At 43.6% G+C, this 72,089-nt stretch overlaps 1 protein-coding gene across 1 annotated transcript; it reads left to right on the top strand.

Moving 5' to 3' along the window:
- The first annotated feature begins 22,882 nt into the window (after positions 1–22,882).
- On the top strand, positions 22,883–68,615 carry LOC110502133 (pyruvate dehydrogenase protein X component, mitochondrial-like). Its single transcript, XM_036934247.1, has 7 exons — positions 22,883–22,951; positions 30,935–31,123; positions 52,485–52,632; positions 55,416–55,477; positions 58,221–58,376; positions 66,959–67,023; positions 68,241–68,615. The coding sequence occupies exons 1-7, from the start codon at positions 22,883–22,885 to the stop codon at positions 68,470–68,472; spliced, it is 921 nt and encodes a 306-aa protein (XP_036790142.1). The 3' UTR covers positions 68,473–68,615.
- The last annotated feature ends 3,474 nt before the right edge of the window (positions 68,616–72,089 follow it).

Raw genomic sequence — 72,089 nt, 5'->3', positions numbered from 1 at the left:
AAAAAATATACATTATATGATATTCTTTATAAATGTATAGCATGTTTAGAAAAGTAAACCAAATTATTAAAAAAAAACTCTGCTGTGGTGGACCTTTTTTCTGTGAAAAATTATTAATTGACATAACATCCTCAGCAGGTTACAGCCAACGATGTATATTAACCCAATGTGTAGGCAAGTAGCCTAGTGGTTGGAGCGCTGGGCAAGTAACCAGAAGGTTGCTAGATCGAATCACTGAGCTGAAAAGTTAAAAATCTGTTGTTCTGCTCCTGAACAAGACAGTTACGCCTAACCCACTGTTCCTAGGAATTCATTGTAAATAAGAATTTGTTCTTAACTGACTTACCTGGTTAAATAAAAAAATTATTGGCTACAAATTCACTACAGAAGAAGACTTGTCCCTAGGAAAAGGACCTCTCCAAGGGACAACTTTGGCCATTTTGTTATGAAGAGAGAATTACAACTAAGTATAGAATTATTGATAAATGTATCTGTCTAGGCACCTGGCTTAATTGATACTCTATAAACAAGTCCATGTAATGGCTTTGTGCTATACATTTAATCCATTTACAATCATGTATATTTTCATTTATCAATTATGTCAGCCATGAGTTTCTCACCGACGGAGGACAAAAACAAGGCGGCCTCCTTACGTCTGGGTCGCTATTTTGCCTAACCTTTGCAAAGCTTAACAAAGTTTGCTGGACTTCACATTCGTTTCAGGACAATGTCCGGAACTTCTTTCAATCTCCATATTTATTTGGTAAGCGTTGACACTTCATTTATTTTGCTATTTGCAGATGACAGCTCAGCACTGCTTGCCAACAGTAGCTTAACCTCTATTTTTTTTTTTACTTCATCAACCCCAGTTCTTAAAAAGATGTTTCAGTCGGAGGTCACTGCATCTTTGAGATTATTTTTTTAAGTAACTAATATGGGTTTTATTTTTCATTGGCTTTCCTGAACTTTATCAGACACACTATCGGTTTCCTCCCCCATCTTAGACATAGTGTACATTACAGCTGAGCTGTCATGGTTGCGCTGATGTTGGTCATAACAAACAAGTCATTTTTTATTAGCTTTGCTGGCTATACGTATCCAGCTATATTTAGTGTTTGGGGGTATAGCTAGATCGCAACGCTTAAAGTTAGACTAAATCGTTTCTCTTACTGAGCTAGGTGTTGGAGGTCAACATGATTTGTCCAACCTGAAATCAAGTAGTTTTTTCTGTATGCCACTCCGGTCAATCCAGGCAACATTAGCCTACTCTGTTTCTTGAAATTGACATCTCTGTGATACATTGACTTAAGGTTGATCTGGTCTCGCTATTCAAGCCACTCATTCCACCTAGATCTTGTTAGATCAGGGGAGTCATGAGGCCAACTTTTCAGAATGTTTAGCCCCCTTCCTCCTAATCCAGATAAAAAGTACCCTGTGTTGTGTGAAATTCTGCTTTTGGGGGAAAAAAAGAAAGGAACTGAACGAAATATGTTAATTATGATCCAATATCAATTGGGAGACATGTTAAGTGCACAGGAACAACATTTAATGGGGGAACATCATTTTAAAAATTCAATCGGGACCTTGGTGATGCAGTACAGGAATGTTTGGATCGCTGTCGTCATTGCTCACACAGAAAGTGCCCCTTGCCCCAATGATTTGGCTATTCAAAGAAGTATCCAGCAGATGGCAGCATCATACCATACCGGAGACTTAGTCAAGGAAATCAAGTCTGTTTTGAATAACACTGGAAAGATCTCAAATGTATACTCCTTGCGTCCTCTCTCCTCATCTCCTTCTCAAAGCCCATTGGAGGAGATGTCAGAGGGGAGGGACCTCTGGCTTTCTCATTCAATGGGTTTTGAGAAGAAGATGAGGAGAGAGGACACGAGAAGTATGCATTTGAGATCTTCCTTAGGTCTTTCTCATTTGGTCTTTCCTGGAATCCTTGTGTCCTCGACAAACCAGAAGGTTAGCTTTCTGTCCTCGCACTTTTCATCTTTATTTGAGTCCTTGTGTCTTCTCACTTAATTTTCAAATCGCATTGGATGAGAAGATCCATGTTATCCAATGCACTTTGAGAAAGAGTAAGCGAGGAATCAAGGAAAGTTGTTGAGAAAGACACACTGTTCCTGGATGATTTGACATGCTAAGATGGATTCATTGTAGTCATACTTGGGAGTCAAAATTGGTCAAACTGTCCAAACAGATGGTTTGTTTCCTGGGGCAAAAAGGTCACCGATACGGTGCCATCTGTTCTCAAATCTCCATGTTATGAATAGTCCAGTGCTGTACGTCTATGATGCAGCATATTTCATGGCATTTTGAATGAAAATAATATAGACCAGAATTCACATAGCCCACTGTATGGCCTACAGGTGTGGAGGCCTACTGGTTGCTAGACTCAGCATGACTCAGTTTTCTCAATGAATTAAAATTGAGCATTCTCAGGTTGGTGGTCAGAGTTGTGTGACCCAGAACATTCTGGGATGTAATGGTGAGCATGATGGTGCCTTTGGCTTCAGTCGTGGATGTTGCCCTGAAAATGCCTAATGTAAAAACATGATTGCACAAAAATCCTTAGCTATACTCCTTAGGTCATTGAAACTATAAACTAGGGTCTGAAAATGTGGAGAGGATTACCAAAAATGTGCTTTGTAAAATGCTGAAAAGGGGATAATCTCACCTCTGATTGAATGCCTGATCAAAATTACCCTCCAAAAGAAAAAAACATAGGCCTGGTCAAATTTTATGTAATTTTTCTATTTTTTATTTCACCTTTATTTTACCAGGTAGGCCAGTTGAGAACAAGTTCTCATTTATAACTGTAAATGGTACGGTGGGATTCGAAATGGTCGGTGATCTGTTTGTTCACTTGGCTTTTCGAAGACTTTTGAAAGGCAGGGGCAGGATGGATATAGGTCTGTAACAGTTTGGTCTAGAGTGTCTCCCCACTTGAAGAGGGGGATGACCACGGCCGCTTTCCAATCTTTAGGAATCTCGGACGATACGAAAGAGAGGTTGAACAGACTAGTAATTGGGGTTGCAACAATGGTCGAAGATGGTAGGAAGAGATGGTAGGAAGAGAGGGTCCAGATTGTCTAGCCCAGCTGATTTGCAGGGATCCCGATTTTTCATCTCTTTCAGAACATCAGCTGTCTGGATTTGGGGGAACGAGAAGCGGGACCAATTGGACCAATTGCTGCGTGGGGTTACAAGCTGTTGGCCGGGGTTAGTGTAGCCAGATGGAAAGCATGGCCAGCCGTAGAGAAATGTTTATTGAATTTCTCGATTATCGTGGATTCATCAGTGGTGACAGTGTTTTCTAGTCTCAGTGCAGTGGGCAGCTGGGAGGAGTTATTCTTATTCTCCATGGACTTTACAGTGTCCCAAAACTTTTTGGAATTAGTGCTGAACGTTGAAATTAAAACATGAAATCAGAAAACAAAATGAAAACAGACAAATTCTAATTAAGTGGTAACCTGTTGAACTGGTGACCTTTCTGCTGTTTGTCTTTACAATCAATGACCAACAATCTGTGGATCTGATTATGGTAATAGGGCTTTTATAAGGCTGGAGGAAAAAACATACTCTATGAAATAATTTCAGTCAATGATGGAGTGGGGCAGGGCAATGTCTTACAGACAGTCCTCGGGCTGAAAGAACCTGATGTAGCAGGCTCTCTCGTTCTCGTTCGCCCACACTAACCCCCCCTCAACATTGAACACACACATGCACAGCACACACTCAATTGCACATTGGGTTCCACTGCCTGTTCGGAGCCAGGATTATGAATGGGGGTTTTCAGAAGGCATGCTTTCAGGGCATTGCTGTGCAGTGATGTGCTCATCCAGACCTGAGTTCCTTACACATGACATGCAGATCAGAAGGAGACCGTTGTATATTAACGGCAAAATAAACACATGGACAACCACACGATACAAGGTTCCCTCTTTTCTCCCACAGCTTTGGCCCACCTCCTTGTATCATTTGGGTCCCCTCAACATTGAACACACACATGCACAGCACACACTCAATTGCACATTGGGTTCCACTGCCTGTTCGGAGCCAGGATTATGAATGGGGGTTTTCAGAAGGCATGCTTTCAGGGCATTGCTGTGCAGTGATGTGCTCATCCAGACCTGAGTTCCTTACACATGACATGCAGATCAGAAGGAGACCGTTGTACATTAACGGCAAAATAAACACATGGACAACCACACGATACAAGGTTCCCTCTTTTCTCCCACAGCTTTGGCCCACCTCCTTGTATCATTTGGGTCCCCTCAACATTGAACACACACATGCACAGCACACACTCAATTGCACATTGGGTTCCACTGCCTGTTCGGAGCCAGGATTATGAATGGGGGTTTTCAGAAGGCATGCTTTCAGGGCATTGCTGTGCAGTGATGTGCTCATCCAGACCTGAGTTCCTTACACATGACATGCAGATCAGAAGGAGACCGTTGTACATTAACGGCAAAATAAACACATGGACAACCACACGATACAAGGTTCCCTCTTTTCTCCCACAGCTTTGGCCCACCTCCTTGTATCATTTGGGTCTTGCAGGACCTTTAACATTTATTTAACTAGGCAAGTCAGTTAATTAAGAACATATTCTTATTAACAATGAGGGCCTTCTCCGGCCAAACCCTAACGACGCTGGGCCAATTGTGCGCCACCCTATGGGACTCCCAATCATGGCCGGTTGTGATACAGCCTGGAATTGAACCAGGGTCTGTAGTGACACCTCTTGCACTGAGATGCAGTGCCTTAGACCGCTGCGTCACTAAGGAGCTCAATGAATCAGATTGTTCTGAAATAATTTCTGTAGTTAAAAACAGACAATATTAGCATTGAAATGTTATTTGATCTCTGAGAATCAGTCACCTAACTAGATGATGAATGCTGGGTTCCACATAAAAAGGGCAACAACTAAATATTATGGCTGCTGGATCATTTAGCTCTGATAATGGTGGAGAGGCGGGAATGTTTTCCAGGCGTAGCAGTACCACACTGATTTGCCATCAACATCCTCTCTCTTGTTAGGATGTAATAGGAGGCTTTTCCCATCGAAAAACTGCTTTCATCCCACTGTTCTGAGGGACAAACATGTGGCTGATGAGAGGCAAGTAATCTGTCCGTCTTTGGAAGAACCATTAATATTCAGTCCAATAAAATGGTCAAAAGGTACCCACTGTACAGTATCAGCTCTCTATGTCTGAGTAGTATGGAGATGCATCTTGGAATAGTATGGACATGCATCTTCATCATATGTAATGAATTCATTCTGAATATGGTGATGTTAAATTAGCCATTTAAATTGAGTTCATAATTTGCCATGACATTTTGCTCTCTAGATGCCACATCATTTTAAAGGCACTGTTATTCAGAAAGATTTACAGGAGAAATTAGGATTAAGTGATTTACTGACATGCAGATCAGCTCTGGGCTTTGAACCAGCAACCTTTTGGTTACAGGTACACTGCTCTTAACCACTAGGCTGTTATACATTTCACTGGTCTTATCTGTTTTACCATTGAAGACTATTAGAGATCATAACATTTGGAACCATTAGAACTGCTGTAGCCTAATGGTTGGGTTGTTCACCAGGAATGGTCTAACTAATCCAGACCTTTTTTTGAAGGGATTAAACCAAACACAGATGGTCTGTTTCCTGGACACAGATTAAGCCTAAGAGAATGATGAACGACATTGCTTTCATGGAAGACTGGCTTGATTGTGAAGATGACCACACTATATATTTTCATCATGAGTTAAATCTATTGGTTTCCTGTTGTGATCTTTTTAATAAGCTCAGGAGACCAGCAGAATGGAGAAAAGGTTGTGGCGGTAGCAGGAACAGCAGCATCTAGTGGGTGTAACCTGGGACTTTCACACTAATTTATGGTAAATATTGTAAGCAACTTCAATTTACAACATTAAAATTGTCTACACTGTATTTCTGATCAATTTGATATTTTAATTGACAAAATATTAGCTTTTCTTTCATAACAAGGACATTTCTAAGTGACCCCAAACGTTTGAATGGTAGTGTAAGTCGTTTGTTTTTGATATGTGCACTTTACTACTTTTATTTTTGACTACTTTTACTTTACTACATTCGTCCAGAAATAATGTACTTTTTGCTCCATACATTTTCCCTGACACCAAAAGTACTCGTTACATTTTGAATGCTTAGCAGGACAGGAAAATGGTCCAATTCACACACTTATCAAGATAATATACTGGTCATCCCTACAGCCTCTGATCTGGAAGACTCACTAAACACAAATACTTCACTTGTCCTTTGTCCTTGTCTTGTCGTGTCCCGTATATGTATATATATATATATATATATATACAGTGCCTTGCGAAAGTATTCGGCCCCCTTGTATTTTTCCACCTTTCTCCACATTTCATGCTTCAAACATAAAGATCTAAAACTGTATATCTTGTGAAGAATCAACAACAAGTGGGACACAATCATGAAGTGGAACGACATTTACTGGATATTTCAAACTTTTTTAACAAATCAAAAACTGAAAAATTGGGCGTGCAAAATTATTCAGCCCCTTTACTTTCAGTGCAGCAAACTCTCTCCAGAAGTTCAGTGAGGATCTCTGAATGATCCAATGTTGACCTAAATGACTAATGATGATAAATGCAAATCCACCTGTGTGTAATCAAGTCTCCATATAAATGCACCTGCACTGTGATAGTCTCAGAGGTCCGTTAAAAGCGCAGAGAGCATCATGAAGAACAAGGAACACACCAGGCAGGTCCGAGATACTGTTGTGAAGAAGTTTAAAGCCGGATTTGGATACAAAAAGATTTCCCAAGCTTTAAACATCCCAAGGAGCACTGTGCAAGCGATAATATTGAAATGGAAGGAGTATCAGACCACTGCAAATCTACCAAGACCTGGCCGTCCCGCTAAACTTTCAGCTCATACAAGGAGAAGACTGATCAGAGATGCAGCCAAGAGGCCCATGATCACTCTGGATGAACTGCAGAGATCTACAGCTGAGGTGGGAGACTCTGTCCATAGGACAACAATCAGTCGTATATTGCACAAATCTGGCCTTTATGGAAGAGTGGCAAGAAGAAAGCCATTTCTTAAAGATATCCATAAAAAGTGTTGTTTAAAGTTTGCCACAAGCCACCTGGGAGACACACCAAACATGTGGAAGCAGGTACTCTGGTCAGATGAAAGCAAAATTGAACTTTTTGGCAACAATGCAAAACGTTATGTTTGGCGTAAAAGCAACACAGCTGAACACACCATCCCCACTGTCAAACATGGTGGTGGAAGCATCATGGTTTGGGCCTGCTTTTCTTCAGCAGGGACAGGGAAGATGGTTAAAATTGATGGGAAGATGGATGGAGCCAAATACAGGACCATTCTGGAAGAAAACCTGATGGAGTCTGCAAAAGACCTGAGACTGGGACGGAGATTTGTCTTCCAACAAGACAATGATCCAAAACGTAAAGCAAAATCTACAATGGAATGGTTCAAAAATAAACATATCCAGGTGTTAGAATGGCCAAGTCAAAGTCCAGACCTGAATCCAATCGAGAATCTGTGGAAAGAACTGAAAACTGCTGTTCAGAAATGCTCTCCATCCAACCTCACTGAGCTCGAGCTGTTTTGCAAGTAGGAATGGGAAAAAAATTCAGTCTCTCGATGTGCAAAACTGATAGAGACATACCCCAAGCGACTTATAGCTGTAATCGCAGCAAAAGGTGGCGCTACAAAGTATTAACTTAAGGGGGCTGAACAATTTTGCACGCCCAATTTTTCAGTTTTCGAATTTGTTAAAAAAGTTTGAAATATCCAATAAATGTCGTTCCACTTCATGATTGTGTCCCACTTGTTGATGATTCTTCACAAAAAAATACAGTTTTATATCTCTATGTTTGAAGCCTGAAATGTGGCAAAAGGTCGCAAAGTTCAAGGGGGCCGAATACTTTCGCAAGGCACTGTATATACACCTTTCTTCGCATGTCTTTTATATATTTTCTTTTCCCAAAACTCAACTTCAAAACACTCTCCTGCAACCCGCCTCACCCATTTAAAAAAAGTATTATTTACCTCAAATCTGAAATCCACAATAGAAGCTAGCCAGAAGCTAGCCAGAAGCTAACCAGAAGCTAGCCAGAAGCTAGCCAGAAGCTAGCCAGTTTACTGGCTAACGTTAGTATTCAGCCAACCATGGTTTGTGGTCATCAGCTATCCTTTAGCTTGAAATTCTATCGCCAATTTTGTACAACGCGACTCAGACCAGAGCATACCGGACCTATTTTTCTCTCCATGCCCCCGGATTTCAACCGCAAGCTCTGGACATTTACACCTGGATCTCGCAGCTAGCTAGCTGCTGTCCATGTGACTATTGGCTTACGTCGATCCCGGAGTAAACATCAATTATTCCGGAGCTAGCCAGCTGAAGAGTTCCATCAGCCACTCCTGGGCTACAATCACCTATTCGGACCCGTTTTACTGCCAACGCGGAGCCCCACCGGGCATTCGCAACTGCACTACCGACGTTATATGCCCGAGGGAGTTATCCAACTGGCCCCTCCGTCGCGACGTTACCTGAACGCCCATCTGCGGCCTGCTAATCGTTAGCGGTCTTATCGGCTGCTATCTGAATAAGTCTATTGGGCAATTTTTCTTGGCTTACTATAACTATATCTATTTTGCCAATTCGATTGATCTCCTCTACCACACTATAATAAAGCATTTTTCTACGGCTGGCCATGCTTTCCACCTGGCTACCCCTACCCCGGTCAACAGCACTGCACCCCCCACAGCAACTCGCCCAAGCCTTCCCCATTTCTCCTTCTCCCAAATCCAGTCAGCTAATGTTCTGAAAGAGCTGCAAAATCTGGTCCATACAAATCAGCTGGGCTAGACAATCTGGACCCTTTCTTTCTAAAATGATCTGCCGCCCCTATTACTAGCCTTTTCAACCTCTCTTCCGTGTTGTCTGAGATTCCCAAAGATTGGAAAGCAGCTGCGGTCATCCCCCTCTTCAAAGGGGGACACACTCTTGACCCAAACTGCTACAGACCTATATCTATCCTACCCTGCCTTTCTAAGGTCTTCGAAAGCTAAGTCAACAAACAGATTACCGACCATTTCGAATCCGACCATATCTTCTCCGCTATGCAATCTGGTTTCAGAGCTGGTCATGGGTGCACCTCAGCCACACTCAAAGTCCTAAACGATATCTTAACTGCCATCGATAAGAAACAATACTGTACAGCCGTATTCATTGACATGGCCAAGGCTTTCGACTCTGTCAATCAGCTCATCCTCATCGGTAGACTCGACAACCTTGGTTTCTCAAATGATTGCCTCGCCTGGTTCACCAACTACTTCTCTGATAGAGTTTAGTGCGTCAAATCAGAGGGTCTGTTGTCCGGGCCTCTGGCAGTCTCTATGGGGGTGCCACTGGGTTAAATTCTTGGACCGACTCTCTTCTCTGTATTCATCAATGATGTTGCTCTTGCTGCTGGTGCGTATCTTATCCACCTCTACGCAGACAACACTTCTTTGGACACTGTGTTAACAACCTTCCAGACGAGCTTCAATGCCATACAACTCTCCTTCCGTGGTCTCCAATTGCTCTTAAATACAAGTAAAACAAAATGCATGCTCTTCAACCGATCGCTGCCTGCACCTGCCCGCCTGTCCAACATCACTACTGTGCACAGCTCTGACTTAGAATATGTGGACAACTACAAATCCCTAGGTGTCTGGTTAGACTGTAAACTCTCCTTCCAGACTCACTTCAAACATCTCCAATCCAAAGTTAAATTTATAATTGGCTTCCTATTTCGCAACAAAGCATCCTTCACTCATGCTGCCAAACATACCCTTGTAAAACTGACCATCCTACCAATCCTTGACTTCTGCGCTGTCATTTACAAAATAGCCTTCAATACCCTACTCAATAAGTTGGATGCAGTCTATCACAGTGCCATCAGATTTGTCACCAAAGCCCCATATACTACCCACCACTGCGACCTGTATGCTCTCGTTGGCTGGCCCTGGCTTCATACTCGTCGCCAAACCCACTGGCTCCAAGTCATCTACAAGACCATGCTAGGTAAAGTCCCCCCTTATCTCAGCTCGCTGGTCACCATAGCAGCACCCACCTGTAGCACGCGCTCCAGCAGGTATATCTCTCTGGTCACCCCCACAACCAATTATTGCTTTGGCCGCCTCTCCTTCCAGTTCTCTGCTGCCAATGACTGGAACGTCTACAAAAATCTCTGAAACTGGAAACACTTATCTCCCTCACTAGCTTTAATCACTAGCTGTCAGAGCAGCTCACAGATTACTGCACCTGTACATAGCCCATCTATAATTTAGCCCAAACAACTACTATTTATTTCTATCTCTACTTTGCACATTGTTCCACTGCAAATCAACCATTCCAGTGTTTTACTTGCTGTATTGTATTTACTTCGCCACCATGGCCTTTTTTTGCCTTTACCTCCCTTATCTCAGCTCACTTGCTCACATTGTATATAGACTTATTTTTCTACTGTATTATTGACTGTATGTTTGTTTTACTCCATGTGTAACTCTGTGTTGTTGTATGTGTCAAACTGCTTTGCTTTATCTTTGCCAGGTCGCAATTGTAAATGACAATATGTTCTCAACTTGCCTACCTTGTGACTAGGGGGCAGTATTTTCATTTTTGGAAAAATAACGTTCCCGTAGTAAACGGGATATTTTGTCAGGACAAGATGCTAGAATATGCATATAATTGACAGCTTAGGATAGAAAACACTCTAAAGTTTCCAAAACTGTAAAAATATTGTCTGTGAGTATAACAGCTCTGATGTTGCAGGCGAAAGCCTGAGAAAAATCCAATCCGGACGTGCCTCATGTTTTGAAAGCGCTGCGTTCCAATGCAACCCTATTGAGCAGTGAATGGGCTAACAACCAGATTACTTTTTCTTCGTAATCCCCAGGGTGTCTACAGCATTGTGACGTAGTTTTACGCATTTATGTTGAAGAATACCTGTAAGCGGCTACATTGCGCAAGTGGTCACCTGATGGCTCCCAGAGTGATTCTCGCGTAAAATACAGAGGTAGCCATTATTCCAATCGGTCCTACTGAAAAACGAATTGTCCCGGTGGATATATTATCGAATAGATATTTGAAAAACACCTTGAGGATTGATTATAAACAATGTTTGCCTTGTTTCTGTCGATATTATGGAGCTAATTTGGAATATTTTTCTGTGTTTTCGTGACTGCAATTTCCGGGCGATTTCTCAGACAAACGTGAAGAACAAACGGAGCTATTTCGCCTACAAAAATAATATTTTTGGAAAAAAGGAACATTGGCTATCTAACTGGGAGTCTCGTGAGTGAAAACATCCGAAGCTCATCAAAGGTAAATTATTTAATTTACCGTGACCAAGTTACCTACTGCTAGCTGGACAAAATGCTATGCTAGGCTATCGATAAACTTACACAAATGCTTGTCTAGCTTTGGCTGTAAAACATATTTTGAAAATCTGAGATGACAGGGTGATTAACAAAATGCTAAGCTGTGTCTCAATATATTTCACTTGTGATTTTCATGAATAGGAATATTTTCTAGGAATATTTATGTCCGTTGCATTATGCTAATTAGTGTCAGTCGGTGATTACGCTCCCTCATGCGGGATGAGGAGTCACTAGAGGTTTTAATTAAATAAAGGTAAAATAAAATAATAAAAAAACTTGTAAATTATGTCTGAGTGTTGGATTATGCACCTAGCTGTACGTAAATGGTGCCATCTGGTTTGCTTAATATAAATTATTTGAAATGATTTATAATTTTACTTTTGATCCTTAAGTACATTTTATCAATTACATTTATTTTGGTACTTAAGTATATTTAAAATCAAATACTTTTAGACTTTTACTCAAGTAGTATTTTATTAGGTGACTCACTTTTACTTGGGTTATTTTCCATTACTTTTCCATTTCCATTTCCATTTACAATTGTGTACTTTGTGTACTTTGTGTACTTTTTCCACCACTGGGTGAGAGTGCTGGTTCCAGAGTGTTAATCATTGACCCTGTGAAATCACGTCCTTCTACACAGCAGTCAGACCCCAGGCAGGCAGAGGAAGGAAGGCAGCTGATGGCTGCTGCCAGCTAATTGGGACAGTGAAACATGGCCGTTGTCTATTCGTCACCAGGTAGTACTGCTGTTCCCCCTCGCTGCCATAGACACATAGCCATTCATTAGAGACAGGCAGACGGGCAGCCCATACCCCACTCCTATATGTCGCTTTACATCGGTGTAGCCTCTGTGTTGCCATGTGGCTGCTCTAACACTGGATGGGAATGTATATCGTGGTATAGAGAGAATATTTATCACCTTTTAATAAAGACTTATGGGCATATGTTTCTAGAGAATGGAGGTGTAACTGATGTGAAATGGCTAGCTAGTTAGCTGGATGCGCGCCAATAGCGTTTCAATCGGTGACGTCACTCGCTCTGAGACCTTGGAGTAGCTGTTCCCCTTGCTCTGCAAGGACCGTGGCGTTTGTGGAGTGATGGGTAACGATGCTTCGAGGGTGGCTGTTGTCGATGTGTGCAGAGAGTGCCTGGTTCGGGGTGAGGAGAGGGACGGAAGCTATACTGTTCGCTCTCTATATATAGTGGTGTAATATTAATGCCGACATTTGGGTTTGCCAGAGGTGGTATAAAAAACAATCAGATGTAGGCTTTTGTAAATAAAAACGTGTTCCTAGATGGAATGACCTTGTAGAGCACAGCAATTGGTTTTTCATTGATGTGTGACGTGAGTGTAGGAGCATGTTTATTTCAAGTGGAGTAGGAACCCTTTTCTGCAGCCCTGTGATTTACAGCTGCAACTCTAACCAAGGCCACCTGTCAGTAGCAATGAGGAGTTAGTTAGTTAGAAACCAAAACAGAAACCCTATCCCATCCCCTTGTATTGTAAATGTCCAGTTTGTGTCACCATTTAGCCTAAGCCTATTGCTATTCCAGTCGGGGAGAGGTTAAAGGGGTTGACTGTTTAAACTTTAATATTGTACATCACCGGCTAACACCTTGGGTCACCTGGTGTTCAAACCACACACACAAATCCAATTTCGTTCTCCCGGCTCTCTTTAGCTTCTGAGGTCAACACTCACTCCCACCCCCGCCCACTGCTTCTCTCCTTTCCTCTTCCCATCACTTCCTCTCTCCCATCCTCCCACTAACCTCTCTCCCTCACTCCCACCATTTTCCCTTTCTCTCTTCCTAAATGTTGAGGTGATCTTTTACTAAGCAGGCTATTTGAGCTAAGGTTGGTGTTTCCCTGTATGGATGTGTACCTTCTCTCTCCCTGTGTTATTGTCCTGCCCTGAGATGACCTTTCATAATCTAGGATCGCCTGTTGAAAATAGAGACTGACTCAATGTGCCCCATAACCCATAGACCACAACCTCATCTGCCTTCTCTGACCTTTCTTCACTACACTTTTTTAATAAAATGGCAATTCCAATCTGAGACTCAGATTTTCCACTTTAGAATGTATTCCAAACAAAAGTCAATGCTTGATAAGTTAAATAAACCATACAACTATATGCACAAAGGTGTCTTTTTACAATTTCCACAGATAATTCTACGAAAAATGTTTTACTTGAACAACAGTGCAGATGCCTTGTTCTGTAACAGAATTACAGTTTGGCTGCAACATTTTTTAAACCTTTATTTAACTAAGCAAGTTACATAAGAATAAGTTCTTATTTACAATGAGGGCCAGTTGTATGCCGCCCAATCACGGCCAGTTGTGATACAGCTGGTTTCGAACCAGGGTGTCTGTTGTGAAGCGTATAGCACTGAGATGCAGTGCCTTAGACCACTGCACCACTCTGGAGCCCTCTTTGGTTCTAGTTTGACATACATTTTAAAATTGGAAAATCTGAGTCTCTGCTTCATTCCATGGAATTGCCCAAAAGATTCTGAATCCTCCCTTTCAGGTTGTGGATTTGATTCACCAGCCCTGTAGGAGACATGAGGGGATATTGGGGAAATCATCCACCAGAACCCATCTTCCCTTCTTCTCTTCCTGTACACCCAGTACTGCTGCTGTCCCCCACTCTTTCTCCTGTGTGTCTGTAGGTGTGATGTGCATAATATGGATGTGGTGGAGGAAAGCAGAGTTTCCTAATTGCAGTCTTCTTTCATTGCTAAGCAGATGTTAATGCCTTCCAGAGATGTAGCCTGCTATCAAACATTCCAGGGACCTCGCCTGGTCTTTCCCATTAAATATTGAGTGTGCTTTTCTTTTGATATTTTCCCGAAACATCGGTTTTTTTTAACACCACAGAGTCTGACTAGTTGCTATGGTGCACATTCTGCAGGATGATAGAAACTGACTTATTTAGCATATAGCATAAAGGCATGTGCCTTTTGATCATATTGTCTATATTAGGAAGCAGAGGCAGTGCTTCCTTTCTAGCCTAGTTTATTTTTCATGTATATATGTATGTATGTATGTGTGTATGTATGTATGATGTAGCCAGAAATGACCTAATGATCAGGCTGTTACAGCATTCCTTGGAAATTGACTTTCTATACTACGGTCTATTGCCTATTTTTAATGTATCTTTAATTTCGTATCCCAGTTATTAGCTTAAGTCTTTGATGACATTCTAAGTGGTCTGACTGTTGCTTGTGTCCTGCAGGTGAGGCGGTTAGATCGAGACAGACAAGGCTGTGATTACACTGGAGTCCAACAATGATGGTGTCCTGGCCAAAATACTGGTGAGTGAACAATGTGGGTGCGTGTGGCAGCTCTTCGGGCTTCCCACCTCTATAATTGGCAGAACATCACTGATGAGGTGTGCTTCATGACAACTCTCTCTCTCTCTCTTACTGTTTCTCTGCCTCTGTTTAATGTGGAAATATGAATGGTTTTAACAAAGATGGACAGATCAACTGTCTCTCATTAACACTGTGCCACATGTTTGTCCCTCCAAACGGTGTGATGAAAGCAGTTTATCGTCTGCTGTCAGAACGATCTGGCAGAGACGGAAAACACCTCCTATTACATCCTAACGAGAGAGAGAATGTTGATGGCAACTCAGTGTGGAACTGCTACGGCTGGAAAACACTCCCTCCTTTCCTCCATCCTCTTCATTATCAGAGCTAAATGATCCAGCAGCCATAATTACTTGTTTGTTGCCCTTTCTAATTGGAACCCAGCATTCATCAACTAGTTAGGTGACCCTGATTATACACAGCGCAGCATGCCCATATTGTTTTAGCGGTTCAGGTGTTGTCTATGAGTGTACCCTAAGTAAAGAGCGGATGTGGAGCTGGTCTACTCTACCACATGCATATTGGAATTACTTAGATCTTCCTATAGGATGGACTGGACCAAGTTATCACTAACAGCAGGGGAAGTGATCTCTCTCATGCATGTACTTTCAATTATTATAATAGGTCTATCCCTCAGCCATGGCTATAAGGGATCCAGCTTTTGTCAATTTAACGTCAGATTTGACATTTCACAGCAGGTAAAGAGAACATAAGGTAGGTTTAAAATATATACATACATATTTCACCTTTATTTAACCAGGTAGGCCAGTTGAAAACAAGTTCTCATTTACAACTGCGACCTGGCCAAGATAAAGCAAAGCAGTGGGACAAAAACAACACAGTTACACATGGGATAAACAAACATACAGTCAATAACACAATAGAAAAGGTCTATGTACAGTGTGTGCAAATGTAGTAAGATTAGGTAGGTAAGGCAATAAATAGGCCATAGTGGCGAAATAATTACAATTCAGCATTAACACTTGAGTGATAGATGTGCAGATGACGATGTGCAAGAAGAGATGGAAAAGAACAACAACATTGTTTTTAGGAGGTTAGGAGAACTTAAGCAGCAGGTTAGGAGAACTTAAGCAGCAGGTTAGGAGAACTTAAGCAGCAGGTTAGGAGAACATAAGCAGCAGGTTAAGCGAACTTAAGCAGCAGGTTAGGAAAACTTAAGCAGCAGGTTAGGAAAAGGGTTATCTAAAATTATCTCGCTTTCGTTGTAGGTCTGTCTTTTTTAGCCCTTGCTCTATTCCTGTATTGCTCATTCTCTCTCACTCTCATTTTGTATTTTTTATTGCTTTCTCTTAATCTCCCCACTCTCTCCCTCCTTCCGATCCATGTCTCAGTTGGGGATGAGGTCATTTCCATGGCAACGGTCTAGGAGTTGGGGGTAGGGGCTTAGGAGGACTGGGAGCTGGCAGAAAAAGAGAGAGGCAGTGAATTATATAAGCCCCCCCAGGCTCAGACTGTATCCAGATCAACACCCCACTCCACTCCTGAAAAACCCACCCTTGAACAACACACCCCAGGCCCAACCTGTAGTGGGCGTGTTGGAGAGGAAGCATACCAGTCTCTTTGTGTGTGTGTGTGTGTGTGTGTGTGTGTGTGTGTGTGTGTGTGTGTGTGTGTGTGTGTGTGTGTGTGTGTGTGTGTGAGGGATGTGTTTCTTGGCTGTGTGGGGCAGGGACAGTATGGTCTCTGCTCTGTGTAAGTCATATCGGAGATTAGCCCACAGTGAGTGTAGTCTCTAAGTATGTACCCACTAGGATTCTAATTTAGCAGCCAGTTTAATGTGCATCCTGTGGGGATAGGGCAGGGTATGGGCTAGTCAGGTTGCCTGCAGAGCTCCACTGGTGTTATTTATGAGGGTCAGGCCTTGCTGCATCCTTCAACCTAGCTCCTCTGGCTCCACAGGCTAAATATCTGGTGCCTCATTTATCAATATTGTGTGGAAACTATTCTAAAATACTACTTTCAAACAGAATTTAGGATGTTTGTACGTATAGAAAAAGCATGATATATCAAACAGTCTTACAGGCGTCATATGCACACCGGTAGGAGATAAGCAATCAGAAATATAAATGTTCTCAGCATCAGTGCTTGTGCACGACCTTGGCTATTTGAATTTTGTAAACGCTCCTAATTAACCATATATAGTCAATTATCATTTTAAAGCCCACGGGGAATATACATTGCCATGAAAAAACACTGCACAACCAAGAAAAGTGAAGAAAAAAATATAGTTTTCTGATACTGACATAGAGGTGCTGGTGTCAGACATTGAGTACAACCAAAATATTTTATTCGGCTCGCTCAGTTGTGGCCTGACCTGTGAAAATAAAAACATAGCTACAAAGAGAACCGTTAGGATAATTCAAGTTGCTTAAGCAATGGCAAATATTATACACTTAAAATGAATAGGCAACACTCACCAATAAGCTATCCATCCTCAACAGCTCGCTCCCATAAGCGTATAGGCCAACATTGCAGTTCTGCAGAATGAATGAGTCATGCGTTCCACCGAATCACCTGCACATTAATTAAGAGTGGAAGTATTTTCTGTTCACATATTTGAACTTGTTTTGGGATGGTACTTTTATGGCGATGTGGGTTCTGTGCTGTCTATTGATCCGTTTGTACAGTATTTGGGAACCTATTGATGGAAAAGAAACGCCTGTTGATGTCAACCTGTTGTGCGATAGTGTATGAAATTGTATGTTAGTTGTATGTTACAACTAGTATTACTGTGAACCTACAATATGCATGAACACACAAAAGGCTGACATGGCATATGTAGCGATCCCCCACACATTGATTGATGGGTGGATCAAGGGCGGGTAGGGGGGGCTGGATTGAGATATGGATTGATATTGTGGACAGAATTTATGTCAACGTTTAGCCATCGAGATTACCAGTGGCGAGACGGATAGATGAATAAATGGAGGCAGGGGTGCATGGAAGAAGAAAGGCTAGATGAAGATATCTGACATGGTCCACAGTGCTTACATGATAACAACCATCATGTAATGTATCACTCTCTGCTTCCTCCTTCTATCCCTACACAGTTTGTCAGGACGCTGTTATTTTAGGATAGATGAATCTTAATTGACTGGACTTCATCCAGGAGGGAGGTTGTTGGCTATGACAACCACATTCATACTACACACACATCACAACTGCTAGTACCAGACTCGTGTTATACTGATCAATTTATACACTTGCCCCCATCCCCCCCCCCCCCCCCCCCCCCAATACACTGCCTTTTAGTTCATGTTCGTATTCTTATATTTCATTTTTTTTCTTATTGTCGTTGCATTGTCGAAAAGGAACATGCAAGTCAGCATTTCTTTGAACAATGTATACCATGCATATCCCGTAAATACGACTAATAAAACTTGAAACTTGATGTCTCAACTGACAACTTCCCTGTACTGTAACTGGCCAAAGCCTAATGGAGCCCATCATTTGAGACATAGCTATTGTGTTGAGTGATCCCAATGATGGTTTCCATTGGGCTACTTCTTTCCTCTCTTTGATCTGGTGAGAATGTGACCCACAGGGTAAAACAAAAAAGGACCATTTTGCAATATAGCCTACAGCTATTCCCTCCCTGTCAGTGTAAGTCATGTGCACATAAGAATTGGCCTTTAAAACCTCTCTAGGGTAGGGGGCAGCATTTGGAATTTTGGATGAAAAGTGTGCCCACATTAAACTGCCATCTACTCAGGCCCAGAAGATAGGATATGCATGTAAATGGTAGATTTGGATAGAAATAACTCTAAAGTTTCCAAAACTGTTAAAATAGTGTCTGAGTATAACAGCACTGGTTTGGCAGGCGAAAACCTGAAAAAAAACCATTCAGGAAGTAGGATTTTGTTGTAGTTTTCTATTCAATGCCATTACAGTATCCATTGACTTAGGACTCAAATGGCAGTTCCTATGCCTTCCACTAGATGTCAACAGTCTTTAGAAATTGTTTCAGGCTTGTATTCTGAAAAATGAGGGAGTAAGAGCAGTCTGAATGAGTGGACCCTGCCGTATCACAGAGCTTTTTCATGCGCACAAACGAGAGAGTGCATTTCTAGTTTACCTTTTATATTGACGATGTTATTGTCCGGTTGAAATATTATTGATTATTTAGGCTAAGAACAATCTGAGGATTGAATATAAACATTGCTTGACATGTTTCTATGAACTTTACGGATGCAATTTGGATTTTTGTCTGCCTGTTGTGACTGCGTTTGAGCCTGTGGATTACTGAAGAAAACACGCGAACAAAACGCGTTTTTGGATATAAAGAGAGACTTTATCGAACAAAAGGAACATTTATTGAATAAATTAATGTCTTCTGAGTGCAACCATATGAAGATCAAAGGTACAGTGGGGAGAACAAGTATTTGATACACTGCCGATTTTGCAGGTTTTCCTACTTACAAAGCATGTGGAGGTCTGTAATTTTTATCATAGGTACACTTCAACTGTGAGAGACGGAATCTAAAACAAAAATCCAGAAAATCACATTGTATGATTTTTAAGTAATTAATTTGCATTTTATTGCATGACATAAGTATTTGATACATAGGAAAGCAGAACTTAATATTTGGTACAGAAACCTTTGTTTGCAATTACAGAGATCATACGTTTCCTGTAGTTCTTAACCAGGTTTGCACACACTGCAGCAGTGATTTTGGCCCACTCCTCCATACAGACCTTCTCCAGATCCTTCAGGTTTCGGGGCTGTCTCTGGGCAATACGGACTTTCAGCTCCCTACAAAGATTTTCTATTGGGTTCAGGTCTGGAGACTGGCTAGGCCACTCCAGGGCCTTGAGATGCTTCTTACGGAGCCACTCCTTAGTTGCCCTGGCTGTGTGTTTCGGGTCGTTGTAATGCTGGAAGACCCAGCCACGACCCATCTTCAATGCTCTTACTGAGGGAAGGAAGTTGTTGGGCAAGATCTTGCGATACATGGCCCCATCCATCCTCCCCTCAATACGGTGCAATCATCCTGTCCCCTTTACAGAAAAGCATCTCCAAAGAATGATGTTTCCACCTCCAAGCTTCACGGTTGGGTTGGTGTTCTTGGGGTTGTACTCATCCTTCTTCTTCCTCCAAACACGGCGAGTGGAGATTAGACCAAAAAGCTCTATTTTTGTCTCTTCAGACCACATGACCTACTACCATTCCTCCTCTGGATCATCCAGATGGTCATTGGCAAACTTCAGACGGGCCTGGACATGCGCTGGCTTGAGCAGGGGGACCTTGCGTGCGCTGCAGGATTTTAATCTATGACGGCGTAGTGTGTTACTAATGGTTTTCTTTGAGACTGTGGTCCCACCTCTCTTCAGGTCATTGACCAGCTCCTGCCATGTAATTATGGGCTGATCCCTCACCTTCCTTATGATCATTGATGCCCCACGAGGTGAGATCTTGCATGGAGCCCCAGACCGAGGGTGATTGACCGTCATCTTGAACTTCTTCCATTTTCTAATAATTGCGCCAACAGTTGTTGCCTTCTCACCAAGCTGCTTGCCTATTGTCCTGTAGCCCATCCCAGCCGTGTGCAGGTCTACAATTTATCCCTGATGTCCTTACACAGCTCTCTGGTCTTGGCAATTGTGGAGATTTTGGAGTCTGTTTAATTGAGTGTGTGGACAGGTGTCTTTTATACAGGTAACGAGTTCAAACAGGTGCAGTTAATATAGGTAATGAGTGGAGAACAGGAGGGCTTCTTAAAAAAGCAAAACGGTCTGTGAGAGCCGAAATTCTTACTGGTTGGTCGGTGATCAAATACTTATGTTATGCACTAAAATGCAAATGTATTACTTAAAAATCATACAATGTTATTTTCTGGATTTTTGTTTTAGATTCCGTCTCTCACAGTTGAGGTGTAACTATGCTACAAATTACAGACCTCTACATAGTTTGTAAGTAGGAAAACCTGCAAAATCGGCAGTGTATCAAATACTTCTCCCCACTGTATATATATATATATATATATTATATATATATAGACATAGACACATATTATATAAATGATATATATTATATAAATAATACACACACACTAATGTTCAAAAGTTTGGGGTCACTTAGAAATGTCCTTGTTTTTGAATGAAAAGCTCATTCTTTGTCCTGTAGGGGGTGGGTCCCAAAGACCCTCCCCATTATTGATTAAGGGGACCTTAAGAATCATCATTTTACTACAGATCTTACAATAAGATATTGTTGCTATATGTCTAAAAATTCTGCACTGTATGTTGTACAAGCTATCTATTTTAGTCTTTGTGGTTAAGCTCTGGCTGTTGCGCGAGTGTGTTTGCAGGCTAGGTCTGAGTCAGACCAAAACTAGATAAAGAGAAGTAACCACGGTCTGGTTTTGACATTTTGATCTTGTGTGACAGTGGGCAATGCTAATAAATTCAGAGAAGCTACAGTACTAGGTTGCCTTGTAAGGTAACCTCAGTTTATTGATACATACAGTACATACATAGATGTAGGTGATCATACCACTAGGGAGTGATCACATGTATAAAATCAGCTATGCCCTTAAGTGGGGTACAGAACATATTCTGGAACATACAAGCTGTGTTTCTGTTGTAAATTTCTGTCCGCATGTCACGAACGTCGTCAGGGAAATGTCAGGTGCAGCGTGGTAAGTGTACATTTATTTTTATTATGAATGTCGGCAACAAAAACAAGAAAACAAAAACAACAAAAAAGAACGTGAAGCTTAGTAGGGCTATACAGGCCACTAACAAAGTCAACTACCCACAACTATGATGGAAAAACAGGCTGCCTTAGTATGACCCTCACTTCCGTTGTGTCCTTCACTTCCTTCATCAGAGTCCCCTTGAGGAGAATTGTGGTTGCTTCTCCATTTTCTTTTGTCAGTGGTATGAAAGGGTAGATCTGTGTATCGGGGGTCCTATGGGTTGAGTCTCATATGGCGGTGGGGAGTAATCCTGTTCTGCCTCTGTCCTGACTCATTTCTTTCCTCCCGCACTTTATTGTTCTCTCCAGCTTTAGTTTGATCACGGTAGCCTTGTTCATGAAGATCATCATTCCTATCACGGTTTCTGAAACAAGGATACTTTTCTTCTTCCCCTTCTTTTTGTCAATTTTTCTTGTCTGAATTATCTCCTTGACTAAATCCAACCTAGTCTTGTTGAATGAACCATCCAGTGGATATCGTTTTCTCCTGCCATCTCTGTCCAGACATGCCATTTATTAAAAGTTAAAGTAAATAGAAAATAGATGATTATCGCTGAACCATCTCTCCAAAAACAAAATAACTAGTAATTAATTAAATCATAATCGGCCACCCCCGTAGGATAGGGCAGCCTCAGACAGCCTCAGACAGCCTCAGACAGCCTCAGACAGCCTCGTCAAGCCACCTCTACAAAATCATCCTACCTCTCCGGAGTACTACATTCATTCATCAATCATTCATTCCATTCATCATATATTGACATCATGCATTTCACCAATAGCCAGTTTTGTAATATCTCCTATCTAGAATTTGACTATGTCATATTAAAAGTTTATGTATTTTTGGGTTGAGTGAGGTGTCACTTACTTGTTAGAGGGAAACCCACACCAGCGAATGCCAATTAATTACAGATTTAGATTAAAACGATGGGTGACCAGAAGTGTGTGTCCATCTATCACCTGCGGAATAACGGGATTACTGAGAGGGCTAAACAAATGATTAAAGGGGGGCTTGCAAAAGCCTGCCATTCCACAAAAATGAGCTGGGTGGAATGCTTGCCCCTTGTCCTCATGAAAATGCGCAGCAGCCTTAACGAAGGTATTGTGTGTACACTTTACGAGATGTTAACAGGATGACCCATGAACACACCAGGTGTTCGACCTATGACTGACCGACAGATAGACATAACTGAGGTCTCTCCACACAGGAAAGTAAAAAAGGTTCCCCCAAGTAAAGACCCTGACAAGCTTCCCATGAATGGAGACTGGGTGAAATTGAGAGTCCACAAACAAAAATTGAACCAACCACGATGGATGGGTCTGTTCCAGGTAACCATAGTGACAGCAACAGCCCTGTGAGTGGCGGAGAGGTCCGGCTGGTAATCATCTCTCCCACTGCAAGCACCCCCCAGAGTGGGAGCCATGGATGAGCCACTAGAGGGAGAGCAGGGCCCCGAGAACATCTGAAGGAGAAAGAAGGTGCGAGCCAAAGGAAAAAAACAGAGGGCCCAGACCTAAAGGCTGGAAAGAAAGATGAAGAAAAAGGCTCTAGCCAACGAGCAGAAGAAGGAGTCATCATTTCACACTCACAATCAGATTCTATAACGAGGAAACAGAGTCTACACCGGGTCTGGTGGTTTGTTTTCCCCATCATCCTTTCCATGGGTCTCCTTGTTGGCTCAGCCACGGGACCCCCTGGGGGATCTGAGGAAAACAACAAATGGATGCAAATGGTGAGAAAAATTGGAAATCAGACTAAGAGGCCAGGAACCCAGGTTTTAGTGTTTAGAAAGCCTACATCAACCACTGAGCTGTTTGGGAGACAGGTTGAGCCTATGAGAAGGACAGAGTTTGAATGTGTTTTTTTATACTTTATGCTGAGAGGTAATGAGAAAAAGCCTACTAAGCGAAGGGAGACCACAGGACTGTTCTTTGGGAGAAGAACTGAGCAGTTAGCCGGGGATCATGTGACACATGTACAGTATATACAGGGTCAGCCATTTCCAGTACCATATTTACAATGTGCGGGGATACTGGAGTAATAAGAGTTAGATTTGTATAGGGGTAAGGTGACTAGGGATCAGAATATATGATAAACAGACTAGCAGCAGCGTATGATGAATGCATGTGAGTGCGTGTGTGTTTGTGTGTAGAGCCCGTATAAATGTATGTGCATATTGTGTGGGTGTGAGCATATTAGGAAGTGAGTGTTTGTGTGTGTGTGTTGGAGTGTGCATATGTGTGTGCATATTAACAGTAGAACAAATAAATATAATCATATATAATTAATGGTTATTTTCTGAAATCCATGCATAGCCTACTAAAAATGGTGTCCTCATCCACCTCTTGACCTATCGTTCTTCACTGAAATCAAGTTATAATGCGAGTCAGTTGTGTTAAAACTGCATCGTTTACCTGTCTGGTCCATTTGATGTGCTGTTCATGTATTTGACTATATCACTCTGAGTGACTGAATGGCTCAGTAGCTGTCCTTTAACAGCCAGATGATGGCAGTGTTGAGGCCTGCTGGTGGTGTTTGTGTTTCTTCTCTCACTCCCTCTGTCTCTCTCTAGTCTAAATGTGTGCTTATATGCCTTTACTTCATTGATGGAGACATCCACACATAAGATGGCATGCCATAATGTGACGAATAAAAAATAAAATGACAGTGGCAAGGGGGGGGGTGTTTGTGTGCGTGTCCGTGTGCGGGTGGGGGTGTGTGTGTGAGTGTGAATTACAGCCCCCAGCAGCAGCTTCTTAGGCAGCTGTATTAAATAAGTCTATAAATACCTGGTTGTCTAATTGATGTTTATGGAGAGCCTATTAGTGGGGAGGGAACATCACTGGGCTTTCTCTCTCCCTCACACCCCAGTCACATGCTCTGTGTGGCACATTGTGGAACACTCTTGGTTGTACATTTCCTTGTCCACTGCTCAGTATGTGTCCCACAAAACATCAAGCTCTAATCTGGAGTAGGAAAAGGCACCATAGTCACAGTGAGAATGGAATGGTTTTATTTTGTAGTACAATAGATTAGCTGCATATATGTCTATTGGGACAGTGATTGTCAGAGACAGTTTATGATATACTGCGGTGTTGCACTGATCCAATACAATTAAGATGTATCTGCCACCTTTCCCCATCCTCCACTCTGGAATATAAACCGGATAAACACAATCCCTGCCCCACTGCTCCATCTCTGTCCTTCTTGCTCTCTCTGTCTCTCACTCCCTCATACACTCAGTGTCAAAAACCTGGCTGCAGTCCTAACCAAACACTCATTACAGCCTGTCAATGTGTAATCATAAATGGCATTTCGTTCTCCACTGCTGTCTGTAGTGGTCCTCCTAAATCTGTTACAAGGAGAATCATAATCACCCTTTGGGGTATACACGGATAAGATGGTGGCGCTTAGGAGTGCACCCGTCTTGCCGGTTCCTGCTCGACTTTGCTTCTTGGACTGAAAACCCACAGGACGGTAGATCTCCAGGAAGAGGATTGGGCAGCCCTGGCCTAAGGTAACACCGATGACAAAGAAGAGTAAGGAAAGAGGGAATCCAAGCTACACTGAAAAGATGGGCTACACAGCCTCTTCCTAGTATCCTGATGGCTAATGTCTAATCACTGAAAAATTAACTTTGTGAACGCAGAGCAAGGCTTCAATTGATGAAACGGGGCTTATGGAGAATACACTTGACTCTGCTTTTCAACCAGACTGCTTCTCCATATTCTGAATGGATTGATCGGCAGCTTGTGGTATGAGTTGGAGGGTGGAGAGGTATGTTTTCTAACATAATCCCTGGTCAACAAGATATCCCCAACATGTATCCTGCCCTACAAGAGGATCCAGTGTGTTTGACCATATACACAAACATCCATGACCCATACGAGGCCATCCCCCTCCCCACTTTGGTCAATCAGATCAAGTCTCTCCTCCTACTCCACAACTACAAGCAGCAACTCAATGGACCCACCAGCGAAGATTCATCCACCCACCTCCTGAGTTGGGCAGCAGTCTAAACTGCCACTGTAGCCTCTGGTTCAATCCCAATCCCAGCCAGCCGTGACTGGGAGCACCATTGGACGGCGCATAATTGGCCCAGCGCTGTGAGGGTTTGGCCGGGGGGATTTCCTTGGCTCATTGTGCTCTAGTGACTCCTTGTGGTGGGCCGGGCGGCAGCAAGCTGACTTCGGTTGTCGACGCAGTGTGTTAAGAAGCAGCGCAGCTTGGCGGGTCATGTTTCCAAGGACACATGACTCGACATTTGCCTATCCCGAGCCCGTTGGGGAGTTGCAGCGATGAGACAAGATCTTAACTACCAAATGGATATCACAAAAATGGGGAGAAAAAGGGGGGGAATGCAAAAATGTAATAATAAAATGATTTATCCATCAACATTGAGGAATGTTCATTGTCAATCACAAGCATTAGGAAATGTGTTGATGTTGTACCCACAATAAAAATCCAGATATACCCCAACCAAAAATGGAGGATCGGGGAAATCCGTACCATGCTGAGAGCCTGTGCTGCGTTATTCAATGTCAACAGAACAAACCCTGACGTAGACTCGTGTCATATATGGCAAGGACTACAGAATATCGATGCAGTGCCCATCGAAGCCTCCCTCCCAGACGAGCATAACACATTTCATGCTTGCTTCGAGGTAGACAATACCGATCCATCCAGGAAGAATCTCGCTGCTACGGACGACCAGGTGCTTTCACTCTACGAGGCTGACATGAGGAAAACTTTCGAGTGAATACTCACAAAGCAGCCAGCCAATATGGCGTCCCTGGTCGCGTCCTCAGTGTGTGCTGAACGGCTGGGGGCGTCTTCTCTGACATATTCAACCTGTCCCTGTCTCAGGCTGTAGTCCCCAACTGCTTTAAGGAGACCACCATTGTCCCAGTGCCCAAGAAAAACAAGGTGACATGCCAAAATGACTATCGCCCTCTCACGCTCACCTCAGTCATCATGAAGTGCTCCAAGCGGCTTGTCAAGGCCCAGATCAAGGCATGCCAGGCACACTGGACCCACTCCAATTTGTCTACTGCTCCAACAGATCCACAAAAGATGCCATTTCTATCGCTATTCACATGGCCGTAACACATCTGGACAAGAGGAACACCGATGTGAGAATGTTGTTCATTGACTACAGTTAAGCATTCAACACTATTGTTCCATCGAAGCTTGACACCAAGCTCAGTGCCCTGGATCTGGACACAACCCTCCGCAACTGGATCCTTAACTTTCCGACAGAAAAACCACAGGCTGTGAACATTGGCAACAACACCTCCTCCACATTGACTCTTAACACAGGGCAACCCCAGGGGTGTCTCGTCATTACTCTGCCTTACTCCTTGTTCACCCATGAGTTGACCGAGAACTCGATGGTCACTCTGACAGAGCTTTAGAGCTCCTCTGTGGAGATGGGAGAACCTTCCAGAAGGACAACCATCTCTGCAGCACTTCACCAATTTAGGCCTTTTATGGTAGAATGGCCAGACGAAAGCCACTCAGTTAAAGGTACATGACAGCCCGCTTGGAGTTTGCCAAAAGGCACCTAAAGGACTCTCAGACCATGAGAAACAAGATTATCTGGTCTGATGAAACCAAGATGGAACTCTTTGGCCTGAATGCCAAGCGTCACGTCTGGAGGAAACCTGGCATCATCCCTACGGTGAAGCATGGTGGTGGCAGCATCATGCTGTGGGATGTTTTTTAGCGACAGGGACAAGGAGACTTGTCATGATTGAGGGAAAGATGAACGTAGAGAAGTACAGAGAGATCTTTGATGAAAACCTGCTGCAGAGCACTCAGGACCTCAGACTGGGCCTGAAGGTTCACCTTCCAACAGGACCTGATGATCACCAATGGTCACCTTCCAGCAGCTACAGTATATCCCTAGTTTCAGTCTCCTAATATTCCTTACACCTCTGAAGATTCCAGCCACTTCCATGTTAGGCAGAAGAACATAGGTGTTTCATCTCTGAGCAGCAAAAAGATTGTTTCTCTACCGACAGTTGGATGAGGGGAACTTTATGTGGTGTTAGCAACACTTAGTGGAGACTAGAGATCCTGACTGCCAATGTGTCACCCTCAAGGAAAAGCCAAGTGTTGACTATAAACATGTTTTTATTTGCAAAATAGAAATGATAATATCAATCTCTAATTAAATAAAACATCATATTAAAAGTTTACAAGATAAGTCACAACAATAAAACAAAAAATCCCAACACCCCCCTTGCAAAAAAATGGTGATGAAATCAGTTCAATAATAAAAAATAAACACAATTGCACTGTATTGCCACCCCCCTCCCCCCCACCCCAAACAGTGTTGAAAAGTAAAACAAATTGTAAAAACAACTCACTGGAAATAAAATAATGTATATTAAAAGAAGTGTACAACATAAGACATAAGTAAAAGTATTTTAAAAGATTCCCAAGTCCCCTGCCAAAAAATGTGCTAAATATTTACAAATAAATATATGGGGGATTGGAAATGATACCGACAATAACATTGATGGAAGCTACAATCTATCTGCAATATTAAAGCTTATCTTTAGTATTGTACTGTGTAACGGGTGTCGTCTGGAGATAGAGAGGAGGACCAAGGTGCAGCATAGTAAGTGTTCATGTCTTTTTAATAAACAAACTGAACACTGGAACAAAACAATAAATGATGTGAACAAAATGAAACAGTACCGTGTGGCCCAAACACTCACACGGAAACAAACACCCACAAACCAAAAGTGAAACCCAGGCTTCCTAAGTGTGATTCTTAAAACCTGTTAACCTTTCTGATCTCCCCATCCCGGATCCGGGTTCGTGAATACAGACTCAAGCTCATTACCATAACGCAACGTTAACTATTCATGAAAATCGCAAATGAAATGAAATAAATATGCTAGCTCTCAAGCTTAGCCTTTTGTTAACAACACTGTCATCTCAGATTTTCAAAATATGCTTCTCAACCATTGCAAAACAAGCATTTGTGTAACAGTATTGATGGCTAACGTAGCATTTAGCATTAGCATTCAGCTGGCAACATTTACACAAAAAAACAGAAAAGCATTCAAAAAAATCATTTACCTTTGAAGAACTTCAGATGTTTTCAATGAGGAGACTCTCAGATAGCAAATGTTCAGTTTTTCCTGAAAGATTATTTGTTTAGGACAAATCGCTCCGTTTTCTGCGTCACGTTTAGCTATGAAAAAACCCCTGTATCCAGGATTGTGTAAATCTATCAGCAAGCTCATTAGCATAACACAACGTTAACTATTTATGAAAATCGCAAATGAAATGAAATAAATATGCCATCTCTCAAGCTTAGCCTTTTGTAAACAACACTGTCATCTCAGATTTTCAAAATATGCTTCTCAACCATAGGAAAACAATAATTTGTGTAAAAGTAGCTAGCTAGAGTTAGCATTTCGCGTTAGCATTTAGCGTTAGCATTAGCGTTAGCATCCAGCACGCAACATTAACAAAAACATAAAAGCCTTCAAATAAAATCATTTACCTTTGAAGAACTTCTGATGTTTTCAATGAGGATACTCTCAGTTAGATAGCAGATGCTCAGTTTTTCCAAAAAGATTCCTTGTGTATTAGAAATAGCTCCGTTTTATACATCACATTTGGCTACCAAAAAAAATCCATAAATTCAGTCCTCAAAACGCAAACTTTTTTCCAAATTAACTCCATAATATCGACTGAAAACATGGCAAACGTTGTTTAGAATCAATCATCAAGGTGTTTTTCACATATCTCTTCATTGATACATCGTTCTTGGACACATGCTTTCTCCCCTGAATCAAATGGTAAAGTAGAAGCAGCTGGCAATTGCGAACCGAATTCGACGCAGGACACCAGGCGGACACTTGGAAAATGTAGTCTCTTATGGTCAATCTTCCAATGATATGCCTACAAATACGTCACAATGCTGCTAAGACCTTGGGCGAACGACAGAAAGTGTAGGCTCATTCGTTGCGCAATCACAGCCATATAAGGAGAGAATGGAAAACAGAGCTTCAGAAATTCTGCTAATTCCTGGGTGATGCATCATCTTGGTTTCGCCTGTAGAATGAGTTCTGGGGCACTTACAGACAAAATCTTTGCAGATTCTGAAACTTCAGAGTGTTTTCTTTCCAAAACTGTCAAGAATATGCATAGTCGAGCATCTTTTCGTGACAAAATATCGCGCTTAAAACGGGAACGTTTTTTATCCAAAAATGAAATAGCGCCCCTAGAGCTCTAATCAGGGACAACAATTGACAGCTGCCTCTGATTGAGAACCATACTAGGCTGAACTCAAAAACCAACATAGAAAAACAAACATAGACTGCCCATGCCAACTCCCTGACCATACTAAAACAAAGACAAAAAACAAGGGAACTAATGTCAGAATGTGACATACTGAGAAAAACGCCAACCCTTTGGGCACTTTGAAGGAGGTGGGGCTGAACAAGTCACAGCTGTGGGTTTTCCTCCAAGTCTTATGGTTCAAAACCAACTGACATTCAGCCAGTTACAAGGGCTTGTGGTGTGATCTAACGCAGAAACCAACTTCCTGATCAAGTTCTGCGTCGCCATGATCAAAAGAGACGGCTCTCCCTTTCGCCAACAGCTGTTGTTGTGCTTTCTGTCTTATTTTTCCTTCCTATCTGGCAAACAGAGCTACGCCCTTTAGCAGGAATGACAGCTCAGTAAGTGGATCCCTTTTGGAAATACATGGAGTGTCGCAGCCCTGGCCCATCTATTGTGCTAGCCCTATCATTTAGAACTAATCAATATTGACAGAGGAAAAACACCTAGCTGACTGTGGGGGGGAGGAGACATCCATGCTGTGCCTTTTTGACTCTGTTAGAAAGGGAAATGGATAGCTAGAGAGAGGGAGAGAATCAATGTGCGATGGGAGGGGGGGTTAAGAAACTGTAAGCAATCCATTCCCCCCTCTATTAGTCTTTACCCTTGTTTGTGTTTTGTTGGAATAGAACAGCGGCAAGGGGAAATGAAGTAGATAGAGTAGGCAGTGGGGATGGACGCACAGCGAATTGAAGGGTCTGCCCGTGGTCCCTCTGGAAACAGTATTGAATGTTGTGTCGAGGTGCACATCTTTTGAAAACCCTCTCTCCTGGGTTGTTCTCTTTCCATTCTTCCTATCATTTGGCCTCTCCCTCTTTAGTTTCTCACTCATTCTCCCTTCTTTCTTCTCCCTAGTGCTCTTCTTCCTTTTTCATTATTTTACTTGTTATTTTGTGCACTCTCTTTCTCCCCCTCTCCTCAGTCTTCTTGAGCAGTCAAATCAAATGCAATCTGATGAAGTGATTATTATTTTAAGTGTGTCTCTGTCTTCCCACAGATGGAGGAGGGCAGTCCTGCAGTGCATCTGGGGACTCTGATCGCCCTCATGGTGGAGGAAGGGGAGGACTGGAAGACGGTGGAGATCCCTCCCCCTGGGGTAGCCGTGCTCACCCAGGCTCCTCCTCCTGCAGCTGCAGCCCCTCCCCCTCAGATGGCCCCCTCTGCACCCCCACTACCTCCCCCCAGAGTAGCCCCCACAGGACTTTGAGTCTCACCTCCTTGGCATGAACCCCTAAAGAGCAAGCAGCTGCCTCATTGGTAACAAAAAAAAACTCCAGAGGAACTAGACTAGAGCTGAAGCCTATCCTCTTTTTCCTGACCAGATAAAGTTAGAATACATAGCTACAGTCTTTGGAAACAAAGATTGAAAAACAGATGCGTTTCGGCTCCAATACAAATTAAGGCAGTTTTAATTAATTATGTAAAGAGTGCCTTGGTCCTCCCTTCTTTTTGATGACAAATATACCAAAGAGCACCTTCTGTCCACCAAAACCTACTATTGTCTACCTTAGCAGCGCTTCCTTCCTTCTTTTTCTACTTTAGAACCTTTACAATATAATACATTGGAAGGTTGTGCATGACTATGGTAGATGTAGGAACCAATCTATATTTTCAGACTGTCGAGTATTTATCTGGTCAATATGTCAGTGTATTATGTCTGTTTGTAACAGTGCGTTATACAGTATCACAATGTATGTGGACACCTCTCATTCCAACATCATGGGCATTAATATGGAGTTGGTCTACCCTACTATAACAGCCTCCACTCTCCAGGGAAAGCTTTCCACTAGATGTTTGGAACATTGCTACGGTGATTTGCTTCCATTCAGCCACAAGCATTATTGAGGTCAGGCACTAATGTTGGGCGATTATGCCTGGTTCGCAGTCCGCGTTGCAATTCATCTAGGTATTCGATAGGGTTGAGATAGAGATAGGCCTCTGTGCAGGCCAGTCAAGTTCTTCCACACCAATCTCGACAAACCATTTCAGTTAGGACCTCGCTTGTGCATGGAGGCATTGTCATGCTGAAACAGGAAAGGGCCTTCCCCCAACTTTTGCCACAACGTTGGAAGCACAGAATCATCTAGAATGTCATTGAATGCTGTGGCCTTAAGATTTCCCTTCACTGGAACTAAGGGGTCTAGCCCGAACCATGAAAAACAGCCCCAGACCATTATTCCTCCTCCACCAAATTTTACAGTTGGTGCTATGGTTTGGGCAGGTGGTGTTCTCCTGACATCCGCCATACTCCGATTCATCCGTCGGACTGCCAGATGGTGAGGTGTGATTCATCACTCCAGAGAACACATTTCCACTGCTCCAGGGAACTATGCGGTGAGCTTTACACCACTTCAGCTGAGGCTTGGCATTGCGCATGGTGATCCAAGGTTTGTGTGCGGCTGCTCAGCCATGGAAACGTGTTTCATCAAGCTCCTGATGAACAGTTCTTGTGCTGATGTTGCTTCCAGAGGCTGTTTGGAACTCAGTAGTGAGTGTTGCATCCGAGGACAGACAAATATTAGGCGCTACGTGCTTCAGCACTTGGAGGTCCCGTTCTGTGATCTTACCACTTTGCGGTTGATCCGTCGTTTCTCCTAGAAGTTTCCACTTCACAATAACAGCACTTACAGTCGACCGGGGCAGCTCTAGCAGGGCTGAAAGTTGATGAACTGACTTGTTAGAAAGGTGGCATCCTATGATGGTGCCACATTGAAAGTAGCTGAGCTCATCAAAAAGGCCATTCTCCGGCCAATGTTTGTCTATGGAGATTACATGACTGTGTGCTCAACTTTATACACCTTTCAGCAGCAGGTGTGACTGAAAGAGCAGAATTCACTCATTTGAAGGGGTGTCCACATACTTTTGTATATACAGTGTATGTTAAAATGTATTTGGATTATACATTGAATTTGTATGTTTAAGGACTCTTGGAAGATTATTACAAATGAGGACTAAAAGAGATCCTAATACAATAGAATTTTCTCTGACCAATCAGAACATTACGGTGAGACTAACTTCGTGTGTGTCCCTCGGTCCCTGTCTTTCTGTGTGTGTTTTGTCTTCTCCCCTCAGGTTGTGACTGATCTCGGCAGCACACGGTCTAGACACACACGGTCTAGATCCCCAGCTGGCCACACCCACTGGACACGTGTATCGTCACCAAGGAGTGAGTAGTTCACACAAGCTGTGTTCAGGGTAGAGAAATGTTCCAAATGTTGCAGATAGTAATGTAATGAATATGGTGTACATGATTCCCCTATTCTAATCTAGCTACGTGGCAGACGATCATATCATTATCGTGTAAGTACAGAGTGTGGGCACTGGGAGGTATATACTGAGTGTACAAACATTAAGAACGCAAGCGCTTTCCAAAACAGACCAGGTGAAAGCTATGATCCCTTATTGATGTCACTTGTTAAATCCACTTCAATCAGTGTAGATGAAGGGGAGGAGACAGGTTGAAATTATTTTTAAGCCTTCTTGGTGACAGGTGCACCGGTTTGTGTCAAGAACTGCAATGCTGCTGTGTTTTTCATGCTCAACAGTTTCTCGTGTGTATTAAGAATGGTCCACCACCCAATGGACATGCAGCCTACTTGACAGAACTGTGGGATGCATTGGAGTCATGGGCCAGCATTCCTGCTTTCGATACCTTGTACAGTCCATGCCCTGACACATTGAGGCTGTTCTGAGGGCAAACGGAGGGGAGGAGGGGTGTACCTCAATATCAGGAAGGTTTTCCTAATGTTTGTAATACTCACTGTATGTGTTATACAACACTGAACAAGGTCAATGAAAGAGTGCAGATATCTCTGAGGAGGAAATTATGACCTGTCCGTTTGAGACAAACATTCATGTCCCAGGATGACAATGATTTTTACTAGGGGTGGTGGTGGGGGATAGAAAGCTGTGCAGTTCAAAGAACTTCCAGGTACTATCAATAAGAGGCCAGATTAAATCTGATGCTCACCTCAGAAATAAGCACACACATTATTGGAAAATGCAGAGCTGACAATTTGTTACTTCAGAAAACCAAGAGTGACAGCGTGACTGAAAGGATGAGAGAAAGAGCCAGCAAGGTATGAAGTTAGTGAGGGAAGTGACAGAATTTGAAAAAGTAAAGGAGTTGCAAGGTACTTTAACCCTGTTATGTGGGTGGGCTCACACAAGAGGAAGCTGTGAAACTGCGCACACACAGACACACACGTTTCTAATGGCCACCTGCTGTCACGTGGGTCTGATGGAACGTTCTCATTTCCCACCTCATACCCTGCTGGGGAATCTCATTAAGACACAGCTGTCTCCATGGCAACCCAGTCTCTGGAGCTCACTGGTGGCCATAGAAACGCAGACCATATGTTTTGAGAGATGTGTGTGCGTGCGTGTCTGTGTGCTTCCGTGTGTCATTTTGTTTGTTAGTCGTGTTTGTACACGTGTGTGTGTGTCTGTGAAAGAGAGAGTGTAAGGAGATACTGTATGAGGAAAGTTCACCTAGGGTAAACAATGCAGCAAAGTATTTAGCCTACTTTAGTGAAGGGAGATGACCAGGTGAAGGAAACCTAATCCCTCTCCATGCTTACCTTGACATTTGATAGGCTGTGATGTGCGATGGTTTTATGTGTCCTTTGTTAAAAACATGCTCGGTTACAGTGTAACGACGTTCGTCTGTAGGAGGAGAAGCGGACCAAAAAGCAGCGTGGTGGTTATTCATGTTCTTTAGAAAGATACACTGCTTCTTTATGCAACCGCTGTGTTAGATTTATTTTTAACGTTACAGAAATCGCACACTATTTCATATGCTGAGGCAGCGCTCAGTTCCAAGCTACATTTCCACGTAATGTTGGAGTCAACAGAAACACAGATTTAAGCATAAATATTCCCTTACCTTCGATGGTCTTCGTTCAGAATGTTCTGGAAGGGTTCATACTTACCCAATACATCGTTTGGTTTCAAGTCTTGCGTCTTTGTATTAGCTACTGCTAATAACATCAGCTGAAATGCACCCAAAACGTCCTCCGGTCCGGATAAGTTGCGCATCAAAACTTCAAAATTACACATTATATGTCGACTAAACAGGTCAAACTAAGTGCAGAAGCAAGCTTTATGATGTTTTAGACGTGCAAAACAAACTTCAATTCAACCGGGCATCGTTTGCTCTTCCCAGGAGTGCTGGAACAAAGGAATGGCTGTGACCAATTCGCGCCCTAACGCACAGGTTTTTTTATCGCGACACTTACTCCAATCACTCCTATAGGGCCAATTCTCGCGCGATTTGAACGATTGAACGCTCCAAAGAAAGAGGACATCTAGTGGAAGAGATGGAAAGTGTCCCCAGATCCATAAGTGGTCGGGAAGGGTGGGGGCATGACGTCAAAGTTGCTCCAACTTTCATGGCCACAAAAACTAGTTTGGAAGAATGCATGCCCTGTGAGTTCTGCTATACTTACAGACATAATTCCAACGGTTTTAGAAGCTTTAGAGTGTTTTCTATCCAATAATAATTATTATATGCATATATTAGCAATTTTTAATATTTTTTTTTTTCAGTTTACTAGGGGTACCCAATTTCTCCAAAGGGGGCGTAAATCTGCCATGCCCTCAAAAGGTGGAAAACTGAACGATACATGAAATAACTCAAATCTACAAAACAACAAACGGAACGTGAAAACCTATACAGCCTATCCTGTGACAACAAACAGTGACAGGAACAATAACCCACAAACACACAGTGAAACCCAGGCTACCTAAGTATGATTCTCAATCAGAGACAACTAATGACACCTGCCTCTGATTGAGAACCATACTAGGCCGAAAACATAGAAATGCCCCAAAACATAGAAAAACAAACATAGACTGCCCACCCAACTCACGCCCTGACCATACTAAATAAATACAAAACAACAGAAATAGTGGTCAGAACGTGACAGTACCCCCCCCCCAAAGGTGCGGACTCCGGCCGCAAAACCTTGACCTATAGGGGAGGGTCTGGGTGGGCGTCTGTCCGCGGTGGCGGCTCTGGCGCGGGACGCGGACCCCACTTCACCATTGTCTTAGTCCGCCTTATTGTCCGCCTCCCTGGCTTACTCACCATGGCCACCCCTCTCAATGACACCACTGGACAGAGGGGCTGCTCGGGACAGAGGGGCAGCTCGGGACAGAGGTGAAGCAGCTGCTCGGGACAGAGGGGCAGCTGCTCGGGACAGAGGGGCGATAGCAGCTCGGGACAGAGGGGCGATAGCAGCTCGGGACAGAGGGGCGATAGCAGCTCGGGACAGAGGGGCGATAGCAGCTCGGGACAGAGGGGCGATAGCAGCTCGGGACAGAGGGGCGATAGCAGCTCGGGACAGAGGGGCGATAGCTGCTCGGGACAGAGGGGCAGCTGCTCGGGACAGAGGGGCGGCAGCAGCTTGGGACAGAGGGGCGACAGCTGCTCTGGACAGAGGGGCAGCTGCTCGGGCGGCCCCTGGCTGACTGGCGGCACTGGCGGCCCCTGGCTGACTGGCGGCACTGGCGGCCCCTGGCTGACTGGCGGCACTGGCGGCCCCTGGCTGACTGGCGGCACTGGCGGCCCCTGGCTGACTGGCGGCACTGGCGGCCCCTGGCTGACTGGCGGCACTGGCGGCCCCTGGCAGACGGGCGGCGCTGGCGGCGCTGGGCAGACGGGCGGCGCTGGCGGCGCTGGGCAGACGGGCGGCGCTGGCGCCGCTGGGCAGACGGGAAGCTCAGCTGGCGCTGGGCAGACGGGAAGCTCAGCTGGCGCTGGGCAGACGGGAAGCTCCGGCAACGCTGGAGAAGAGGAAGGCCCTGGTAGCGCCGGAGAGGCGGGAGACTCCGGCAGCGGCGCCGGACAGGCGGGAGGCTCCGGCAGCGGCGCCGGACAGGGGGGAGGCTCGGCAGCGGCGCCGGACAGGGGGGAGGCTCCGGCAGCGGCGCCGGACAGGGGGGAGGCTCCGGCAGCGGCGCCGGACAGGGGGGAGGCTCCGGCAGCGGCGCCGGACAGGCGGGAGGCTCCGGCAGCAGCGCCGGACAGGGGGGAGGCTCCGGCAGCGGCGCCGGACAGGGGGGAGGCTCCGGCAGCGGCGCCGGACAGGCGGGAGGCTCCGGCAGCGGCGCCGGACAGGCGGGAGGCTCCGGCAGCGGCGCCGGACAGGCGGGAGGCTCCGGCAGCGCCGCCGGACAGGCGGGAGGCTCCGGCAGCGGCGCCGGACAGGCGGGAGGCTCCGGCAGAGGCGCCGGACAGGCGGGAGGCTCCGGCAGAGGCGCCGGACAGGCGGGAGGCTCCGGCAGAGGCGCCGGACAGGCGGGAGGCTCCGGCAGCGGCGCCGGACAGGCGGGAGGCTCCGGCAGCGGCGCCGGACAGGCGGGAGGCTCCGGCAGAGGCGCCGGACAGGCGGGAGGCTCCGGCAGAGGCGCCGGACAGGTGGGAGGCTCCGGCAGCGCTGGAGAGGAGGAAGCCCCTGTAAGGATGGGCCGGAGAGACAGCCTGGTACGGGGGGCTGCCACCGGAGGGCTGGTGCGTGGAGGTGGTGACGGATAGACCGGGCCGTGAAGGCGTACTGGAGATCTTGAGAGCAGGGCTGGCACCAACCGCCCTGGCTGGATCTTCACCCTAGCCCGGCAGATGTGGGGAGCTGGGATGTAGCGCACCGGGCTAAGCACGCGTACTGGGGACACCGTGCGCACAACTGCATAACACGGTGCCTGACCAGCACCACGCCCGCCACAGTTAGCACTGCTAGGAGCACTGTAGTGCTGAGATGGCACAGGACGTGCAAGGCTAGGGAGATGCACAGGAGGCCTGGTGCGTGAGGCTGGCACAGTCTTCACCAGACCCCTCGCACGCACCTCAGGATGAGTATGGAGAGCTGACCCCGGTGCCATTAAATCCCTGACACGCTCCGTCGGGCGAATGTCGTGCCTCATGCACCAAACCAGCAAGTCCCTCATATCACTCTCCTCCAATTTCCCCATTAACTCCTTCACAGTCTCTGCTTCGCTCACCTCCAACACCAGCTCTGGTTCTGAGCTCCTCCTTGGCTCCTCACGATAAACGGGGGGAGTTGGCTCAGGTCTGACTCCTGACTCTGCCACACTCCCCCTGTGCCCCCCCCAATAAATTTTTGGGGGTGACTCTCGGGCTTCCATCCGCTCTGCCGTGCTAGTTCCTCATAATGCCGCCTCTCTGCTTTTGCTGCCTCCAGCTCGGCCTTGGGGCGGCAATATTCTCCTGGCTCTGCCCAGGGTCCTTTCCCATCTAGAATCTCCTCCCAAGTCCATCTCTCCAAGTAGTGCAGCCTCTCCCACTGCTGATTTTGCTGCTGCTGCTGTTGCTCCTCCTGCTGCTGCTTTTGCTGCTGCTGCTGTTGCTCCTGCTGCACCAGTCGCTTCTCCTGCTGCTGCTGTTGCTGCTGCCTCTGTTTACCACGTCGCTTGGTCCTTGGTAGGTGGGTGATTCTGTAACGACGTTCGTCTGTAGGAGGAGAAGCGGACCAAAAAGCAGCGTGGTGGTTATTCATGTTCTTTAATGGAAAACTGAACGATACATGAAATAACTCAAATCTACAAAAGGAACGTGAAAACCTATACAGCCTATCCTGTGACAACAAACACAGTGACAGGAACAATCACCCACAAACACACAGTGAAACCCAGGCTACCTAAGTATGATTCTCAATCAGAGACAACTAATGACACCTGCCTCTGATTGAGAACCATACTAGGCCGAAAACATAGAAATGCCCCAAAACATAGAAAAACAAACATAGACTGCCCACCCAACTCACGCCCTGACCATACTAAATAAATACAAAACAACAGAAATAGAGGTCAGAACGTGACATACAGTTTATTGGTTATTTTGTCACCCAAATTTATTTGTTATCCGCTCAACACAAAATAGCGAAATGTGCGCACTTTGGAGAAAATATTCTTTCTATTTTATTCAGCTATGTTCAGTTGTGTTCTTCATACTATAAAATAATAAAAAATAATGCCATGGAATTCTAAGCAAATCTTGTCTGCTAAATGAACCAGTGTAGCCCACAGACATATGCAGTAGCCATATCAGGGCTTAACATAAGGACGATTCAAAGTATGCTATTCTGTTCTGAAATAGATTACATTTTCTTCCTATCATGTTTCTTTAGACCTGTCTAAAATTAAAATTAAATGTATTTATTGTGAAGGTGTAGGCTGTATTAAGTGGATGTATTGGACTTTTTAAAATGTAGATGTTCTAGAGGTCTGCATCAATGGCTTGTAGGCTATGCATGGCATCCAGGAGATGCTGGAAGTGTTTATGTTAATTAACAATCAATTACCGTGAGACTGGCAGTTATTTGCTTGACAATCACCGGGTGACTAAATTTCATGACGCATCAGCCCTGGGTGCGTACCACGCATAAGACCGAAAACAATGACTCCTTAGAAGGGGAAGACAGAGCGGTCGCGCACTGCTCCCGAGCGTACTACTCGCCAATGTAAGCAAGGTTAGCATTCCAGAGAGACATCCGAGACCTGTAACGTTCGTTGTTTCACGGAAACATGGCTCACTCGAGACACGCTATCTGAGTCAGTACAGCCACCTGGTTTCTTCACTCATCGCGCCGACAGAAACAAGCATCTCTCTGGTAAGAAGAAGGGCGGGGGTGTATGCCTTATGATTAACGAGACGTGGTGTATAAGAACTCAAGTCCTTTTGTTCACCTGACTTAGAATTCCTCACAATCAAATGCCGACCGCATTATATACCAAGAGAATTCTCTTCAATCATAATCACAGTCGTGTATATTCCCCCCCGAGCAGACACATCGATGGCCCTGAAAGAACTTCATTGGACTCTATGTAAACTGGAAACCACATATCCAGAGGCTGCATTTATTGTAGGCAAATATTTTAACAAGGCTAATCTGAAAACAAGGCTCCCCAAATTCTATCAGCATATCGATTGTGCTACCAGGGCTGGCAAAACCCTAGACCACTGTTATTCAAACTTCGCAATGCATATAAGGCCCTCCCCCGCCCTCCCTTCGGAAAAGCTGACCACGACTCCATTTTGTTGCTCCCAGCCTATAGACAGAAACTTAAACAGGAAGCACCCGTGCTCAGGTCTGTTCAACGGTGGTCCGACCAATCGGATTGCCTCGATCACGTAGACTGGGATATGTTCCGCATTGCGGCGAACAACAACATTGACGAATACGCTGATTCGGTGTGTTTATTAACAACTGCATCGGTGATGTTGTACCCACAGCTTCTATGAAAACATTCCCCAACCAGAAACTGTGGATTGATGGCAGCATTTGCGCAAAACTGATCTTGCGAACCACTGTAGGGCAAGGTGACCGGAAACATGACCGAATACAAACAGTGTAGCTATTCCCTCTGCAAGGCAATCAAACAAGCTAAGCGTCAGTACAGAGACAAACTGGAGTCGCAATTCAACGGCTCAGACAAGAGAGGTATGTGGCAGGGTCTACAGTCAATCACGGACTACAAAAGGAAAACCAGCCCCGTCGCGGATCACGATACCTTGCTCCCAGACAGACTAAACAGCGTTTTTGCTCGCTTTGAGGACAATACAGTGCCACTGACACGGCCCGCTACCAAAACCTGTGGGCTCTCCTTCACTGTAGCCAACGTGAGTAAATCATTTAAACGTGTTAACCCTCGCAGGGCTGCAGGCCCAGACGGCATCCCCGGCCATGTCCTCAGAGCATGCGCAGACCAGCTGGCTGGTGTGTATACAGACATATTCAATCAATCCTTATCCCAGTCTGCTGTCCCCACATGCTTCAAGAGGGCCACCATTGTTCCGGTTCCCAAGGAAGCTAAGGTAACTGAGAAAAATGACTACCGCCCTGTAGCACTCACTTCCGTTATCATGAAGTGCTTTGAGAGATTAATCAAGAACAATATCACCTCCACCCTACCTGACACCCTAGACCCACTCCAATTTGCTTAACACCCCAATAGGTCCACAGACGACACAATCGCCATCACACTGCACACTGCCCTACCACATCTGGACAAGAGGAATACCTATGTAAGAATGCTGTTCATCGATTACAGCTCAGCATTTCACACCATAGTACCCTCCAAACTCGTCATTAAGCTCGAGACCCTGGGTCTCGACCTCGCTCTGTGCAACTGGTTCCTGGACTTCCTGACGGGCCGCCCGCAGGTGGTGAGGGTAGGTAACAACATCTCCACCCCGCTGATCCTCAACACTGCGTCCCCACAAGGGTTGCATTCTCAGCCCTCTCCTGTACTCCCTGTTCACCCACGACTGCGTGGCTATGCATGCCTCCAACTCAATCATCAAGTTTGCAGACGACACTACAGTGGTAGGCTTAATTACCAACAACGACGAGACGGCCTACAGGGAGGAGGTGAGGGCCCTCGGAGTGTGGTGTCAGGAAAATAACCTCACACTCAATGTCAACAAAACAAAGGAGATGATCGTGGACTTCAGGAAACAGCAGTGGGAGCAGCTCCCTATCTACATTGACGGGACAGTAGTGGAGAGGGTGGAGAGTTTAAAGTTCCAGACAGCGCGGTGAAGAGGCGCAGCAGTGCCTCTTCAACCTCAGGAGGCTGAAGAAATTCAGCTTGTCACCATAAACACTCACAAACTTTTACAGATGCACAATTGAGAGCATTCTGTCGGGCTGTATCACCGCCTGGTACGGCAGCTGCTCCGCCCATAACCGGAAGGCTCTCCAGAGGGTAGTGAGGTCTGCACAACGCATCACCGGGTGCAAACTATTTGCCCTCCAGGATACCTACACCACCCGATGTCACTGCCTGTTCACCCCGCTATTATACAGAAGGCGAGGTCAGTACAGGTGCATCAAAGTGGGGACAGGCAGTGGTGCTTCTATCTCAAGGCCATCAGACTGTTAAACAGCCATCACTAATATTGAGTGGCTGCTGCCAACATACTGACTCAACTCCAGCCACTTTAATAATGGAAAAATGTATGTAATCAATTCATCACTAGCCACTTTGTATTATATAATGTTTACATACCCTACATTACTCATCTCATATGTATATACTGTACTCTGTACCATCTACTGCATCTTGCCATCTTGATGTAATGTATCGCTAGCCACTTTAAACAATGCTGCTTTATGTTTTCATACCCTACATTACTCATCTCATATGTATATAATGTACTCTATACCATCTACTGCATCTTGCCTATGCCGTTCGGCCATCACTCATTTATATATTTTTATGTACATATTCGTATTCATTCCTTTACACTTGTGTGTATACGGTAGTTGTTGTGAGATTGTTAGGTTATATTACTTGTTAGATATGACTGCATGGTCGGAACTAGAAGCACATGCATTTCTCTACACTTGCATTAACACCTGCTGTCCATGTGTATGCGACAAATAGATTTGACTTGATTTGATTTTTGTGAGTCTTGTCCGCCAGGTTAATTCAGTGATTGACTATACAAATATCCCTCATACACACCCAATATAGCAGGGAAGTCATTCAAAACAAACATGCGGACACTCCCACTCTGTTAAGTAACCCTTCAGTGAGTTTTCTAACTAAAATAAACAGATGTTATGTGGAGTGGTGATATGACAGCTCTGACACATACTCAACTGTGAAATCATTAGTCTCTCTGTCTCTCTCTATATATATTTAATTCAATTCAAAGGGTCTTTATTGGCATGCAAAACATATGTTTATATTGCCAAAGCAAGTGAAATGTACAATAAACAAAAATTAAATAAGCTATCAGAAATGAACAGTAAACAGTACTCTCTGTTTCTTTCTCTCTTTCTCTGTCTCTCTCTCACTCTCTCCCCCTTTATCTGTCTGTCTCTCTCTCTCTCTCTTTCTGTCTTTCCTCTACTCATCTTCATTTCATGGAGAAGAGGAAGGAACCGTGTTTCTGGAGAACATTGTTTACCATGAAACTCAAGAGGAGGGAAGTGTGTGGGGTGAAGGTGGGAGAAAAAGATCTTGATAGGCTTTCAAGCTTTCATTCCCCCTGCCATGTTTAACCTTGGAAAACACAAAATACCCAATAACAATGACAGGCATGTGGCTGCTCTCTTTTCTCCCCCCTCTCTAAGACTGACAGGTATGGCATGTTCAGAGAACACACATGCCTGGGTAGCTACAGATTGATAAAGCACCACTACCTATCTCTACCATGCTTCACCTCACCTCAATTTATCACTTGCGATATGTGTTCCAACATAATAAATGGTTAATGGGATTGATTTACACAAGTATGATACATGAATATCGTAGCATGGACATTATTTTGTAATATCTGTGGTAATTCCCTTTTCTACGGAGGCTGTAAATTAGACTATTGGGTGTTCACCCGCTAATGTCACATTACATAATAGGTTATCATGTCAGGGCATGTTCTTGTATAAGCATATAGTGGACTTTGTCTTTAAAAAGTGAAAATTTACATTTAGTCTGCCTCAGAGGGACGTGTGTCTAAACCAGCCATATTGTCTTCATACAATAAGGGTATTATAGTGGATTATGTCCCCCGTTGTTAACATCAATACCAAGTTAAAGGCACATCCACCATTTCAGAGTGCTACTGTATGTTTGCCTGCCGGAGGGTAGAGAAATGCTGTAGAGTTTTTTTAATGCTGCTGATTTATAGTGTTTTTATGGGAACGGTTGGTTCAGAAATACAAACATTTGTCCAAGGAAGTCTTTGGTCGTAAGTTATTTCAAGGTACGCTGTACATTTATTTTAGGTAGACTTTTGATTTATTCTCCACCTGTCCGCAGCATACATTTTCTAGCCCTCTGATAAGTGATGTGAAAACTCTAAGCTTTAGTTTTACCAACATCAGCATTACGTTTTATGTCTTTACAGTATACCTCAACACAGAATTCCTTTCATAGAATGATAGACCATGGTAGATCTAGTGTTTGATGATGAGAGACTCAGATATTTCCCTCTCTGTGAGGACATGAGGCTTTTCTTCACTGGAAGGAAGAGGTTTTCATGACCATCACTCTGTCCCAGATGGCAGTATAGTCTGGGTTTGACTCAGGACAGTTGGGATGGTGTGTGGGGTGGGGAGTTGTGCATGCGCGTGTCTGTGGTGTCTGTGGTGTCTGTCTGTCTGTCTGTCTGTCTGTCTGTCTGTCTGTCTGTCTGTCTGTCTGTCTGTCTGTCTGTCTGTCTGTCTGTCTGCGTGGGTCTTTAATATTCCAGTCACCATTTGAGGCTCTTTTGCCTTGTCTGTCTATCAGTGGGAGTATAAATGGCCTGTGTGAAAAGCAGGTGCCTTATGTGAGGAAGGATGGATCAGCCAGCCAGTGAGCCAGCTAGCAGCACACAGTAGCCTATCAGTGGATGATGTCATCGCCACACACTGGGGACTCTGGGCTCAGAATTTATGAGCTGATCAATTGATGTTCTCATCACATGGAAAAGACACTTCATATTGCTTTGGGATTTATGGAGAACTGTACCTCACTCCATCATACAGAGGAATAGGATGATATTTGGTAGATGGTAGACGTATATTGTGGGGGTTTTCTTCAAGTTATAATGTGAAAATCTCCCTATGCAGCCCTCGCCCCTTTTAAAGAAACTGACATAGTCAGTGGTGTTAAATCTCATATCTCCTCTTGTTCACTGGCTGGGCTCACCATGTTCTCTTAGCCTGAATAGGAGCTGTCATGCGAATTCAGATGCGCATGTATCAGCAGAATGGGTAGGGAGAGAGGAGTGGCAGGTAGTGATTTGGCCACCCAAGCAAATTGGCTTAGATTTTCAGAGGGCATGTAGCTTCCTGTAGCTTACCTAACCTGAAGGAACCGGGCTCTTCTGCCTGCCTGCTTACTCTGCAGTTATTAGTGAAAGCATTCGCTCCTGCACATTTGAAATCAAATCAAATCAAATGTATTTATATAGCCCTTCGTACATCAGCTGATATCTCAAAGTGCTGTACAGAAACCCAGCCTAAAACCCCAAACAGCAAGCAATGCAGGTGTAGAAGCACGTTTGTTTGTGTGTGTCACTCTCTTATGTGTGGTTAGACGATTTCCAACATTCCAACAAGGTCCCCACAAACAATAACCAAGAACAATGAGAGGGAGGTAAGGAGAGAGAGGGAAGGAGAGAGGGAGGGAAGGAGAGAGGGAGGGAGGGAAGGAGAGAAGGAAAGAGAGAGGGACTACATGGAAAGGGAAAATGAGAGTAGGGTGTGGGGCCCAGCCTTCTCCCTGCTGTATGAACGAGGGCAGCATGGGCAGCTGACTCAGACAAAGATGTGGGGTAGGAGGGCCTCAGTGCACTGGTGTGAAACTAGAGACCTCTGAGCAATCACACCTGATACCTGCCTCACCCTCCTTGCCCCACCTCCCGGCCTTGACACCCTCCCTGAAAGCAAAGATTAGGAATACTGGGGCTGAACTTTCCTATTCTATTTACATCTCTTTTTCCTCCTCTTAGTTTCTCTTCCTCCATCTCTCCCCCACCCTTTACTTTCACGTTTCCACACTGCTCTCTTTGTAGGAGTGGCGGTGTCATTGTTTAGAGTCTAACTGGCAGTGTCTGGTCATAAAGTTGACAACGTTAATTTTATTTTATTTGATCATTTAAAATAAATCAAAATGTTGCAGCAGATGGGTCGTTTCATGTAACCAGTCCCTTTTGAAGTAGAAATTGTGCTTTTAAAATATTGCATTTTAAAAGCATGTTAAATTAATATAGACCACATGGCGAATTCAAGATTACGTTTTTTATATGACTAAATACTTGCTAAAGTGCAGGTCAACTTTCATTTTAATATGGTGGAACTATTCCTTTTTCATTTTTATCTAAGGAAGTGTTGATAATCTAATAGTCAAATCACCGTGTAAAAGCAGGTGAGCTGGTTGTAGTCTTTTTGGCTATTTTCTGGTGTTTTGTGGGGGAAAACTGAGTGGGTCGATCACAACACGTCAAACCCTGTTATCCATACAGTGTCTTCAGAAAGTATTCACACCCTTTACTTTTTCCACATTTTGTTGTGTTACAGCCTGCATTTAAATTTGACAAAATTTAGATTTGTTTTACTGGCCTGCCCACAATGCCCCATAATGTCAAACTGGAATTATGTTTTTAGAAACGTTTACAAATTAATAAAAATGTAAAGCTGAAATGTCTTGAGTCAATAAGTATTCAACCCCTTTTTTATGGCAAGCCTAAATAAGTTCAGGAATAAAAATGTGCTTAACAAGTTGCATGATAAGATGTATGGACTCACTCTGTGCTCAATAACAGTGTTGAACATGATTTTTTATTGACTACTTCATCTCTGTACCCCACACATACAATTATCTGAAAGGCCCCTCAGTCGAGCAGTGGATTTCACGCACAGATTCAACCACAAAGACCAAAGAGGTTTTCCAATGCCTCGCAAAGAAGGGCACCTATTGGTAGATGGGTAAAAAAAAAATGCAGATATTGAATATCCCTTTGAGAACAATGAAGTTATTAATTACGTTGTGGATGGTGTATCAATACACCCAGTACAAAGATGGCATACTTCCTAACTCAGCTGCCTGAGAGGAAGGAAACTGCTCAGGTATTTTACCATGAGGCCAATGGTGACTTTAAAACAGTTACAGATTTTAAAGGCTGTGATGCCAGAAAACTGAGGATGTATCAACAACATTGTAGGTACTCCACAATACTAACCTAATTGACAGAGTGAAAAGAAGGAAGCCTGTACAGAATACAAATATTTGAAATTTGCATCCTGTTTGCAACAAGGCACTAAAGTAATGCAGCAAAAAAATGGCTAAGAAATTAACTTTATGTCCTGAATACAAAGTGTAATGTTTGGGGCAAATCCAACACACACATCGCTGAGTACAACTCTTCATATTTTCAAGCATGGTTGTGGCTGCATCATGTTATAGGTGTGCTTGTCATCGGCAAGGATGTGTTTTTTTTAGATGAAAATACACATAATACAGCTAAGCACAGGTTGATCAACAACCAATTTGACAGAGCTTGAAGAATTTTGAAAAGAATAAAGGCTCTTAGAGAATAAGGTTCTAAGAGACTTGTATTGGGGATGGTGAATACGTATCTAATCAAGATATATTCGTTTTTATTTGTTTACTATTTTTACAAATGTTTCAAAAAAATCCACTTTGACCATGAAGATGGCTGCCAACTTTGAACCTCCATGCCAGGTGCCTTTCTGACAAACCACATGAATTATGCTTCAGGAACTCTTGATGAAACTAATGATAATCAGAGTCAGGTTTTGTTTTCACTCAGTGCTTGTGATTGGTCGTTGGATGGATAAAGATAATCATTTGGAGAGCGATGTGTTTGTGTTGTTGACGTCATTCGTTGCTCATATTTGTTCTGTTGTTTTTTTATTTACCTACATCTCCTAACTTGATCAGCCTGCCCAGTGTGCCCATGTGAAACGCATGCTCTGTTTGTCAGATGAGAGAGTGAATGCATCTGACATCCGATCCTGGCCTCCATTGTGGGGAAGTGTTTGTTTATGATTGGTGAGTGCTTGTCTTCTCACATCCAATCTCTGTGCTGGTCCTAGGAGTATTTCACAACTGAAAGTTACCACTCTTGCTCTCGACTCCGGTTGTGGTTGAGATACATTTAGATATTAGTGTTTTCTCCCCCAAAGCCAAGCAGGGTCCATATCAATAGGCCCAGTCACTCAGGGAAGGCCAGAGTTGGATGTGTACGCTGGGATAGAAAGTACATCATGTATGCTTTCCTCAGAGTTTCAATAACACAACACAGATAAATAGCTGCTTATTGCCTAGCTACTTAGCTACATACTGGTGTTTCTGCATCTACTGTCATTCTGCATACAGGTGTGTGAGAAAAGTGAGGGCAGTTTTTATTTCCATTATGAGTGTTTGCGCATATGGATGTTTGGACTGTAAGGGTGTCAGAGGAGTGGCCCAGTGTTCAGTCTTTTCAAAGCCCATGGTCCCAGATCCACCCTCCATGAGTCATGCTGTACTCATAGCCTACATTACTTTGGTCTTGTTCAAATTATACTTACTGTAAGGTACTGGGTGTCGTGAGGGTGAAGTCAGGCGCAGGAAAGCAGAGAGTTCAATATAGTGCTCCTTTAATGCACACACGGTTAACCACGGCCACCCCACTTTTGGGTGCTCAAACAAAATGTCCCAGACACAGGGAATGAAAACAGTCCAGCACTAATTACACGAACACGTTCATCTGTAGCAAACACCAGGGTTACAATGATCAATCCTGCACAAAGAAACGGGCGGGCCGGCTGACTAATAAAGCCCAACTAATACAACCAACTCAAAACAGGTGTAATCTATAAACACATAAGGAGGGGGAGAAAATAATCAGTGGCAGCTAGTAGGCCAGCGACGACGACCGCCGAGCGCCACCCGAACGGGAAGGGGAGCCACCTTTGTTTGGAGTCATGACACTTACTTTGTATTGATCTGTGTAATAGGTGCAAGTGGTGGTGAATGTGTGGGTCTTTTCTATTTTGCTTCATTTGTTTTGTCTTTTCTCTACCTTGTGCCATTGTTTTCCTCTATAGATGACCTGACTCTCCTGAAAAAGTGTCCTGATTCCAAGGCAGCTCCAGTTACGGTAGCCCCAGCAATGGCTGTCCCCAGTCCAATGGCCACCCCAGCACTTGCCCAACACCCCCAGACAGCAGGCCCATGTACCTCCCTCAATCCTTACCTGGCAAGCCTGGAGCACCAGTAAGTACACACACACAGCAAACTGCCCTAGCACTAAACACTCGCAATTCTAAATTGAGATCTACACAAAGTGCTCTTGGGGCCAGGGATTGATTTGGGATGGGCAATGTCTTCTAAGAAAGTACATGACTGCCGTTCACCTGTACTCAGTGGACGAGCGTGTTATGGCCAGGGTTAGAGACGAGTGTGTTTAACTCTTCAAGACTCACTGGTGTGCGAGCAGATAAAGGGAGACAGGGACCACCTCAAGGTTAGTATGACTCCCTATGGGCTCCTACCCTCCTTACCCTATACACACACTCTACCTTGCCCTCTCTCAGTGCTGCAATTCACTGTAGATAATTGGCATTACCCACAATATATCAAGATCTATGATTGTACGTTGTCACAGATTCACATAGAAGGTTCACTTTGATTGACTCCTGACTTCACATGACTCACTTGCCTGTAAGTGTTGGAGACTCTTTCTAGCCTTATGTAACATTTGTATAATGGTCTGTGGGGGAATAACAGAATATTGCAGTAAATAAGTCCCTCAATCAGAAAGCCAAGGTTATGCAAATATTTTCCACGTGCCTATCGGTATTTAAATGGTGTGATTTGTGGATTTCATGTCCTTAATTTCGTCCTGTTTATTCCTGTTGTGGCATCTCTTCCCATGTACTGGTAATAATAAGCATGTTATAGCCGCCGGTCAGTGAGATTTGTGAGTAGACAGTTATTTTGTATTCCAGCAGGGTTTGGAAGAAATAATAGGGAATTAACCAAACACAAACAACTAGGCTTCAGATATTAACAAACATTGTATTACCATTCTGCTCCAGAGTGTATGAATAATTGGTCATAGAAGACTAGCAGTGTCTTAATAGTTCCCCTGAGTCCCCCTAAGCCATATGTGTTCTGGTAGGTTTTCTATGGAACAGATCCTTATCGTTGTTTGCACAAAGGAGAGTTTACTCACAGCCCCTATGATGCCATGCAAAGTGAGCATGAACGCCTATCGCCTTACTCCTCATGCACAGCGAGAGACCTAGCCATCCGATAGACTGACATACAGAGACCTGGGACTTTTGGCTGTGCACGGGGTATCCAGACAGAAACATCTGGTCAGGGGAGACAGTGTAGAGAGCTGAAGACATGGACCTCTGACCGGGTCCTGACCAACTCCTCTAACCTCACTGTAATTTGGAATGTGTGCTGTTGACAGCGTTTTCTATGTCCCGGCACCAAGGTCACAGTGTAAACAGGACACCATATAAAAATGTATTTATTGACTGACTGATTGATTGATAAAGCCCTTTGGTTTGAGACGTGTACGACGTCTGCAAGCCGTGCATAACATTGGTGTTGATAGCCATCCCTCCCTCCCTCTCGGCTTAACGAGGGAGTAACCGTATGTCGACGAGAGAACCAGAAACCTCAGACACAGGCGACTGTCTCAACATGTCTGTTAAAAATATAGAGAAACGGACGATGACTCACACACACATAGGTTACTCTGGCCTCTCAGTCTATAACTGCCGAACAATGGCACCTTGACTTTTGCTTTAGTTATTTAACATACAGTTGAAGTCGGAAGTTTACATACACTTAGGTTGGAGTCATTAAAACTCGTTTTTCAACCACTCCACAAATGTCTTGTTAACAAACTATAGATTTGGCAAGTCGATTAGGACATCTACTGTGTGTATGACACAAGTAATTTTTCCAACTTTTGTTTACAGACTGATTATTTCACTTATAATTCACTGTATTCCCATTCTAGTGGGTCAGAAGTTTACATACACTAAGTTGACTGTGCCTTTAAACAGCTAGGAAAATTCCAGAAAATTATGTCATGGCTTTAGAAGCTTCTGATAGGCTAATTGACATCATTTGAGTCAATTGGAGGTGTACCTGTGGATGTATTTCAAGGACTACCTTCAAACTCAGTGCCTATTTGCTTGACGTCATGGGAAAATCAAAAGAACTCAGCCAAGACCTCGTAGATCTCCACAAGTCTGGTTCATCCTTGGGAGCAATTTTCAAACACCTGAAGGTACCATGTTAATCTGTACAAAAAATAGTACGCAAGTATAAACACCATGGGACCACGGAGCCATCATACCGCTCAGGAAGGAGATGCATTCTGTCTCCTAGAGATGAACGTACTTTGGTGCGAAAAGTGCAAATCAATCCCAGAACAACAGCAAAGGACCTTGTGAAGATGCTGGAGGAAACAGGTACAAAAGTATCTATATCCACAGTAAAATGAGTCTTATATCGACATAACCTGAGTGTCCGCTCAGCAAAGAAGAAGCCACTGCTCCAAAACATCCACATGCACATGGGGGAAAGATCGTACTTTTTGGAGAAATGTCCTCTGGTCTAAGGAAACAAAAATAGAACTGTTTGGCCATAATGACCATCGTTATGTTTGGAGGAAAAAGGGAAGAACGAAGATCAAGCCGAAGAACACCAATCAAACTGTGAAGCATGGGGGTGGCAGCATCATGTTGTGGTGGTGTTTTGCTGCAGGAGGGACTGGTGCACTTCATAAAATAGATGGCATCTCAACGCCCTGCCCTCTAACCAAATAGAATATTTGTGGGCAGTACTGAAAAAACTTGTGCGAGCAAGGAGGCTTACAAACCTGACACAGTTACACCAGCTCTGTCAGGAGGAATGGGCCAAAATTCACCCAACTTATTGTGGATAGCTTGTGGAAGGCTACCCGAAAAGTTTGACCGAAGTTAAACAATTTAAAGGCAATGCTACCAAATACTAATTGAGTGTATGTAAACTTCTGACCCACTGGGAATGTGATGAAAGAAATAAAAACTGAAATAAATCATTCTCTCTACTATTATTCTGACATTTCCCATTCTTAAAATAATGTGTCGATCCTAACTGACCTAAGACAGGGATGTTTTACTAGGATTAAATGTCAGGATTTGTGAAAATGTATTTGGCTAAGGTGTATGTAAACTTCTGACTTCAACTGTATTTGTACTTTTATTTGATAGCTTTGTTTTGTTAAGCCTGATTTGATGCCTTTGTTTAGAGTAGTCTAGTGATTATTGGACAATTCTGTATTGTGAAGTGGATAGAAGGCTCCTCCTGTACTCAGACAGAGACCAGACCCTGGCCAAGCTAAGAGCCAGGCCTGTCCAAACACGCCAATCAGCAGCCTCATAAAGACGACCCAGACTAGTTGGGGTTGGCCATGGTCAGGCACCCAGCCTGCTTTCCATCCCTGCCTCTTTATCACTGTAATGGGGATGGAAAGATCTTGTTTAGTTTCATGACTTTGTTGAGTACTAAATGTTGCATTACTGCAGAAGGGGTTACAGAAGGAAAGATTTACACAGGAAATTAGGAAATTACGTCCAGGATTTAGGCATAATGATCATTTCAGTAATGTTTATAAAAATGGCACATTTCCTCCTTGTCTTCTTTCCCATATTGTATTTCGGGGAGACCATTACATTGACAAGACAAAAATAAATGATCCAATATACCACCTTAGAGTTGGTCCCATTTTTAGTTCAGCGACATCGATCACAATCAATCAATCAATCAATCTATCTTTTGTAACTATTTTTTCAATAGCATCAAGAGTACTATAGCTTCAGAGGAAAGTCTAACTTCAGATGCGTCTGTAACCTGTAATGGGAGGAAGGGTTGCTGGGGTTAAATTTCAGGTGAAAGTGATTTTGTCCAGAATGGAGTTATTGATGGAAGCTGAGTCATAAAGTCATCCAGAAACATAAATCTGCACATTGACCGACTGACATTCTTCAATTTTCTCCTCTCCTCTCTTCTCCTAGGGTACCTACACAGAGATCACTGCCTCCAACGTATGGTGTGTCATTGCCCAGAGGCTAACGCAGTCCAAGACCACCATCCCCCATGCCTACGCCACCGTCGACTGTGACCTGGGTGCCATCTTGCAGCTGCGCAAGGAGCTGGCCAAAGGTGAGGCCATAGCACAACGTAACATAACACAGCATAACAGGGCACAACACATAAGAACACTACATAACAGAACACATCAGAACACAACACATCAGAAGACAACACATCAGAACACAACACATCATGAGACAATACATCAGAACACAGCATAACAGAACACAACACAACACATCAGAAGACAACACATCAGAACACAACTCATCAGAAGACAATACATCAGAACACAACACATCAGAAGACAATACATCAGAACACAACACATCAGAACACAACACATCAGAAGACAACACATCAGAACACAACACATCAGAACACAACACATCAGAACACAACACGTCAGAAGACAACACATCAGAACACAACACATCAGAAGACAATACATCAGAACACAACACATCAGAAGACAATACATCAGAACACAACACATCAGAAGACAATACATCAGAACACAGCATAACAGAACACAACACATTAGAACACTAAATAATACAACACATCCGAATACAACACATCAGAACACAGCATAACAGAACACTACATAACAGAACACCACAGGGCACAGCACAACAAAAAGCTGGTCAAAGATGAAGGCTGGCTGTGTTCAAGTAAACAGTAGCACTACATGATTACAACCCAGCTGAACACTCATGAGAGCTATGTGAGCACTGTATGAGACCTGGATGGGATTTAGCTGATAGTAGCACAGAATATCACAATGTAGTATATAACACAGTATAGAGCGGGAGAAGGAAGTGGGGAGGGAGATAGAGAAACTGAATAAGATATGGAGAGAGGAGGGGTAGTTTTTGTTGTTGTGATTGGATGTGAAGTAATTAGGCAGGCCTGGCAGTGTCTAACTCATTCTGTCCTGCCTGTGCTCCTCTCACAGTCTCACCTCTCATCCCATCTCTCCACCAATGAAATTAGCCAAAACATTTTGCACAACATGTGTTCCATGTTACTTCTGCTTAATGGCTATTCTCAGTGAAGGGTGGTACATGCACTCGCCAAGTAAAGAGAGAGAGGGAACATCGTAAGAATGTCATAACAACTACCCAAGGGTGTTTTTGAAACTTGGACCAGAGCCAGTCCAGAAACCCCTGGAGATGTGAAGGGGTGCCGCAAGGTCCCAAGTTGTTCCTTCTTAGTTTACATGGTCCGGTGAAACTCCTGGTTCTGCTCATTATTCCCTTTGAGAGATGAACACAATGCAAAGCCTCCTCATTCCGTCTAAACCTGAGAGTTAAACCTCACTTTATTTATATTCTCTTCAAGATGACGTTGACAATGTGTTTAATACATTTCCATTTCCTGGGATGATAGGATGAACATATGATTTAGCCTGATTTGATCAACATTCATGCAGCTCTTCAGCCCTGTTTCAGCCCTGTGTGTCTGTGATGCAGAAGAAACAGAGAGAGACTGGCCATTCCAGTCCTATTAGCAGCAGGGTGGTGTGTGTGTTAAGGGATTCTCTTTTCGTCCGGTTGTTTTCCCTGGCTCTCTTTGTTCAGAAGCACAGTGATTTCACGGTTAGCTTGTTGGTCACCCCGCTAAGAGTATTCATAACCGTTTGGCACTAATAGGCGCTCTCATACAGCCCAGTGTTAACGCCATGCCGGGGACTGCCGCCACACCATGGGCACTGTATGGAGAGAGGTATAGAGGAGAGAAAGAAAGAGAGGGAGGAGAGATGGAGGACATAGAATTAGAGAGACGGGAGAGGCAGGGCGGAAGGTCAGGGAAGTTGAAGGAGAACAGTAATAGAAAGTTGTGGGTGTTCTCTAAAGGAGTGGTCTTAGTTTTGGGGGGGGTTTAATTATTTGCACCAAAGAAAAGAAGTGAATGACAAAACAGTACAAAAAAATAAAAATGTGAAAACGGTGTGCAAGTGAGGTTGGAAGCCCAAAAGGGCTTATATGAAACCACACCACAACTATAAGTACCCACAAAAAAAACAAGTATGTGTGGGTTTGTTAAACTGGACATTATTGTGAGAGAAAGTATGGGTGGGTGGGTGGTTGAGTTTATATTGCACTGGGTGGGGGAGTGAAGGGTGTTTGTTCATATAGACATTTTCTCTACCACCCAGCTGCCCCTCACCCAGTACCCCCTGCCCTGTATGATAACACTGCCCTTCAACTGGAGGAGAGAAGAATGGATAATAAACTTCACTAGTAACAACAATAACAGCATAAGGCCTCTCTTGGTCCTAACACACATAATTAGTATGTCTGATTCTCTTACAATGCACATCATCCTATAGCATGCACACCAGATGTCATCTGCCATGCTTGTTGGAGAAGTTGGTATGGGATACTTTGCTTTGGCGAATAAGAAAGTGTTTTTTAAACATCCTGCTTTGGGCTGGATGTGTCAATGTGTAGTTCGTACATGCATAACCTGTGAGCAGAATTACTGTCTTACCTCAATTAGCCATGAAATCCCTAGTTTGAAAGCAACTGTATTCTTGAAGAAGTGCCGTGGGCCAGCTCTCTAGCAATTTGAGTTCTAGCCAATGAACTTCAGCCCCTCACATTTGAGTGATAGCTAGCAAGAGGCCTGCCCAGGGTTATCCAATGAGGTTGCAGTGGACACAGCAGAGAGAAAGAGAGAGAACAATGACGTAGTGCACAATTTTCGGGGACCACTTTTGGCTTGAGTGCTACTTTCAGAACTATGGGCTAAAACATATGCAAAATAATCTCTAACACTTACCTGACTAACAGCACTTGAATTACACATCTGTAGTGTTTGACAACTGTTGTCTCCTTTCTTTCCAGTAGAGATCAAAGTGTCCATCAATGATTTTATCATAAAGGCAGAAGCTGCTACACTCATGGAGTTTTAACTACCCTTCCAGTTTCTAACAATGTTCATGTTTCGATATGCAGTCCATTCGGAAAGTATTCAGACCCGTTGAATTTTTCCACATTTTGTTACGTTACAGCCTAATTCTAAAATGGATTGAAATGCTTATTTTTCCTCAATCTGCAAACAAGTACCCATAATGACAAAAAAAACTGTTTTTTAGAAAATGTTGCAAAGTTATAAAAAATAAATATCTATTATTTAATTTACTTAAGTATTCAGACCATTTACTCAGTACTTTTTTGAAGAACATTTGGCAGGGATTACAGCCTCGAGTCTTCTTGGGTATGCCATTACAAGCTTGGCAGACCTGTATTTGGGGAGTTTCTCCCATTCTTCTCTACAGATCCTCCCAAGCTCTGTCAGGTTGGATGGGGAGCGTCGTTACACAGCTATTTTCAGGTCTCTCCAGAGATGTTCAATCGGATTCATGTCCGGGCTCTGGCTGGGCCTCTCACGGACATTCAGAGACTTGTCCCGAAGCCACTACTGCATTGTCTTGGCTGTGTGCTTAGGGTCGTTTTCCTATTGGAAGGTGAACCTTCGCCCCAGTCTGAGGTCCTGAGCACTCTGGAGCAGGTTTTCATCAAGGATCTCTCTGTACTTTGCTACGTTCATCTCTCCCTTGATCCTGACTAGTCTCCCAGTCCCTGCCACTGAAAAAAATCCCCACAGCATGATGCTGCCACCACCATGCTTAACCATTGGGATGGTGCCAGGTGTCCTCCAGACGTGATGCTTGACTTTCAGGCCAAAGAGTCCAATCTTGGTTTCAGAGAATCTTGTTTCTCATGGTCTGAAAGTTTTAGGTGCCTTTTGGAAAACTCCAAGCGGGCTATCATGTGCCTTTTACTGAGAACTGGCTTCCATCTGGCCCCTCTACCATAAAGTCCTGATTGGTGGAGTGCAGAAGAGATGGTTGTCCTTCTGGAAGGTTCTCCCATCTCCACAGAGGAACTCTGGAGCTCTGTGAGAGTGACCATTGGGTTCTTGGTCACCTCCCTGACCAAGGCCCTTCTCCCCCGAATGATCAGTTTGGCCAGCGGGCCTTAGTGATCAAGAGTCTTGGTGGTTCCAAACTTCTTCCATTTAAGAATGATGGCGGGAGGCTACTGTGTTCGTGCAGACCTTCAATGCTGCAGAAATGTTTTTGTACCCTTCCCCAGATCTTGGCCTCGACACAATCCTGTCTCGGAGCTCTACGGACAATTAATTTGACCTCATGGCTTGGTTTTTGCTCTGACATGCACTATCAATTGTGGGACCTTATATTAACAGGTTTGTGCCTTTCCAAATGATGTCCAATCAAGTGAATTTACCACAAGTGGACTTCAATCAAGTTGTAGAAACAGGATGATCAATGAAAACAGGATGCACCTGAGCTAATTTCCGAATCTCATAGCAAAGGGTCTGAATACTTATGTAAATAAGGTCTAAAAAAATAACTAAAATGTATAAAAAACAGTTTTTTATCTTTGTCATTATGTATTTAGATTGATTATGTGTGTAGATTGATGAGGGAAATGTTTTATTTAATCATTTTAGAATAAGGCTGTAACGTAACCAAATGTGGAAAAAGTACTGAGTACTTTCCAAATGCACTCTATCTACAGGGCCCATAGAAAGTATGAAACCCTTTGCACAAATATCACAGTTTTGCCTCACAGCCTGGAAGGTAAATGTGTTGTTCAGCTTCCGTTTCCTGAGCAACAAAGTCACATCACGTCACCGTTACAGATCCCCTGAAGCCATTCCTCTACAACCATCCCTCGTTCAAACACCCCCATGTATATTTATCAACTGACTTTAACTGGTGGCAGGCTGAGGCACAGAGCCTGCTATTGTCTGGCTGGTGGACAGATCTATAAATAGACACCAATTCCCAGTAAATTCAATCCTGTCTTTCCGCCATTTGATGGGAATTCTGAGGAAATTGGCTGAGTATTCATCTCTAACCAGACAGGTTTTTTAAATTCCTTTTCTAAATTATTTATGGAGAGGATAGAGAGAGAAAGAAAAAATGCATCCTTGTCTCGTCTTAGTAGGGAAATGTCTGTAGATCTTCCTTTCTCTGTGTTTTACCTGGGGCTCTCCTTGATAAATTTCAATGCCTTATTCCGTCCTTTCCCCTGTAGTTCCTTATGTAGGAAAAATATAACACATGACACTCTCTCCCTCCCCCTCTTTCTCCTTCTCTCCTCTTACCCTCTGTGTGAAGACTGGGAATGTAATCACCAAACAAACTCCCTTGGATTTAGCTGGGTGCCTTGGCTAGGATAAGCTTTGATTTGATTTTCATAATGTGCATTTTGAGTATGAATGTGGCTCCTTTGTGTGACTGACTGTATCCATGGAAACAGAGACATGGGTGAAACGAAGATGAGACCATCTCTCACCACTTTGTTAGGCCCTGTGGTCCTGCCTTTGGTCAGACCACTGAATCTACTGTAACACTGGGCCGTTCACCTTTCACCCTGACACTCCCTTACTTCTGTGGAAACATTATCATATCTAGTCTCTTATCTTATCAATCACGGGGATAGGACAGGGTATACCGAAATTCTCTGTCCTGTCTTGTGAAGGCCATGGATGGAGTGTCATTTAGTCCTTTTTCCTCTTCCATCCCTCCACTCTCTCTTCCCCTCAGTCCTCTTCTCCTCCTCCTTGAATCCCATCTAGCAGAATCTGTCCTAACCTCTGACCTTGGCCTTTAGGCTCTGCCGGAGGTCAACGTGACCTGGACGGGGGAGGCCCCCCAGGCGCTGGACTCCATCAGCATCTCCATCGCTGTGGCGACTGAGAAGGGCCTCATTACCCCCATCATCACAAACGCTGCTGACAAGGGAGTGCAGGAGATCTCCGCTAACGCCAAGGTAGGGTGGAACTCTACTGATACCTGGGTAGTGTGGAGCTCATAGTTCAGAATCAGGGCCTGTGCTGTTGGAGAAATAGATGCCAGTGAGCTGCTAACTTTCCCGGGCGGAGTGGAATAAAATCATGAAATGTTACAGTATCTGAAATGGAACTAGCTGTCTCAATTATTTAGTGGCAGTTACAAAGCACTCAAATTAAAGTTCTATAAAATGAGTGAAGAACGGTAATATCACCAGCAGCCCCTTACCTTGAGACTGTGGCTGAATCCCAAATCACCCTTGACCCTCCGTTTGCTAAATCATGCGTGCCTCTACAATATCCACATGTCCCAAAGCTGAGGTTGTGAAAATAATGGAGGGTGTAGGGGCTAATTAGACCCTCTAATAGCCACTTTGACATAGTCCGCTATGCTGCCGCCTTCAGAGTGAAGTGGTATCCCATAATTCAATGCATAATATTTGAGCTTGCACAATTTTATACACAAAACATTTTCCACCTGTATTTGTTCGTCAGATTTTGAGAAATGACACATCTAACATTGGTAATTAAATAAAAAACTATTACTGAGGTTTATATCTTGTAAAACGACAGTGGGAATTTTCCCATTTGAATTTCATGCTAATTTTATAACTTAAATGTGGAAAATGAATTTCATCATTCAAGTCACGAGTGTGTCCCGAAGTTGATTGGTTTATTTCATCCCTTCGCCAGTATTGAAGTCACCCTCAGAGTTTTGTCAGCAACATTTGACAACGGAGGTCCCTCCAATCGAGTTGGTAGGGGCGAGGGGCTGGTTTCAGATTCAGTGTGTAACTGCATTCCTCAGGTGCTTTCTTTGGAAAGCTCAGGCTGGGAATGAATCACTCTCTAGGTAAACACATTATCAGGGTTGGTGGTGTTTACATTCCTGGACAGGGACCAGAGATTGTTGTACTGCAGGGTTAAACCAGACGATTATCTGCATCATTTTTTGCAGCTCTTATATCTGCCACCATTGGGCTTCTCATAATGATTTTGGTGATGATGGTGGATTGCTAAAATAACTTAGTCAATTGTTTTGACACAGTAGATAACCATACTAGTAATGGGGGAGGGGAAATCGATACAGTTACATATGGCATATTATTTTTGACAATATCGCAATATTATTTTTACGGCTGCTAGTCAGCTGTACCTACACCAAAGCTCACCTACTTTTTAAATAGTGAGCCAAATTTGTTTCCAGCAATTTGATATCCATGTTTAATCAAAACTTGTTTTCTCATGACTCGCTTATCCCTCTGCAGCAGTCATATGGTGAGCAATATGTTTGGAACATCGAATCACAATAAAATTACAGTATCGAATCGCAATACATATTTAAATAATTGTGAGAATCGCAATACATATCCTATCGGCACGTAAGTATTGTGACAATATTGTATCGTGAGGTCCCTGGCAATTCCAGACCCTAAACCATACTGAATCTAGAGGGAGTATACATATACAGGGGGGAGAACAAGTATTTGATACACTGCCGATTTTGCAGGTTTTCCTACTCACAAAGCATGTAGAGGTCTGTCATTTTATCATAGGTACACTTCAACTGTGAGAGATGGAATCTAAAACAAAAATCCAGAAAATCACATTGTATGATTTTTAACCTGTTGCGATGAGCAATCCCGTATCCGGGAGCGTAATTATAGCCTCAAGCTCATTACCATAACGCAACGTTAATTATTCATGAAAATCGCAAATGAAATGAAATAAATATATTGGCTCTCAAGCTTAGCCTTTTGTTAACAACACTGTCATCTCAGATTTTCAAAATATGCTTTTCAACCATAGCAAAACAAGCATTTGTGTAAGAGTATTGATAGCTAGCATAGCATTAAGCCTAGCATTCAGCACGCAACATTTTCACAAAAACAAGAAAAGCATTCAAATAAAATCAGTTACCTTTGAAGAACTTCGGATGTTTTCAATGAGGAGACTCTCAGTTAGATAGCAAATGTTCAGTTTTTCCAAAAAGGTTATTTGTGTAGGAGAAATTGCTCCGTTTTGTTCATCACGTTTGGCTAAGAAAAAAACCAGAAAATTCAGTCATTATAACGCCAAACTTTTTTCCAAATTAACTCCATAATATCGACAGAAACATGGCAAACGTTGTTTAGAATCAATCCTCAACGTGTTTTTCACATATCTATTTGATGATATATCATTCATGGAAGTTTGGTTTCTCCTCTGAACGACATGGAAAAATGCATGCAGCTGGAGATTGCGCATCAATTTCGACGGAGGACACCAGGCGGACACCTGGTAAATGTAGTCTCTTATGGTCAATCGCATTCACAGCCATATAAGGAGACGTTGGAACACAGCGCCTTCAAAATCTGGGACATTTCCAGTTTGAAATTTCATCTTGGTTTCGCCTGTAGCATCAGTTCTGTGGCACTCACAGATAATATCTTTGCAGTTTTGGAAACGTCAGAGTGTTTTCTTTCCAAAGCTGTCAATTATATGCATAGTCGAGCATCTTTTCGTGACAAAATATCTTCTTTAAAACGGGAATGTTTTTCATCCAAAAATGAAATACTGCCCCCAGAGTTTCAAGAGGTTTTAAGTAATTAATTTGCATTTTATTGCATGACATAAGTATTTGATACATCAGAAAAGCAGAACTTAATATTTGGTACAGAAACCTTTTTTTGCAATTACAGAGATCATACGTTTCCTGTAGTGCTTGACCAGGTTTGCACACACTGCAGCAGGGATTTTGACCCACTCATCCATACAGACCTTCTCCAGATCCTTCAGGTTTCAGGGCTGTCGCTGGGCAATACGGACTTTCAGGTCCCTCCAAAGATTTTCTATTGGGTTCAGGTCTGGAGACTGGCTAGGCCACTCCAGGACCTTGAGATGCTTCTTACGGAGCCACTCCTTAGTTGCCCTGGTTGTGTGTTTCGGGTCGTTGTCATGCTGGAAGACCCAGCCACGACCCATCTTCAATGCTCTTACTGAGGTTGTTGGCCAAGATCTCGTGATACATGGCCCCATCCATCCTCGCCTCAATACGTTGCAGTCGTCCTGTCCCCTTTGCAGAAAAGCATCCCCAAAGAATGATGTTTCCACCTCCATGCTTCACGGTTGGGATTGTGTTCTTGGGGTTGTACTCATCCTTCTTCTTCCTCCAAACACAGCGAGTGGAGTTTAGACCAAAAAGCTCTATTTTTGTCTCTTCAGACCACATGACCTTCTCCCATTCCTCCAATGGATCATCCATATGATCATTGGCAAACTTCAGACGGGCCTGGACATGCGCTGGCTTGAGCAGGGGGACCTTGCGTGTGCTGCAGGATTTTAATCCATGACGGCGTAGTGTGTTACTAATGGTTTTCTTTGAGACTGTGGTCCCAGTTCTCTTCAGGTCATTGACCAGGTCCTGCCGTGTAGTTCTGGGCTGATCCCTCACCTTCCCCATGATCATTTATGCCCCACGAGGTGAGATCTTGCATGGAGCCCCAGACCGAGGGTGATTGACCGTCATCTTAAACTTCTTCCATTTTCTAATAATTGCACCAACACTTGTTGCCTTCTCACCAAGCTGCTTGCCTATTGTTCTGTAGCCCATCCCAGCCTTGTGCAGGTCTACAATTTTAACCCTGATGTCCTTACACAGGTCTCTGGTCTTGGCCATTGTGGAGAGGTTGGAGTCTGTTTGATTGAGTGTGTGGACAGGTGTCTTTTATACAGGTAACGAGTTCAAACAGGTGCAGTTAATACAGGTAATGAGTGGAGAACAGAAGGGCTTCTTAAAGAAAAACCAACAGGGAATGCAGGAATTCTTACTGGTTGGTAGGTGATCAAATACTTATGTCATGCAATAAAATGCTAATTAATTACTTAAAACCAGTTGCATCTCTAGGGGCGCTATTTCATTTTTGGATAAAAAACGTTCCCGTTTTAAGCGCGATATTTTGTCACGAAAAGATGCTCGACTATGCATAAGAAAACACTCTGAAGTTTCAGAATCTGCAAAGATTTTGTCTGTAAGTGCCCCAGAACTCATTCTACAGGCGAAACCAAGATGAAACGTCAAACAGGAAATGAGCAGAATTTCTGAAGCTCTGTTTTCTAATGTCTCCTTATATGGCTGTGAATGCGACAGGAATAAGCTTAGACCTTCTGCCGTTTCCCCAAGATGTCGGCAGCATTGTGACGTATTTGTAGGCATATCATTGGAAGATTGACCATAAGAGACTACATTTTCCAAGTGTCCGCCTGGTGTCCTGCGTCGAAACTGGTGCGCAAAGCCAGGTGCAAGTATTTTTCCATTTGATTGAGAGGAGAAACCATGCTTCCACGAACGATATATCATCGAAGAGATATGTGAAAAACACCTTGAGGATTGATTCTAAACAACGTTTGCCATGTTTTCAGTCGATATTATGGAGTTAATTTGGAAAAAAGTTCGCGTTTTGAGGAATTTGAATTTTCGTTTTTTTTTGGTAGCCAAATGTGATGCACAAAACGGAGCTATTTCTAATACACAAATAATATTTTTGGAAAAACTGAGCATTTGCTATCTAACTGAGAGTCTCCTCATTGAAAACATCAGAAGTTCTTCAAAGGTAAATTATTTTATTTGAAGGCTTTTATGTTTTTGTTGAAATGTTGCGTGCTGGATGCTAACGCTAATGCTAACGCTAAATGCTACGCTAGCTAGCTACTTTTACACAAATTATTGTCTTCCTATGGTTGAGAAGCATATTTTGAAAATCTGAGATGACAGTGTTGTTTACAAAAGGCTAAGCTTGAGAGATGGCATATTTATTTCATTTCATTTGCGATTTTCATGAATAGTTAACGTTGCGTTATGGTAATGAGCTTGAGTCTGTATTCACGATCCCGGATCCGGGATGGGGAGATCAGAAAGGTTAAAAATCATACAATGTGATTTTCTGGATTTTTGTTTTAGATTCCGTCTCTCACAGTTGAAGTGTACCTATGATAAAAATGACAGACCTCTACATGCTTTGTAAGTAGGAAAACCTGCAAAATCGGCAGTGTTTCAAATACTTGTTCTTCCCACTGTATGTCTGTATGATATGACACTATAGACACTGTAGTTCTCTCCATCTCAGCAGCCAGCTATGAACTGAATGTGCCATGATTATGAATAAATAAATGTACAATGCTAGATTATTAAAAGCGATGGAGGGTTAAATAGGGGGCGGATACATAGGCCTCAGCAGCTGGGTACACTCTCACACACACACACACACACACACACACACACACACACACACACACACACACACACACACACACACACACACACACACACACACACACACACACACACACACACACACACACACACACACATCAGTGTGCCAGCTTAAGAAATAGAGAATGTGACAATGTAATTCCAATGTTTTCCCTGCAAAGGACAACGTGTGCTACCGATCTGTGGCCTGCCACAACACATTTATTAAACACATACACACTTGCAGTGCCACACACACACACGCACGCACAGTGGTCTCCTGTCCGTGTGTTCCCACCCAGAGTCAGAAGCCTGGTTTGAGTTAAGGCAGAATGTAAACCCCTTATCAGCAGCTAATTGAATACAACATGTGGTCTGGAAGGGGCACAGAGCGCTCAGTGGCTACCATGCCTGAACCCACAAAACACATGATTGCTTTTCCTTTCGATGCTGTTATCGCTAATGTTTCCCCATGTATTCTAATGTGTCTCTGGGTCTTTTGACATACTGTTTTTTTCAGATAAAATTGAATAAACATAAAAAACAGTACCTTAAAAAAATCCATAAATGTGTCTTTGTTGTTCAATTTATATCTACGTGCTTTTATTTCCTTATTTTAGGCTGGTATTAGTGCATACGCTTAATTAAGCTTCAGGGCCTAACTGTAAGCGCACAAAATAGCCTACACGCCAATCACCAAATAATTTTGGGACTGGGCAGAAAAAGTTAACTTGATCCATGGAGGCAAAAATTATTCAGCAAGAGTAAAAACTGCAAAATGTATAGTTGAAAATAATGAAAAGGGAGGGCAAGAAAAGTAATGTTTGGGAAAGATTTGGTGAAGTGTTATAAGGGGATGACAGCAGTGTATGTGTGATGATTGTGAAGCGCAATAAAATTTGACACAAGATCAGGACTTCAAATAGGCCTATGGCACATAAAGGAACTGTAGAGTCGCCAATACTGTTCAGATGGGTAAATAGAAACTTAAATATGGACACTGACTGTAGGTCTATAATCTCTCACATAGCCTTCACATAGCCTTAATATTAACTCATGCAGAATTAAGCATTTCTTGCAATAAAAGGACACACCAAATGTAGGCTACATTTTGACAGGAGTGAAGAAATATTATGTATTTCTTTCAGCATTTTGAGAGAATGTGAATGCACAGTTAGATTCACAAACACTGAGAGTATGTCAAACACATAAAATATGATTCCAAGCCGATTTCCAATCTGATCAGATACATGTTGGGACATTTTCACAGCTTTCTATTTCCTTACAACCGGTCAAACTGATGTCATTAAACATTTTGCACAGAAAATATTTCCAGTTTTTTTCTCCCTGGTTCGTAAACGTCTTTGCTCTGCGAAAGAAGCTGATATGGCAGAGAACTTTACCGGTCAACTAGATGGAAGCATTTTTTCTATTGATTTATGACATTCTGGTGAGACAGGGTTTATTTAGTCTTTTAGGGCAACATATAATAACAGGAGGGAAGCTGCATGTACAAGATCTAATTATAGACAAGTTGACTAACAAATAGCCTACCAAAATGTTGGAAATTATAAACAGAAACATATCTAAATTGGCAAATAAATTCCTGCCACCCTCTGTCAAAAAATGTTTCCGCCGTCTCTGACTGTAGTGTACAGAGCATATTAGCGAGTTAGGGCCAGGTACAGGCCTCAGATTTTCACTTTATCTCCTATAGTCGGGCGGTTGCGAATGCATTATTAGCAATTAAAGGGGGGTGTGGGTGAACAAACACCTGAACCGAGCACTAGTAATGTGTGAATGTGAGGAACATATGGATGGTTTTCAACCTCACATGCACTGGGATGAGACTCAATAATCCAGAAAATACACACACACACCTATATAAAGTGCAACAGTGCAGCCTCCAAGCTCTTTATGTAGCGTATTGATTTGTGCTCTAGTAGCATATTGATTCATGTTGACTTTTGAGTGATGGAAGAAAGGGGGGTGTTTAATTGTTTCTTAAGCACCATTACATTAGAGAACTCGTCTTCTCTCTGCTCACTGAGTCATGTCAACTCCCTTACTCCAGCTTGCCAAGCCACAGGCGGAGAAAGCCCACTCAGGTCAATACAGAGAGTACACACAAGATCAATTTGGCGAAGCAGCAACTTGGACTGACACACCACTGTATGCAGGAGAGGAAAATATATATCCTACAATAGTGGAATAGGGTAGGGCCTGATGTAGAAGACCCTGGAACTGGAATCAGCGGGGTTAAACATTGATGATGCAATAGGTCTACATGCATTCAGACAAAGTGGTCAATTTTGTATAAAAATGTGTCATTATTCTAGTGCAGTCCCATTCCACCCCATATGGCCTGCTTGGAACCCTCCTAAAGACTAACTTTCAATGATTTTTCTTAAAAAGCAATAGCCTGCACTGTTTCTTCCTGCTCAGCCAATTTAGTTTTCATTGTGTAAATGTAAAAGTGTTGCCTTCAATGGGGTTTGATGAGTGCTGATTAAACTTGGAATATTGTTAATTATCAACTGTCCTATTGAAATATTGAGTGCTATAGTCTAGGGTCTACATCAGAAGTTAACGGTTATCTGTAGGAGGAATGTATATGGTGGAGGCAATTAAGTTTGGAGTGTATTGAGTAAAGAAAGGGCAATCACATGTGGAAGGCACGGATAAGGGTGGAGAGATGTGGTGTAGTGAGGAAGGGGGTCGAGGTTAGGTCAGGTTAGGAACAGTTTATTGCTCGTATCACTTAACTTCCTGCCTAGCAATAAAGATGTGATGTTTAGAGAGAAGGAGGAGACTCCACCCAAATTGGAGTATTTCTACTACCACTGGTGGAAATATGTTTTTGTTCGTATGCAACTGTATGACCCAGCGGGTGAATAAACTCAGTTTGAGCTTGATTAAGTGTCCGTGAGTTTTTTACTTTATTTATTTAGAACCTAACAGGTTCAACACAGTGGGATTGAACTGCACTCTGCTCTAGCTCTGTGTGTGTTGATGCCTGGATTTATTTAAGTAATGCTAACAGAAGCTCTTGTGTGAAGCATTTGGAGTATGCAGTCTAAACTCTGAGTGAGGGCTGCCTTGGAGTGTTGACTATGACAAGCTGAAGGGAGGTTATCAGCATGACATTATTTCAACATTATCATTGAACCATGAGGTCCATACTGTATCACTGAGATGGCTAGAAGCGTGATTGATGGATCTGATTGAACCATCACCACCTCTAGACAGTAGATCATTGATTAGCCTATGGCTCACAATGGATCCCTGCCTCTGACTACAGTAGATGACTGACTGCTGATCTGTTTTCTCTAGGCACTGGCCCAAAATGCTTGGGATGGGAAGCTGCTTCCTTGTGAGTACCAGGGAGGCTCATACAGGTAAACACAACACACCTTATTATCTGGGAGCCAGATAATACTAACCCTCAGTCCTTTACACCTGGAATATTATTTAGATAGATATGCTTTGAACAAATGCAGTGTAGACTTGGCTGTGGGATTTCTCTCTTGGCTTGTTAGACGGTGAACTGGTGGTGTTTGACTCAGGTTCTTACTTAGCACTTCAACATAGTCAAACGTTTGAATATGCAGACATACAGGTCTACAGTGTGGGAGAAAGGTGTTCAATAACTGTATCTGGATCACCGCTGACAATCTGCAGCGTTTGTACCAGGCGCTAAGCTAATCGTTTCTTGAATAGGTCAGTAGGCTACTGGTAGGGAAGCAATCATTAATGTCCTGCCATTAGAGTTACAACCATCACAGCTATTCCATATAATATACAGATTCTACATTATCACATGCAGGCATGAAGATAATATGTGGCCAGACGACCAGAGCCATCAATTATGTAGCCATCCATTCCAGGGGAGGGCGGGCTGTTTTAACTCATTTGAATTAATTGGGTAATTTAGACATAAATGGGGTTTCTGTGTCAGAGAGGAGGATAATTAATTTCTATAAAGGATGCAAGCTCTTTCTATCTCTTCTTGAAGATGTATGCATGCTTCTTCCCTCCCTCTATCCATCCCTCCATCCCCCAGGCCTGGCTATGTTATTAACCCTCACAGGAAATTGCCTGTGGATGTTATTGCTCACTAAACACAGAGATAGGATGGTCTCTCTCTCTCTCTGTGAGTTCACCTCAGGCTGTTGGAAGTGGCACAATGTCTTTATGTGTCTATTGAGGAAATGTCTCCTGGTATCCTCTTTTGTATTCTCCTTAATTCACCTCACACACAGCCTCTTTGTGTTTTGAGTGCATGCTGTCTTGACTGAATTAGTAACAGGGAATAGGTAGCAATAAGGCCCCATTATGTCTGGCTGTAATCTCCCCTTGGTTAATTGTCTGCATGTTTTCCCTGGCTGAGCCAGACTAATGATGCAATGCCCAATTTCTCCTCTCTCTCTCATTCCCCTCCCTTCGTCTCTCACCACCCTCCTTCGTCTTTTTTTCTCTCTTCCTCCTTCATTCTCTCTCTCTCTCCTCCCCCTACCAATTCCTCCCAATTCCTCTCACAAATTAAAATGAGCTTTATTGGTACAAATGGTGAAATCTCTGTCTTTCTCCTTCCCTTCCTGTCTCTCCCTGACAGTATTTCTAACCTGGGCATGTTTTGCATCAGTGCGGTGATCAACCCTCCGCAGGTGTGTATCCTGTCCCTGGGCACCTCCAAGGCTGTGCACCGTCTGACCGAGGAGACCGGTGCCCTGAGCACCGTCACCCTGTCTAGTGACAGGTGCCTAGTGGACGACAAGCTGGCATCACGCTTCCTGGACAAGTTTTGTGTCAATCTGGAGAGGCTGCAGTGCATGTCACTAGCCTGAGATGGAGGGATGGAGAATGGGAAGGAAGGAGAGAGGGAACACTTCCACCATGAAACTTATAGTGTGTTCTGCAAAGGAGCAGCTGTCTTATTTTAACTAAATTAACATTGCCATGGCTAGTTGTGCATATGTTTTATTTTACCTTTATTTAATTAACAAGGCAAGTCAGTTAAAAACAAATTCTTATTTTCAATGACAACCTAAGAACAGTGGGTTAACTGCCTTGTTCAGGGGCAGAATGACAGATTTGTACCTTGTCAGCTCGGGGACTTGATCTTGCAAACTTTCGGTTACAAGTCCAACGCTTTAACCACCAGGCTACCTGCCGCCCCGTAGATACAGCAGATATTACTTTTTATGACCTCTGCTATGTCATGATCATCAATGATAAGGCTTTTTGATGGAGGTGCCAATGCTACGACCCATGTCTCAATGAGTTCTTATCCATTCACCTGGACAATGCAAACCGATGCTGATGTATAGACTGATATGTTTTTGTACTCTCGTGTATGTATTATCCGCCATGGACTGCACTGCGTTTCTCCTGTGTGAATACATTTCCTGACAGAGTGAGTGCACTTTGAAATTTCCCTCAATTTTCTGACTAAAGACTTTGTTGGGATTGTAGGTTCTGTTAGGTCTTCTGAAGGGTTACGAGGAGAAATAAAATCCACTGAAATCTCTCAAGATTGTCTATATGATATATTTTAATTTACTGTATTTAAAATACTGTATTATAACCACCCCAAGAAAACAGATGTCAAAAATACTGGACAAAGCAATAGAATGGCCTTACTAAACAGCTCATTGACATTCCATGTGCCACCGTCATATGATGCCACCTTTCCAAGTCAGTTTGTCAGGTGTCTGCCCTGCTAGAGTTGCCACAGTCAACTGAAAGTGCTGTTATTGTGAAGTAGAAACGTCTAGGAGCAACCACGGCTCAGCCTAGAAGTTGTAGGCCACACAAGTGCACAGAACGGGACCGCGAGTTCTGAAGCATGTAGCACGTCTGTCCTTGGTTGCAACACTCACCACTGAGTTCCAAACTGCGACTGGACGCAACGTCAGCACAAGAACTGTTCGTCGGGAGCTTCATGAAATGTGTTTCCATGACCGAGCAGCCGCACACAAGCCTAAGATCACCATGCGCAATGCCAAGCGTCGGTTGGAGTGGTGTAAAGCTCGCCGCCATTGGACTCCGGAGCAGTGGAAACGCGTTCTCTGGAGTGATGAATCATGCTTCACCATCTGGCAGTCCGACGGTTTGGTGGAGGAGGAATAATGGTCTGGAGCTGTTTTTCATGGTTCGGGCTAGGCCCCTTAGTTCCAATGAAGGGAAATCTTAATGCTATAGCATACAATGAATGACATTCTAAACTATTCTGGGCTTCCAACTTTGTGGCAACAGTTTGGGGAAGGCCCTGTTTCAGTTTGACAATGTCCCTGTGTACAAAGCGAGGTCCATACAGAAGTGGTTTGTCGAGATTGGTGTGGAAGAACTTGACTGGCCTGCACAGAGCCCTGACCTCAACCCCATCGAACACCTTTGGGATGAATTGGAAAGCCTACTGCGAGCCAGGCCAAATCTCCCAACATCAGTGCCTGACCTCAATAATGCTCTTGTGGCTGAATGGAAGCAAGTCCCATCAGCAATGTTCCGACATTTGGTGGAAAGTCTTCCCAGAAGAGTGGAGGCTGTTATCACAGCAAAGGGGGGACCAACTCCATATTAATGCCCATGATTTTGGTCATGTAGTGTATGTTTAGAAAAGCTATTTATGTGTGTCAGTACTGGTGGGGCACTGTAAATCCTACAAAAAATACATGTTCTTCTGTAGGTATGTAGTGTGTTGTGGGATAGGTAGCATGTAAATAAATGTTGGAGAGTAGGGCCACTAAGGAAATGAGGGTTCTCATTAGACAAGTCCATGACCTCCTATTTCAATGCATTTGTTACGTTCTGTGTACTGAACAGGTCCCAGTGCCATCCCCCAGGGCATGTGATGTCTCACGTGGGCCTGAGACGAATCAGGGAATGCCTATGATCTCCAATCAGAATTACATAGAGCACCTCTGATGTAACAAAGGTGAGCTCTGTTAGGGTCACAAAGAGCTCTATTAGGGTTCAGAAAATGTGTTGGATATTGATAGTGTCATTGGCCTCACTCGAAGTGTTCTAATTTTTATATGTCCTTACTTTTTTGAAATGACTGATGCTATCTACGGTAGATACAGGAAATTCAGACTAGCTATATATTTAATATCTCAGAAAGGGCTATGGCATGCCATGTGAATAAGAAAATAACACACAAATGAAACCTGAACTCCACTCAAATTATACAGGTTACAATTACCAGGATCCAATTAAGAGCCCCCTCCCACTATTTCACCGGTGACAGTGCTGCTTTTCATCCCTTACCCTGCATACAACCTGCGGTGAGAGAACATTTTGTTCTTCCTTTGAGGTTGGCTTGAGCCGTTGCTTTGGTAGCAGGGAAAGATGTGTGCATTCCATTTTGAGAGGGAGGGTGAGTGGGGGGAGATGGACAGGCGAAGGGGGTGGGGATGCAGGGGGCATACAGGCAATTGGCACCACACAGCTGCTTTCTACTGTGTGCCCACTGTTTTTCCACCTATTTCCATGCACACCCAGCCACTGTCTCCTAGTTACAACGGTGATGGCAGGTGTGACAAGAGAGAGAGTGACAAACACCCCTGTTATAACCAACTAGCTACAATAGGAGGAAAATACACATTGTGTTTGTTGTTACGGAATGCCACCTATTCTGTTCCCACTGTCCCCAACTCACACACAACCCTGAAAAGCCATCTGAATATTCAGTGGGGTTCGCTATTATTTCTCATATTGCCATACCATAGGATATTTTATGTATACAGCATATGTGTAAGTCATTTTATGTGATATAGCTTTGCTTTATACACAGGAAGCCATATGTTAACCCTACATCCTCCTACTGTATAAATGCACCAGCCAAGATAATCTCCTCCCTCATCTCTGCCAATCTCGTTTTATTAAAAATGTAATCCAGTCCATTGTAATGGTCTCATTTTCCCTTCATTGTACTGCCTAGTATATAGTGTGTATGTATGGATACAGGGGAGGTAGCAGCTGCTGCAGGCAGATACGGTAGGTTTGATTCCCCTCTGAGAACCATCGGCCCATAGATTAGATCTGGCCAAAGGCCTGACTCAACAGAACCACAGGAGAAAGGGAGCGGATGTGGAGAGGTCCATCAAAGACAGGCTCTCACATGCTAGGGGATTCATGGGGGGGGGGAGAGGGATGAAAGGAGGGAGAAAGGGGGTGGTCTTTGCTCCGGGAGAGGGGTGTACACATCCTTTCGCGACTCTAGTTGGGATGCCAGACAGAGAAGGCTAAGACCACAAAACCTTGGCACTAGACAGGTGGAAGCATTGCTATCGTGGATACACTCACACAGCCAATAGTAACTCATGTAGCAATGGTACACAAATCACAACCTTGCTGGTCTATTGACAAACAGCGGGACTGTCTTTTATCTGGGAGTCCGAAAGTGTTCCAAAATGCCAATAGGAATTTCATCCCCTTAAACCCCCCTGGCAGGACATATTCT

This window comes from Oncorhynchus mykiss, chromosome 2 (assembly GCF_013265735.2).
Source record: "Oncorhynchus mykiss isolate Arlee chromosome 2, USDA_OmykA_1.1, whole genome shotgun sequence".
In the NCBI taxonomy this organism is placed as follows: domain Eukaryota; kingdom Metazoa; phylum Chordata; class Actinopteri; order Salmoniformes; family Salmonidae; genus Oncorhynchus; species Oncorhynchus mykiss.
Note: the sequence above shows the minus strand (reverse complement) of the source record. Positions and strands in the feature narration are given on the sequence as shown.

Excerpts from the sequence above, each read along its gene's own strand:
- LOC110502133 (XM_036934247.1), top strand. The coding sequence starts at position 22,883 with ATGGATGGGTCTGTTCCAGGTAACCATAGTGACAGCAACAGCCCTGTG. Across the intron at positions 22,952-30,934 it reads GTGGCGGAGAGGTCCGGCTG|ATGGAGGAGGGCAGTCCTGC; the intron begins GTAATCATCTCT and ends GTCTTCCCACAG. Across the intron at positions 55,478-58,220 it reads AAGCTGCTACACTCATGGAG|CTGCCGGAGGTCAACGTGAC; the intron begins TTTTAACTACCC and ends GGCCTTTAGGCT.